The sequence below is a fragment of the Gymnoscopelus microlampas genome (genome assembly GCF_963454915.1).
Source record: "Gymnoscopelus microlampas genome assembly, chromosome: 5".
NCBI lineage: Eukaryota > Metazoa > Chordata > Actinopteri > Myctophiformes > Myctophidae > Gymnoscopelus > Gymnoscopelus microlampas.
In genome coordinates, this window is record NC_139942.1 from 33,847,037 (window position 1) to 33,919,125 (window position 72,089).

At 40.6% G+C, this 72,089-nt stretch overlaps 5 protein-coding genes across 5 annotated transcripts; 3 read left to right on the forward strand and 2 right to left on the reverse strand.

The window, feature by feature from the left end:
* Positions 1 to 1,946: 1,946 nt before the first annotated feature.
* Positions 1,947 to 5,365, forward strand: LOC311045048 (ATPase WRNIP1-like; the record flags this gene model as incomplete). Its single annotated transcript, XM_084056860.1, has 4 exons — positions 1,947 to 2,280; positions 3,221 to 3,376; positions 3,603 to 3,682; positions 4,674 to 5,365. The coding sequence occupies 4 exons, from the start codon at positions 1,947 to 1,949 to the stop codon at positions 4,950 to 4,952; spliced, it is 849 nt and encodes a 282-aa protein (XP_083912986.1). The 3' UTR covers positions 4,953 to 5,365.
* A 118-nt stretch (positions 5,366 to 5,483) lies between these two features.
* LOC311045049 (proproteinase E-like) lies at positions 5,484 to 9,522 on the reverse strand (the record flags this gene model as incomplete). Its single annotated transcript, XM_084056861.1, has 8 exons — positions 5,484 to 5,501; positions 5,591 to 5,743; positions 6,827 to 6,969; positions 7,547 to 7,680; positions 7,884 to 8,009; positions 8,348 to 8,430; positions 9,023 to 9,117; positions 9,477 to 9,522. The coding sequence occupies 8 exons, from the start codon at positions 9,520 to 9,522 to the stop codon at positions 5,484 to 5,486; spliced, it is 798 nt and encodes a 265-aa protein (XP_083912987.1).
* A 1,893-nt stretch (positions 9,523 to 11,415) lies between these two features.
* On the forward strand, positions 11,416 to 22,575 carry dhx30 (DEAH (Asp-Glu-Ala-His) box helicase 30). Its single transcript, XM_084058708.1, has 19 exons — positions 11,416 to 11,590; positions 11,771 to 11,901; positions 12,379 to 12,489; positions 12,594 to 12,866; positions 13,121 to 13,270; positions 13,371 to 13,523; positions 13,765 to 14,232; positions 15,344 to 15,727; positions 16,217 to 16,295; positions 16,433 to 16,537; positions 16,674 to 16,849; positions 17,097 to 17,303; positions 17,398 to 17,479; positions 17,723 to 17,916; positions 19,419 to 19,578; positions 20,056 to 20,213; positions 20,771 to 20,874; positions 21,143 to 21,279; positions 21,582 to 22,575. The coding sequence occupies exons 1-19, from the start codon at positions 11,422 to 11,424 to the stop codon at positions 21,839 to 21,841; spliced, it is 3,501 nt and encodes a 1,166-aa protein (XP_083914834.1). The 5' UTR covers positions 11,416 to 11,421; the 3' UTR covers positions 21,842 to 22,575.
* A 97-nt stretch (positions 22,576 to 22,672) lies between these two features.
* Positions 22,673 to 37,105, reverse strand: LOC311045050 (alanine aminotransferase 1-like; the record flags this gene model as incomplete). The annotated part of the gene is made up of 21 exons (XM_084056862.1): positions 36,940 to 37,105; positions 36,634 to 36,723; positions 36,401 to 36,509; positions 35,997 to 36,130; positions 35,607 to 35,850; positions 35,437 to 35,516; positions 35,204 to 35,340; positions 34,206 to 34,380; positions 33,880 to 34,035; positions 33,654 to 33,766; positions 33,297 to 33,377; positions 32,252 to 32,336; positions 30,732 to 30,818; positions 30,266 to 30,347; positions 28,707 to 28,840; positions 28,245 to 28,565; positions 23,795 to 23,931; positions 23,469 to 23,643; positions 23,108 to 23,263; positions 22,885 to 22,997; positions 22,673 to 22,763 (listed from the first exon to the last, which is right to left on the reverse strand). Exons 1-21 carry the CDS (start codon positions 37,042 to 37,044, stop codon positions 22,673 to 22,675), a joined length of 2,805 nt encoding a protein of 934 aa, XP_083912988.1. The 5' UTR covers positions 37,045 to 37,105.
* Positions 37,106 to 38,204: 1,099 nt separating this feature from the next.
* Positions 38,205 to 43,053, forward strand: LOC311046426 (ranBP-type and C3HC4-type zinc finger-containing protein 1-like). The gene is made up of 9 exons (XM_084058718.1): positions 38,205 to 38,743; positions 39,649 to 39,823; positions 39,936 to 40,028; positions 40,112 to 40,253; positions 40,362 to 40,452; positions 40,545 to 40,830; positions 41,801 to 41,901; positions 42,006 to 42,116; positions 42,216 to 43,053. The coding sequence occupies exons 1-9, from the start codon at positions 38,456 to 38,458 to the stop codon at positions 42,264 to 42,266; spliced, it is 1,338 nt and encodes a 445-aa protein (XP_083914844.1). The 5' UTR covers positions 38,205 to 38,455; the 3' UTR covers positions 42,267 to 43,053.
* Positions 43,054 to 72,089: the final 29,036 nt, after the last annotated feature.

A 72,089-nucleotide genomic window follows, 5' to 3' on the forward strand; every position in this document is an offset into this window, starting at 1 on the left:
TAAGAAGTTAAGCTAAGAATGGTACCAACGCTCCATGGGGCATCACTCACCTCACTGATCCAGGGGATGAAAGGAGCCACACAGGTAAACACTGTGGGTTTCTGGGCAGTATTACAGCCACCTCCATTGACAAAGCTGGTCACTCCTTGGACATACTGTACCATTTTCCATCTTCGCCCTTACAGTTCAGAGGAACCTAAAAGAAGTCAGATAATAATGTGTTATGAGCAAATAAATGACACTAACTCTAGTCCATAACCGCATTTCCACCCACCGCCCATCCGGGCTATGGTACTGCGACTAAAGATCACATGGCCTGTTGCAAAAAGGCTAATAAACAGTTAAAATTTGCGAAAAGTGAAGAATCGGCTTCCTCATTCCCTGCAAGATGGTAAAACTGTTTAACCATGTTATGCAATGAAGACTCCGACTTAAGAGAAGAGTACTGGACTTTTATTAAGCAAGGATTGATGTTTCAGTGCCATAGCATCTTCAATAGCATGAGTCGTAGTGTCTTCACAGTCAATAAAGAGCTATTTTATTGAAATGTCAGGTTTTGCTTAAACTTAAAATACATTTGGCCCGGACTGCTGGCGTAGCGGTCCGGGCACTTAGGCTCAGTGTAGCCTAGCCTGGGAAGCAAAGCTTTTCGGGTCTATGATCCGGTCGGGAGCGGAAGTAGCCCTACGTCACCAGGCGCGTCATCAGGCGCCCGGATCGCGAAAATCCGGAAAGACTTCACCCCAAAATAGGTCTGTCCTAATAAAATCCTTGATGCAGCGTAGTTTAGCTTATTTTTTAAATATAAATGTGAGTGTACTTTCCGGAGACAATAATAACACATTGTAAAGCATTTTATAATTACTTACAAGGTTAAGTATCCTAATCCTCCCATAATTCTACAAACCTGTCACCAAAACCTGTCACCAAAACCTGTCTGTTCTGCCCTGTTCTCCTCAGTGGCTGGAGCAATTGATCTGCATTTGCACACAGGCATTGCACATTACCATATGCACCAAATAACGATGCCCGTTTTTCACTCCCAAAATATAACCTGTTTATTAGCGTTTTTATGTAAACAGCAGAGATTCGCAAATTCGGGCTATGGGACCTATCATCGCCATGGTTACATTTTCACTGAATGTCACTGATGTCATACTTAAATGTGACCTCACCAGTATGACACGAGCAATGTAACCAGCAGGATAAAAATCATTGCAGCCTCAGAGAGAGTCCAGATTAAATCAACGCTCAGAGTAATCTCCAGCAGACCTCTTCACCACAGATCTCTTCAAGGCTGTTTTCGTCAAGACTCTTTCGACCAAGATACTAGAATCTAGAAACAGTTCTCTGGCTCTTTGCTTTGGCTCTTGAGCTCTTCATTATTCTACAGAGCAACAAGACACCCAACAGGTTTACTTCAATTCAACATTGTTGTGTTCACAATGTTTCATTGGATGGTGCATCTGAAAGCGCCACTAGAGGAACAGCATTCTAATTTAGCAGTGGGACACAAGCACGTAGGAAAGAACATTGACTTCAACACATTGTCTTTGCGCTGGATGATATTGCCTCCAGCACCTGGAAGAGGTCATCCTGAGATTCCCTCCAGGTACCACGGCTACACAGCTGTGCTGATAGACAATATCGCCTACATCTGGGGAGGGTGTCCTTACAGCAACATACTTTATGCATTTGATGTTGACACCCGCAGATGGCTCAAACCACAGGTGTCTGGGACTGTTCCAGAGGGGAGGTCCGACCACTCAGCCTGTGTCTTGGGGAAGGTCATGTATATACATGGAGGATGCAACCACACGCTGCATGGATACACTAATGACATGTACAAGTTGGACACCACCATAATGGTCTGGTCTTTAATTAACACCAGAGGCACTCCACCATCTGCTTCAGGGGGTCACTCTGCCACCATCATTGGGACAAAGATGTTTGTATTTGGGGGCGAAGGGGACCGTCTGATCGACACCATCAGAGTGTTTGACACAGAGACCAACTGCTGGCTGAACATGCCTTCTACACAGCTTCTACCAGAAAGACGAACTTGTCATGCATCTTTTACCTACAATGGAGAGCTGTACATATTTGGTGGCTACAACCCCAGGCTCATGAGCCGCAACCAGCGCTTCAAAGATCTGTGGAAATTCAGTCCGGAGAGCTTCTCCTGGAAGAAGGTTGAGACCAAGGGGAAGCCGGCGCAAATCCGTAGGATGTTCTATTGCATGGTGGGAGATCGTATCTTCTTTAAAGCACACGTCACAAGTGACCTGTATGTCTTACACTTAAGTCCTAGTCTGAAGACGTTATGCAAGCTAGCAGTTATTCAGTACGGTCTGGAGCAGTCAGAACTCCCATACAACATCAGGTGGGAACTGGCAGCCATACCGACAGCAGCTGAAAATATAACCACAAAGAGAGACAAAAAAGCTAAACCAAACAGCAAGCTCAAAACTAAAAAAAAAAAAAAAGAAGAAACAACCCACCCTATTTGCTTAGCCATGGGCCTTCAACAAGGGGTCCTCAGAGATACTAACCAAATGTTTTTTCTTTTCTTTTTATTAACTCTTTGCCTGCTATGGGGTAGCTGTTATCTACCCCAGTGGTTCTCAAACTTTTTGGTGCCAAGGACCCCCAAATAGACTCTTATTAGACCGCGGACCCCCATTTGAAAAGATAAGCCAGGGACCCCAATAATAGAAGATTTTTTTACGGCTCTCTAGCAGTGATTTCAACAATTTTAATTTCAAGGACCCCCAGTTTGACATGTATTAGGGCTACGGACCCCCATTTAATGGCATGTATGTCTCTGGGACCCCAATTCATATTGTAAAATCAATGTTAATTTAACTCTGAGAGTGTACAAATGGAACCAAATGGACCTGTTAGGGTCCATTTGGTTCCATTTGTACACTCTCAGAGTTACAGACCCATAAGGGTCCATTTGGTCCCTGTCCATCATTTAGCTGGGGACCCCCTGGAACCCCCTCAAGTACCCCTGGGGTCCTCGGACCCCACTTTGAGAACCAATGATCTACCCTATCTATGAATGATGCTTTCACTGCCTGATGGCGACAGACCCAGAATTTACGTCATTTAAAAAAATTAAAGGTGTGTGTGTGTGTGTGCGTGCGTGCGTGCGTGCGTGCGTGCGTGCGTGCGTGCGTGCGTGCGTGCGTGCGTGCGTGCGTGCGTGAACATCAAGGAGAGGAACACTTCAACTGCATCTCATCGTTGCATAAGTCAATGAGAGGCTCTCACGCGAATGCCTCCCTCTACTGGTTGGGTCGCATGCTGGAGGGAGGCGAGGAGCCTCTGTATGTGGCTCGCAGGCTGGTCCGCTTCGTCAGTGAAGATATTGGTTTGTAACTACATTATTATACAAAAATGATTTATGCAAGCAAAAGCATATTTACTCTGTTGAATAATTACTATTTACTCTGTTAAAACTGTTGTGAAATTATCCCTATCTATATAAATGTATGTGAAACTAACCAGCCGAGCCATAACCTTTTTACAAGTAGGAACAGGACCAAATGGAAAAATCCGGCTTCACTCTGACTGTATGTCACATGTGTGTTGGTCAGGTATGGCAGATCCCTCTGCCCTCCCCCAGGCTGTGTCTGCCTTTCAGGCCTGTCACTTCATCGGGATGCCTGAATGTGAGGTAAGCCACTGACTGAGCCTACTCTGAAATGATGCAAGTTGGGAATGCATGCATGCCCCTACCCGTTTCAATACCCGTTGCACCCATTGTAAAGAGTATCCAGTGAGGTACCCACTACCATACAACAGACTGACTAAATATGGAGATGCAGGGATCCCTTGTGACATCATAAAATGCTGACGTCATGTTGATGACATACACGGGCATAAAGACAGACAGACCCACAAACAGACAGACAGATACAGGTAAAATAATAGAGTTCTATTGTGCTCGCTATCACTTATATTAGTGCAGCAACACAAACGTGATGCAAAGTTTGCCCAATCCAAGAAGCCGATGGGTTGGCTAATCAGGGAAGATGATGCCTACATCCCCCCACTCACACACATATCTATATATATATACAATTTGAATCCTGCGCCATGTCGGTTGTCAGTATGTTTGTCAGTATGTTGTATGTACGTTGCATCACTCCGATATCCTATCCTACCTATAAATTCTAGGATGCCGTCAGATCGCACCAGTTCGACGGCTTCCATAGTGGGTTTTGGTCATTGGAGAGGTGATGCACGTCACCTCTTTCTGAAGTGGGTACTTTCAAAGCCTGCCGTGGATTTAGGAGAGCACAAAACTCTCTCTCACACTGTGAGGTGCCTGTAAGGTGGCACTGCAAAGTGAACGACGCGTCACGCTAGACGTTCGGGCCGCGTAGCGGCCCGAACTTCTAGTTCAGTACAATCTCCACGGAACCCGCGGTTGATCAGTCAGACGACGGTGCCTGACTTATGCCCTGGACAGTTACACAGACGGACAGGTTTTGTGAATTCATAGATCCGATAGATAGATATAGATGACATTAGAGCAAAATGGCTGGCATGTGAATTATGGTCAATGAACACCTTCAGTGGCTCTGACAGTCGTGACATGATTTGTAGTTGATCTGCCACACAAAGGCTTTATTTACCCTCCTTCCTTTTACCCCGCTTTACAGGTGATCCTGGCTCAGTGTGTAGTGTATTTGGCTCGGGCACCGAAGTCTGTGGATATCTACAAGGCCTACAACAATGTGAAGGCCAGTCTGAGGAACCACAAAGGACCCCTACCTTCGGTTCCCCTGCACCTTCGCAATGCCCCCACCAAGCCAATGAAGCAACTGGGATACTCAAAGGGTTACAAATACAATCCAGCCTTCAGTTCCGCTGTAGAGCAGCAGTACTTACCTGAGGAGCTGCAGGGTACAGACTTCTTCACCTGGACGCCCACTGAGTGAGCACCGAGCATTGGGATAATTCACAGAATATCTTGTAAGTTGAGTTCAAGGAAAGGCAAACTGAATTTATTGGAGCAAGATGGCAGTGTGCACAGACAGTGGTTTATTTCAGCTCTTTTCACAAGTACTATTTGTGTATATCAATTAGGCTTTTCTGTTGGAAATCAAAAATAGATTGGGGGGTGTTTTCCCGTAATATAGGATAAAATAAGTTTCATATTTTAGAATACAAATATGTTCAAATATCTCTGACTCGGTCATATGTGAGTAAAAATCCAGGGAATCTCCTTCATACCTGAAGCACCATACCAAATCAGCACTATGTTTAAATGATAAATGTGTTCAGATCTATTGTAAATATTGTAATATTTACAAAAAAGTGTAATGTAAAATGTTCTAATGGATTGTTCTCATTAAAATCTTTCAGACTTTTTTTTCCAGATTCTTGCAGTTTGACAGAATACTACAACATCAGCTGAGATTTGAGAAGCCCTTTTATTGCATAGTCACAGGGACAGCAAAGAGAAAACTTCAGTTTTGAGCCATTGTCTGCAAGAAAAAAAAGGCAAATGATATCTTGTGTGAATAAATACACAGTAGCTAAGAATGGTACCAACACTCCATGAGGCATCACTCACCTCACTGATCCAGGGGATGAAAGAAGCCACACGGGTAAACACTGTGGGTTTCTGGGCAGTATTACAGCCACTTCCACTGACAAAGCTGGTCACTCCTTGGACATACCATTTTCCATCTTCGCCCTTACAGTTCAGAGGACCCCCAGAGTCACCCTAAAATAAGTCAGATAATAATGTGTTATGAGCAAATAAATAACACTAACTCTAGTCCATAACCACATTTCCATGCACCCACCGTCCATCCGGGCTATGTTACTGCGACTGCAACTACAGAACACATAGCCTGTGGCAAAAAGGCTAAAATCAGCTGTATTCCCTGTATTTGCATGCCAGTGGTCAATGCCCATTGCAATTTCAGATCTTTTGCTAAGTCAACCCACTGAGGAGAAAAATGGATGAGGACAGACTGAGTTTTGTTAATTTAATAGTAAGATAAGATAAGATGGTCAAACTGTTTAACCATGTTATGCAATCAAGACTCAGACTTAAGAAAAGAGTACTGGAGCATATAAATGTGCTTTTTTAAGCAAATTCTGATGTTTCAGTGCAATAGCATCTTCATTAGAGTGAGTAGTAGTGTCCTCATCACAGTCAATGAAGATGATGCTATTTTTATTGAAATGTCAGTTTTTGCTTAAACTTAAAATAAATGTATGTTCAAGAACTGCTACTGTGTCTCGTTGGTGAAATGGTCTGAATCAGAGAGAGACTTCTAATATGTGAGGGGCCGTGTTTTTTTATTCCTTTTTTCATTTTATTTTTTTATTGTATTACATTTTTTTCATAAAAAAAGAAAGGGAAAACAATGAAAAAGGTAATTGAAAAAACACGGTCTCCTCATGTATTAGAAGGACAATATCAGTCACCAGAACCAAGGACGGGTGTTTCTGATGAATCTAACATGGTTAAAATGGAGTTTTAAATTACAATGGGTTTGTATAGGAAGGGGGCATGTCTGATAAAAATGAATATCAAATATCTAAATACTGAATCAAGCAACTTAAAAACTGTCGGGGGTGCTCCCAAAAGCCTGAGTAGACAATAAAATTACCATTTAAAAAAAAAAGTACATACATAGGGGCATCACATACTCCAGGGCTTCATTTGGAACGTTAGGCCTACTCCCTTTCAAGTTCGTACTTGTATACTGTCATCATTACATTTCACAGTGTACAGTACAGTAAGTGCTGTCCTTTGTTTTTGGTGAGAAATTATAGTTTGGTGATTAGTTCTCACATGGCAGGCAGACTTGGTCTCTCCTCCAGCACAGATCATGGTTGGCTTCACTGAGCTGCCCCACCAGTCACTGCTACTACAGATGCTGTTCTCCACCACTGGGAGCAGGGCCTGCTGTAGTTTGCTTGCCCTGGGACCACCGGCTGACAGACAAAAGACAAAAAGAAAGAGGTCAGACCTGCTCTATTCATATATTATTATGCACATTATTTGCAATAATAGAGGCTTGTAGTAATATAGAGCATTTAAAGAATCAGAATCATTTTTATTGCAGGTATGTTTGCACAACATGCTAGGAGATTTTCTCGTAGCTGGGAATTAACTAAAACACTAGTCAAATTATTTCCCTCTGTCTGGTTTCCAGGATATTAGTCTCAGTCAGGTTGGTGCATTACACTGAAGGCACAGTATAGAAACGTTTCTATACTGTTGCTTCAGTTTATTACACCAATCTGACTGTAACATGATATTAATTTCAAACATACCTGTCAAGCAGATGAAGTCATAAATCATCATGACACCTGGCATACCGATAAACATTATTCTGAGTAAAAATAGTTGATGCAAATAAAAATGTTATTTCTCTACTGTTGTTTTTTAGGCATTGCAATACCAACATTTTACAGTTTCGACACAGTTTATGTCCCCCCCATAGTGTGTGTGTGTGTGTGTGTGTGTGTGTGTGTGTGTGACCCTATTAGACTTGGCAGTAGATCTTACAGTACAGACGTCCCCAGCCTGTGACATAACAAGGCTGTTTGTTTACAAGGACAGCTCCAGGTGCCATGCATGCTGGCTGGACTTTGTCATTGATGATGGCATTCTTCTCCAGCTTCAGCAGGGCAATGTCATTCCTAGTCAGGATGAAATGACAAAAAAATAATGCATTATTCATGAATGAATAATAAGGCATGACAAATTATTAAAGCCTGTTCATTGCCATTTGAAAACTTTGCTATTTGTTCAGCTGTTGATCTACAAGAAATTCTCAGGGCACGCTTCTTGTTCAAGGACATATTTACACTATCACACCGTGAACCTTTGCTGCTCAACCTACCCACAAGAGACACAGTTGTCATTCCACTTAGGGTGGAGGAACATCTTCTCCACCATAATGGACTGCTCAGATCCATCCGTTTTGTCCAGGTCATGCTCAGCGAGAACCACCCTATATGTGTGGAACCTGTATAAAGAGTGAACAACAAGAACAAGGGACCTTGTCTGATTCCTCGTATATTCGGTTATTCATTTTACAGTACAACCATCTGGAAGTGTTTTTATTTTGATCACACTGTGATTCATTTGTACTGACCTATAAACAGTGTTTTGTAAAAGTACTGGTATTGGTACTCAGGAGCACTCAGTGACGTTTAAATAGGTATTTGGCATGCCTTCTGTTAATGTGGTCTGCTGCTCTCTCAGATTTCAAGTCTTTAACCACTTAGGGCCTATTCAAAAAATAGTCTACTCTAACTATAATAGTTACTTTCAGAGTATGTACAAACAAAAACATAAGCTTACGTGATGCAGTGTGCAGCCGTCAAGACCCAGTTAGGAGCAATGAGTGTCCCTCCACAAGTTGGGAAGAAAGATTCCAGAGAAACCTAAGAGCAAGAGAACTGTCAAATTTACGGGATTAATGGGATACTGTACGTATCCCATTCAATTATCAATTTACGCGATTAAGAGTTACAGTGGTTCATATTCATTTTCCTTTAGATCTTACTTAGACCAGAATCCTAATTTCTCCCATGACCTGGGGGGATTGTCCTTTGGCAAAATGGCAGATGTTTGGTTTACCATGCGGGAGACCTGGGCTTAAATTCAGATGGTTATATCAATAAAACAGCAATTATATGCCACCACCTGCTGTGCAGAGTTTTGTTAAGTTACCAGAGAACAGTCAGGTCATGAAAGTGTTTAGGCTACTAAATTATTATAAGATTGTAGATGTTAGATGACACCATTACTAATATTAAGAAGACAAGTTGGCTTTTAACACTTGGGTTAGAATAATTACAATACAGTAGCGGAAGTTACATATTTTAGGAATTTCTGAAATGTTTGAGTTTAGTGTACTTGTATGTGCTATGGGCCCAGTATTCATAAAACGTGGCACATGGAGGATGTCCATGTATAAGCTATTATCTTATTCAAAACATGACATCTTTCACATGTCCATTTATGTTGCTCTACCTGCCATGGCCAACTATAAGGACGGGCTTCTTCACCGTTCACCACACGGCTGGTGCTGGGCTCATGGCTTGGAGTGCCACATCCAGATCCAGACACTAGAATACACAGTGATCAAGGGCTGGTATGAGTATGTTGCTCCTTAAAAATGTGCATTCTATGACAAATAATCTAAATCAGTGGTTCTCAACCTTTTATAAAGGACCGCCAGTTTGATATGCATTAGGCCACGGACCCCCATTTGACACAATTGTTTATCTCTGGGACCCCAAACTACGCTGTTTATTTAACTCACAGTGTACAAATGGAACCAAATGGACCCCGTAAGAGTTACAGACACGCAAGGGTCCATTTGGACCTCTGGTGGTCCCCGGACCCGACATTGAGAACCAGTGATCTAAATTATATTGAATGCTGCTTAATAAACCGAAAACAATGTGTTTAATTCTTAACTCACCAGTAGTGACTGTGGCGGCCAACAGGAAGACAAGTGGCAGTTCCATTCTCATATGCATCCAAAAGAACAGGCTGACCTCGCAGAGCTATTTATAGGCAGCCATCCAGGTAAGCCTGAGATCTTTCCTCCCATTCTCCAGGTGGCTATTCTCCCATTCTCCACATTTGTGCATATCTAACCTAATCTCATGTACATACTGTTCCAGCTGGTTTATGTTATGTGTATACAGTATGCAGAATTTGCAGTTAAAGGGATATTTCACTTTCAAAAAAACTTTTGGTCATTTTATGGTCTACTCAGGCTTTAGTGAGCCCTCCAGACCGTTTTTAAGTTGCTTTATTCAGTATTTAGATATTTGATATTCATTTTACCAGCCACGCCCCCTTCCTATACAAACCCATTATAACTTAAAACTCAATTTTTAACCTGTTTAACCATCAAAAACACCCGTCCTTGGTTCTGGTGACTCACCCTGCCCTCCTAATGCGTGAGGGGGCCGTGTTTTTTTTATTACTTTTTTCATTTATTTTTAATATATATTTTTTGTATTTAATTTTTTCATTTTCCAAAAAAATATATTAAAAATAAATGAAAAAAGTAATCAAAAAAACATGGCCCCCTCACGCATTAGGAGGGCAGGGTGAGTCACCAGAACCAAGGACGGGTGTTTTTGATGGTTAAACAGGTTAAAAATTGAGTTTTAAGTTATAATGGGTTTGTATAGGAAGGGGGCGTGGCTGGTAAAATGAATATCAAATATCTAAATACTGAATAAAGCAACTTAAAAACGGTCTGGAGGGCTCACTAAAGCCTGAGTAGACCATAAAATGACCAAAAGTTTTTATGAAAGTGAAATATCCCTTTAAGATATCTTAGATTTTTGCCTATTCCTGACATGTTTGATTTCTTTTTCTCCTTGTTCTACCTGACCCCCCGCTTCTTTTCTTTTTCGTTTGATTTTGATTTTTTTATTCATAAATTATTTTGAAAAATCATTGAATTTGTTTTAAATTCATGAAAAATTATTTATTTATTTTTATGTTTTGAAATAATAATTAAAAACAAAATAGAGATTAAGGAATATTTATTTACTTGTTTATGGGTCACAACTTGTGACCCATAAAAATGTGTCTGTGACCCACAAATAGTTAGTGGTTGCTCATTTTAAAAATGAAAATCACACCGTTTGATTTGTGTCAAAGCATCTAATTGTGCCTATCAGTTATAGGCACAATGACATGCTTAGACTTTAATGGGCTATCATCACAGTGCATCCGTTCATTTTATTTTAACCCTTCACATTTTCTCCCACTTCTGTGGCTTCTGTTACAATGCATCTAGATCTGAGAATGTCAAAAGATGGTTTTATTTTCTTCCATTTGCTGGAAAGTATACTCCACGCCAGAGGAGGGCGCTCTAGACACAATTGCGGCTGCTAACGGGGGAAATAGACCAGAGTTACGGAAGAAGTGTTGCCATGTCCGCTTATTATAAGCGACTTTGGGCTTAATGTTCTGTGAAGTTTGGTTGTAAATATTGGTGGTTGCGTGTTTCTAAAGTGACAAGTTGTGTTCAATGCTTAATGCTTAATGCTTAATTATTTAAACCAGTGGTTCTCAAATATTTTCATGCAAATGTTTTGTGCCAGGGAGCATTTGTGTTGATAGAATGTTTAAAAATATACACCATAATTCCACATTTTATTTTTTTGAAAAATAGCAGATCTACAAGATCACAACGAATTGCATCGTGACGCGTTGTGAGCTTGTAGATCTGCTATTTTCAAATAGCCGACGCATAATAGGTTTAAAGTGCTCATGTGGCCTAATAAGTTGCTTCTTTTGGGCTTGTTTTCCTAGACCTGGTTGCTTGTTTCTTTCTCAAAACCTGGCAACATTGCAGACCAGTAGAAGACGTTTGTAGTTTAACGATTTGTAGTTTAAAGATGGCGCTACCCGGCACTGTACTCGTGCGGCTCAGAGCGTTATGCAACCTTGGGAAATATTGTGATAGAGGATGTAAAATCCCATCAAAGTTGACTAACGTTCGGTGGTATAAGACAAAGGCTCAAACTTCTCAGGAACATGGGACGGCAGCGTCCGGAATACAACGGGGTGAGTGTTAAATGTCTGACCGCCGTAACTGACACACACTGTCTTCAAGGGCGCACACCATTCAAAACAGACCATTAATGCTAGTATTTTGGGTTGTTATGACAACCTAATGTAATGGAGATACATTGAGATAAGAGATCATTAACCACTTGTGTCCTTCCGACCCATATTCCGGTCTAGGTAGCCCTGACCTGCTGAAGCAGTTCCCTGAGCCCAAGAGCCTGCTGCATAATGTCATCTCCCGTTCAGTGGGAGCCAGCGACCTGTCCCAGCTGCTCCAGTACAGCTGCACTGACCACGGGGATGTCAAGGTCAGTGAAGGTCACAACCGGAAAACACAATGTTTTTTTAATGGGTCCATTTGGTTCCTGTCAATCATTTAGCTGGGGACCCCGTGGAACACCCCAAAGGACCCCTGGGGGTCCCCGGACCCCACTTTGAGAACCGCTGATGTAGACCTAAGCTTGCTGCTCAAATAGGCAAATTATTTTGTCAAATAAGGATTGCATCAGTTGTAAACTGAGCTCATTGCCAGCTCTAATGCTAACGCTAATATTTAGCTCACTATAGGCTACAAACAATTATTGTCCTCTTCAGGCATGCCTTAACCATGTTCAACCTGGCGTCCCTATTTTAGGCACGTTAATATTGGTAGAGTTTTTTTGTAGCGATCTACAAGCTTGTTGCATTGTGAGCTTGCAGATGGGCTATTGGTCTAGAATGTATGTAGAGGTTAAGTCGTTAACTATTCTATGTCAAGTAATACTTGCCTTTGTCCCCTTTTGTAGAGAGCCACTGTCACAGTCATGTGGCCTAGCAGGATTGAGATGGAGGGCTTTGCCTCTAAGAAAGTTGACGCTGAACGATTTGCGGCTGCCGCTGTCTGTCTCAAGCTGAAAGTAAGCAATTGTCTGTGTGCATAACGTGGACATTTAGATGAACCACATTGCCTGCTTTATAGATATGAAGCGTATTTGGTAGTCACTTCTCTCTTTCTCTGAAGGAGCTTGGTGTGATTGGTCCAGACAATCAGCTGAATAGTAAGAGAGCCGTTCGAGGGAGAGGATCACCTCAGTCATTGTATTTTCATCACACTGAGGATGACCCCTGGATTGATATTGAAAGTCATCCTACGACTACAGAAGAGAGAGGTTATGGATCCCCTAGTCCCCCTGGAGACACTTGCAACATCTCGGAAGCGCTTTCCCTGTTTCCACACCCTAAAACCCTCCTTGCCAACGTCGTCCAGGTGGCCACATCAGCCAACAGCACAAGGGTCAGTAAATCACATCCCTTCGCTAAACGGGGCCCATGCCGCCCATCACTCTTAGGCCGACTCATACTTCGTCGCACCACAATGTCGTGCGCCGAACGTAGCCGACCTACAAGCTCACAACGGGTCCCGGATGTGATTCGTTGTATGCTTGTAGGTCTGTTATTTTCAGCACATGACACCATTGCACGACTGAGCATAAATTAGGCTGTAGCGTCTTTAAGCTTAAATATTGTACCCATCATCTAACTCTACAGGAGCTAATTAAGTACAGAACAACAGCAGGGAAGATGAAGCGATGTGAGCTAACCCTGCATTGGCCAGAGAAGATGAAATTCACATCCACAGCTCGCAACAGAATGGCAGCAGAGAGGGCAGTTGCAGCTCTTGCCTGTATGAAACTGAAGGTGAGGACAAATGCTGAAATGTATAATCCTTGTAAATGTATATATTTGTCCATACCATCATGTCTCAATCTTAATCTCCTCTCCCTGTCCACTTGTCCAGGAGCTGAAGCTGATCAATGAGGACAACAAACCCCTGACTCATGCCAAGTACAACCAAGAGATGGTTAAGGAGGCAGCAGAGAGGGAAAGACTGCCCTTCCCCCTGGAGGTCCCAGAGCACCTGAAGGACAACGTGAGAGAGTACCTCGCTCAGGTCAGTTCCAACTTCAGATGAGTGACATGCAGATGGAATGTGGAGCTTCTTGGTGATCTTTTGCGCTGACAGGGCACTGGAGGGATGCCGATTCAAGTCCCCCAACTGCTCCTGGTCACTCCACCATCTCTCCACATTGTATGTCATGTCTGTATTTCACACCTAAATGTGTTTAAAAACTGAGTGAGAGATAATTTAATTTACCCATGGTGATCAATAAAGTTAATCTTCTTAATCACAGTACCCTGTGGAAGAAGAAATACAGAGAGTGTGGGAGGAAAAAGAGGACAGAGGGCAGCAGAGCGTAAACCAAGAGGACTGGGAAGAGGAAGACTCTGTGACGGACGCCATCACAGGCAAGCCGTACCAGCCGCTCTCTACCCAGCAGACCCAGCAGCTGAACGTTGACCTCCAGGAGCAGTGGGAGAGAGCCAACCCTGCGCTCGGGGTGGAGCTTCCCGTCGACAGCCACCGTCAGCGGGTGGTGTCGGCAGTGGAGTCCTCAAGGGTGGTGGTAATCGCCGGGGAGACGGGCTGTGGTAAAACCACCCGGATCCCTCGCTTCCTGCTGGAGGAGCGCGTGAGAGAAGGTGACGGGGCGGAGTGCAACATCCTAGTCACCCAGCCGCGTCGTATCAGTGCCGTGTCAGTGGCCCACCGCGTTGCCCAGGAAATGGGTCCGGCTCTAAAGCGCTCCGTTGGGCATCAGGTAACACAAAGACTGGACTATTATGTATGACTGAATGAATGAATGAATGAGTTCTAATTTCCGAGCCTTGTGTCTCAACCCACGCCACCAAATACACAATTATAAAACATTGCAATCATTTCTCAATGACTGAAAGTTGCATGGTAAACACAGTTTACACAAAGATAAGCAAACATTGAAATTATTCGTATCACATGAGGCAATTTATGTAACACTTTGGTTGCTTACAGGGGTGCAATGCTCACTGGACGGCCTTGCACGCCGTGCCGGAACCTATTTGACCAGGAGCACACGCAGGCACACGCATAGATTTAAAACTACTTTAAATTTGCACCACAACAAAGTTTTCAAAGGCTCCCGACTCAAACCTAGCGAATTAACATAGGAATAAGCCTAGATGCATATCAATTGTCCATTGTGTGACTTGCAGTGTAGGTGTTAAGCGACGTGCGCGTTACGTCATTGAAATAGGGTGCAAGAACATACCAAATGAGCATTGAATGCCTGGCTTATCCCAAGCCTTCTCTAAATAGTCAGCAAGTGCAAATACATGCATCACTTAACCACATCAAATCTGTCAAAATCACCTCTAAAGGTTGTTACACACCGGGGCGATTTTTTCGTGCGAATAGTGCGTTTTTTTTTAAAACCTTATAAAGTCAATGGCTCCGTACATGGAGCGAAAAAGCGAAGCGAAAAAGCGTCTTTTAATTATTCGGAACGAGTCCGAATTTTGCGTATATTCGCTATTTTCGCCGGTGTGTAAGGACCTTTATAATAATCATAATTTTAAACTCAAATCATCACATGAAGGACAAAATAACACATAGTGGAACTCATTCTCAATTCAAGATCACAGTAATTACAAATACACTCTTCTTCTATTACCCTCGGATAACGGCCAGTCTACGGTGCAGGAGCAAGATCCCGGAACTAAGTTGGGATTGTCCTTAGATAATGGACGGATATATTTTTCTCAGGCATAGCCCCTTATTATTATGCCCAATGTTCTGAGTTTTGATTTACACAGTATGTTCTTTGACCATTTTTTCCAGATTCACAGAAAGAATTTGTTTAACCAAACGGTCATTTATATGCTTCTGGTGCTTAGGTGAGGCTGGACAGCCGTCCTCCGGAGCACAGCGGAGGAGCCCTCCTCTTCCTCACAGTGGGTGTGCTGTTGAGGAAGCTGCAGGGGAACGCCTCTCTGCAGGGTATCAGCCACGTGGTGGTGGACGAGGTCCACGAGAGAGACGTCAACACAGACCTGCTGCTGGCACTGCTGCGCTCCGCCCTGGATGAAAACCCCAAGCTCCGCGTGGTACTGATGAGCGCCACCGGGGACAACCAGAGGATGTCTGAGTACTTTGGGGGCTGCCCGATAGTCAAGGTGCCTGGGTTCATGCACCCGGTCCAGGATAGATACCTGGAGGACGTTTTGAAGGAGATGGGGCTCCGACCTTCACCCCCAAAATGGCAGGACCCGGACAGACAGGTAAGACGTTTCTGTATTTAGATTAAGCCCTATTTTATTAAAATGTATATCATGTTGGTATATGTAAAAATATAGACGTCAAGCGACGACGCTGAAGTAAGTGGAACGAAGGGGTAGGATTAAATATGTTTTATACTTCATCCTACTCCTTTTTGAATAAATCGAATTATATTTTTGTCGTTGCCTGAGAGGCTGTTTTTGATTTGTTTTGTATTTTTATTATATTGAATTTATTTAAATAGTTTTGACTTTGTTGTCTAATTTTAACATATTCAAAATAAAGATTTAATTCATTCATTCATTAAAAAATGGCACAAAATAGCCAATCTATTTTTGAAAATGTATGAAAATCTTTTAAAAATCCATTATTTATAATCTCCTATAATGGCATTCCCAAAATGGGGACACCAGTCCCTAGATGAACTGTCTTTCACGTATACATGCTGTTCTTTCCTCTGTATTGCGTCTTACTTTTGTGTATTTGTTCAGGAGGGAAAAGAAGACCTAACGCCAGACCTGGATCTAGTGGCTGATGTAATCGATCACATCGACAGACGCGGGGAGCCAGGTAACCACCTCTTTACCACTCATTTGTTGTCGGGGGTGGAAAGTAATGAATTATACTCTTGTTAATGTAAGGGTATGTTCACACTCTTCCCACCAGTTTGTTGTTAATGCTATTCACCCTGTTCTCTCATGCCTCAGGTGCAGTGTTATGTTTCCTTCCTGGGTGGCAGGACATCAAGGCAGTTCAAAAGAAGCTAGAGGGGAAGCCCCGCTTTTCCTCGGGCTCCCAACTAATCCTTCCACGTAAGAGAATGAACATGGACCAAACGTGGTCCACTTCATGCTCTGGTTTATCATATATCATTCTAATATTGCAAGGACCGAAATGAGCTGAAATAAAAGAATATGTATCGCTTGTTTTTTCCCCTCTCCTACCCAGTGCATTCCAGCATGTCAGTGGCAGACCAGCAGGTAGTTTTCCAGCGCCCCCCTGTGGGCCAGAGGAAAGTTGTCCTGGCCACCAACATTGCAGAGACCTCCATCACCATAGATGACATTGTTCATGTTGTGGATGTTGGAACTCAGAAAGAGCAGAACTATGACCCACGCACTAAGGTCAGTTACAGCTACTCCATTTAACATGTCGTTACTATTGTCCACAGATGCTCATCCATGATATAAACAAAATCAATGTACAGACGTAGTGTACGAGGACCCCAGGTTGGATTTCCGACCCTTGTCTTGTCTCTCCGATCTCTCTGTCCTTGGTTTCCTATTATTCTACACTGACCTATCTGAAATAAGCGTAACAATGCAAAAAATGTAATCTAAGCTTGTGTTCTTTCTTGATTTGTTTTAATAGGTTTCTTGTCTGGACACAGTGTGGGTTTCCCGTTCCAATGTTACACAACGACGTGGTAGGGCAGGCCGATGCCAACCAGGACATGCATACCACCTGTTTCCACAACGACAACTGGAAACCATGCAAACATTTCCCATCCCTGAGATTTTGCGTACCCCTTTGGAGAGCGTTGTAATGCAGGCCAAAATCTTCAGTCCCAATTGCAAGGTAAGGAAATAACATCAGCCTTTGCCATGATCCAAATGTAGTGGAAATTAAATCTAGATATGAGTGATCTGACTATCCCTTTTCGTGTGGTTAGGCTGTTGATTTCTTATCCCAAGTTTTGGACAGTCCAGAGCAAATTGCTACAAGGAACGCTGTCCGCAATCTACAAGAAATTGGTGAGCTACACGGAGCTGTTTCTATTCTCCATCATGTGATGTTGTTTATATGATGGGTGCATAGCATATATTTAATGTTTTAATGTTCTTTCAGAAATCAGTGTCCTATTTTGTACTTTGTGCAAAAGTAGCGAAATGTTTTGCTAGTTGTTTGTTCCTGAAAAGTAATGGTTTTGGACATGCAAGGTTTCTGCCCGACAGCAATGATATACAGGCCTACCTTCTTTATCTCAATGCTATCAGGTGTTCTAGACAAGACAGAATCGCTGACACCCTTAGGAGAACGTGTTTCCTGTATGTCCTGTGACCCCCAGCTGGGTAAAGTGTTGGTCCTGGCTGCTATGTTCCGTTGTGCTCTGCCTCTGCTGTCTGTTGCTGCCTGTCTGACCAGAGACCCATTCTACAACAGCCTGCAGAACAGAGGACTTGTCACTAAGGTCAGACACACACACACACACACACACACACACACACACACACACACACACACACACACACACACACACACACACACACACACACACACACACACACACACACACACACACACACACACACGTCCATTCTAATTGATCCTCTTAAACACTTTAACCCTGGCATGTCATTATAGTTGAACATTTTTAAAATGTGGAATGATTATTGTGAAAAATACCAGTGAAATCTTATATAAAAAATCACACCCTGTGTGAAGGAAGCGGTGCCTTTGGGGCGGGCCTTAACTCATTTCAGTTCGTCCCTATTGGTGGTCTGACTCCACTTACCAAATTTGTACTTGGTAGCATGCTGCAAACTGGAATGATGGCTGTTTAAAGCCCAGCCAATGGGCAGACAGAGGGGGCGGGGCTTAAGTAATGACAGTTAGTCCCTATTGCTGGCTTTAGTCCATGTACAAAATTTGTACTCCATAGCATGCTGCGAACTTGAGTTATGGCTGTTTGAAGGCCAGCCAATGGGAAGACAGAGGGGGCGGGGCTTCAGCAATTCATGCTGGTCCCTATTGGTGGTCTAAGTCCACATACCAAATGTGGACTTGGTGGCATGCTGCAAACTGGAGTTATAGCCGTTTAAAATCCCGTGCTCATCCCGTGCTCATACGGGCGCTGGGGGTCCCTGGACCCCTCTTTGATAACTTCATCAATTCATGCTCGTGCCTATTGGTGGTCTAAGTCCACATACCAAATGTGGACTTGGTGGCATGCTGCAAACTGGAGTTATAGCTGTTTAAAATCCCGTGCTCATCCCGTGCTCATACGGGCGCTGGGGGTCCCTGGACCCCTCTTTGATAACGTCATCAATTCATGCTCGTCCCTATTGGTGGTCTAAGTCCACATACCAAATTTGGACTTGGTGGCATGCTGCAAACTGAAGTTATAGCTGTTTGCTTCTTTGCCGTGCTCATCCCGTGCTCAAACAAACGGCCCGTGCTCAAACAAACGGACACGCAGACAGAGTCAAACGTAGAGCGGTTGGCACCGCTAAAAATTACTTAGTTGAAAAGGTTCCACAGTATGAAATTAAGCTCTATTATAAGATGGTGTTGTGTGGTGAAAATAGCCAATCTACAATTTTACATATCTTGTAGATCTGCTATTTTTGAATTAATGTGTTTTTTACTTTTTTGACAACTTCTCTGAACATTGCTAAACAAGGTTCTCTTGACACCCGTGCCAAAATGACATGGGCACCGGAAATCTACCAGAAATGTATTTATTTATTTTAACGTTAATATACAGTTCATGAAAATGTGTTGATCCGTCCCAAAATATCCTTTGGACCCTACAGCTTTCCTTCCATTATAGACAAACGCTGTAATGACAATGGAGCTACTATAGGTGTTGCCAAAATAGACACAGTATGACTTATGGTTAAACCAAACACATACTGTATGTATACTGCTCTAGCTTATAGTTGATCACAGTTTATGTTTCTCCTTCATCAGGCCAAACAGGCTCTGAGTGGCTCCAGCTTCAGTGACTACCTGGTGTTCAGCAGAGCAGTGTTGGGCTGGAGGAGGGTTCAGCTGGAGGGTGACAGAGCTGACAGACAGGACTACCTGGAGGATCACACCTTGTCTGGAGCCAGCCTACGATTTATTAATGGTAAGGCCCAATGTATACTTTGTCCTACGACCGTGTTGCTCGCAGAAAAGAAGTAGCAGAAAAATGGAACACCAACGTATTATTAGGCTTACGGCAATACTTTGTTGATTTTAAAACTAACCGAAGACCTCCATTGTTCTCATGTGAGGACTGAGGAGGTCATATTGTGTGTCAGAACATACCTTATGTATTGTGTGTATTTCTAAGGAAAATGTGGAAATTTCAAATGCATAATCACATGAACATTTCTGTATTTTGATGAGAAATACACAGAATATATAGGGTCTTTTTTGACAATTTATGCTCCCCTCACATGGTTCACTTCAGAACAATGGGACATACAGTAGGTTCAAAATTGGCAACATGTTCCTTTTAAGTTCAAAGAGCAGGCACGCGTGATATTAAGACGTCTGCTGTACTCCCCACACTGGGATCTGCAAGGTTGGCAAAAGGTAATTCATGTTGTTTTTGTTCCAGGTTTAATTTCTCAGTTCAGTGAGAACCTTAATGAAGCCCAGCTAGTGTCTCGTTCCACCGACTGCCATCAGGCCTCTGCTCTCTGCAACCAGCACAGCAGGCAGGAAGAGCTTGTCAAAGCTGTACTGCTTGCTGGTCTCTTCCCCAAACTCATTAAGGTATAAAGTACACAGTTACTTTCTCCAATGCAGCATCAAATATATAGTCAAATAATGTCTAGCTGATACTCAAAACATCTTTACTACCATTATATGAGAAATCAGATGCACTTCTGCAAATGTGAAGATGTTTTCTACAATTGTGGTTTTCTACAACAGTGTTCAATAGTGGTTAAGGTTAGGCACTGTTTAATATTGGTTAAGTAAAGCAATGTTTACTGGTCGTTAAGTTTAGGCAGTGTTTAATCATGGTTAGGGAGTAGGCAGTGTTTAAGGGTGGTTAAGGTTGAGCAGTGTTTCATTGTGGTTCAGATTAGGTAGTGTTAATGGTGGTTATGGTTGGACAGTGTTTAATAGTGATTAAATTACATTAGAAGTAAAGTTACAATTATTTAATTGTGTCCTATGACATACAGCACTGTAATTTACAGTGCATTGCATTTCACTACACTGTACTGCATAATGTGAATGTTGTAGCCCTACATAATGAAAAATACTGGTGTTGCACATACTGTATATTGTGATCATGCAATAACTTATAAACGTTGCTGTTTTAGGTGAAGAAGGGCACGGTGACCAAAGGAGGACGCTTTCGACCCAACAGTTTAGCCTACCGCATACACAGTGGACCAGTACTACTTCACCGCTCCTCAGTCAACAGGTGTGTGTGTGTGTGTGTGTGTGTGTGTGTGTGTAAGAGAGAGAGAGAGATTGAAAATGAATTAACATGTGTAATGTTTATACTGTTAGTGTTTGTAATGTGCATGTTCTCCACATTGAAGTGCTCTTTTCTCTCTATGAATGTATGTGATGGCATAAAAATGCCTGTGTGGCCTGTGTTTTACCATTATGAGGGCAGCAAACTCATTAAATTGTCCCAGGGTTCGGTTCCAATTGAATAAACGACACATGTTTCCTGTGTGGTACAGGGGGAAGCGGCTCCCCAGTCGATGGCTGACTTTCTTCAGTGCAGTCCAACAAGACAAGCAAGTTTGGATCAGAGACTCTTCTGCCGTTAATCCCCTCGCCTTGTTGCTGCTCACAGACTGTGACGTCTCAGAGACAGGTAGGTACACCTTTTTTTATTAATCCCATTCTATTTTAGCTTCACCCAGCTGATTTCTGCTCAAGTTGTCATGATGAGCGCTCAGGGGGGAGCTGTTAGGGGTTAAGTGTCTTGCCTATATTGGGGGGGTGAGCAGGTAGGCTTCTGATTAAGGGCAGGCAGGGTCGACTGATTATGTCCCATGACATAGGCTATCTTAAGTTAAAATGATTATAATCAACCACTGACTGGCAGCAGTCTTATATCCTTCCTTTCCTATTAAAAAAAATCTCTCCTCTGCCTTTCCCTTCTCTCTGCTCCAGTGAGAGGAGACCGTGTCCATGTGTCGCTAAGCGGCTGTTCTATGGTGCACCTGGAGCTATCAGTTGAGACCTGGGAGCTCCTGTGGGAGCTCCGCACGTCCATTCAGACCATGTTGCACCGAAACCTCAACAACCCCGACGCCATCAAGCCAAACTCTGCGCAGGATGGCAAGCTCATCGCTTTACTTGTGGAGCTGCTCAACAACTCCGACTCCAACCCACACACAGAGACACACGATAGCGACAGTGAGGTGGACTGATGACGTTCAAGGACAATTGGAGAGTGAATGAACAGACTGTTGCATGTGTGTGTGTACAGTAAAGTTAACCGGAGTTGTACATGTTTCTGCACTGAAAATGGCAGATACCAGCGACACCAGCACGCAACTACTGTAAGTATAAATCAGGAGCTAATGCAGCTGGAGAGCACTGAAGAATCAAGCAAAATGTATTTATTATTTATGTAATAATGGTGTAATCTTTCAAATGGTACAATAGCCAAATGCAGTGAATGATTTATTATTGGCAGTCATTGCGCAATTTTGAGTCTTCGTAGTCGTCTTCGCAGCGGAAGATGAGAGGAAGAATAGGGAGAATGCTGATGGTTAAAATTATAACTAATCATCAGGAGTCGGATGGAGTTGTTATGTACAGTTTCTGTTTAGGTTATCAAAACTGTTGATGTGTGTACAGTTTTTCCCCTGTAAATGTCAACAGTGGTCCACAATATGAAGTTCATTTTCATGACTGGATTATGGACTCTGGGTATTTGCTTTTGAAAAGCATATGTCGAGTTTTACTCTGTTAATGAGTATCTAGAGAGGTCAGTGAGATGAAAGATGTTTGGCCAAAGGCTGTTCGACTCGACTGAATGTAATGAATGAAATATGAGGTGAAATAGTTATTCATAAACTATTTGGTGATACACAATCATACTAACGCATCAAACCCTTCGACACAGTGAGTGTGAAACACAAACTGATGAAAATAAATGGATGACGGATGCATAAATACTGTATCTTTATTGTCTCTTTTCCGAATAATAAATTCATACAATACACTTAAATTGTAGCGCTACACATCAATCCTGTTCAAGAGAACTCCTTCATAAATTGTAGGTGGAAGCTTGTCAGACGTTTCAGCACTTCCTCTATAGCATTCACAGAGGCCACGACACTGAACCTGCGGAGACAGAGGAGGATTCTGCTTTATGGTTCATCGTACGCCGGTGTCGCACGGGAAATAGCCGATTGAGCTTGTAGATCGGCTATTTCAAATCGTGGGAATATACTTATTACTACACCTGATATGGTAGGTACCCTCCCTCTGCCCATGCTCACAGCCTGGACCAACACACAATCCAGCTTCTTCTAGCAGTCTGACACAATAGAAGACATCTGGTGGCATTCCCAGCTCCTGGGATATGCAAAGACACTGGAAGTTATGGCGTGTCCAACTCTTAAGGGTTAAGGGTTTCTATCTTGAAATGTGTATAATAGGCTGCACCAGATATTCTGAATTCTAACCGTGGCCTTTTTAACTGCTCCAGGTGGGAGATGCAGTCTGGGGAATACAAAAGCCCCTCCTTTCACTGGCTGGCAGCTGAAGCCTGGCAGGCTGTTCAGAACCTCAAGGACTCTCTTAACATTATGGACCAGCATGGCACGAATATGCTGTTTCTCCTATAAAAGCAAAGAGAAATATTGGGAGAAAAATAGTCCCACTTTGTCTCAGAAAAATCTAAATGTCCTACACTTTTGATACTCCTGACGCAGGTAAATAATAAAGGACTTCTATTTTTCAATGGATGGGCTCAGATGTGAAACATACAGCAAAATCATAAATAATTGAATGCATTTAAACCTAAATTTAAATGTTTGCTTTCACCTCATTATAGACAGGGTATGAGGGGTCTCCTGGTTGCGGAGGGTTCGCCATGAGGTCCAGGGCCATCTGACCAGTCACAGGAGCGCAAGAATCCGTGGAGAACATAGTGTAGACGTACCTCTCAACAGTAGGATCCAAGTTTACCAGCTCAACATATCCACCACGCAGACCACACCTGGAGGAGAAGCAAATACAAACTCAAACCATGCTCTTAATGTTGAGATGTCGTTCAAATTACAGCTAAGTAATCATATGCTTCACTTAACGTGAAAAATAAGATAATTCACACATTTTACAATACGCAAAAATCAGAACAGATAACTGACTCTCCCATGAAGCCTTTGGATGCTGAGTGGAAGGAAGCCAGCTCCACTGTATCTGAGAGAGGAGGCCCCATCTCAGACAAAACCCTCTTATATGAGACAAACTCCATTCCCTCTTCAATAACACTGTCCTGGTATACCTGCAGATAGAAGGGTAGTTGGGGGAGCACAATAATGGTATTAGAAATGTGTGGTTTGGCTTCATATCATTCCTAGATAGATGATACTACAGTTAAACACATTTACCTCATCAGCGATGATAAAGAGCTTCTCCTCTGAAGCAAATCTGATGACTTCTTCAATTGATTTCCTGCTTTGAACATGACCTACAGTAGTGGCAACAAAGTATGGATGATGTTGCAAGGCAAGATCACTACGAACAGACAGACATAAATCTATTATACAACATTTAAATTACCTGTAGGACTTCCAGGGTTGTTGACATACAGCACTGCAGGGTTACAGATTTCCTTTGCAGACTGCAGTGCTCTATGGAGTTCATCTATCTGGAGCTCCCAGCCCTGTTCTTCATTCAGGTAGTATGGTACAATGGTGGCTCCTAGCCCCTCCAAGGTCATATTTACAGATGGGTAGAATGGCATTGGAATTAACACTGCAGTGGAGGGTGAGTTCTCACTGTTCACCAATATGCTTAGAATTTTCTAAGGCACAAATAAAAAAAAGTAATGTTAGTACTTGGTATATACGGTACGTGAAGATGATGGTAATGGAAATTATGAGGAGGAGGTATGGGCAGAGGAAAAACAATATATTAAATAAACATGGATTAAGAAGATAATATTACCATAATGGACCACTGAGAGCCAGGACTAATGAAGATATTATCAGGGTGTGATGGAATCCCACCATCTCTTTGAGATATGAACTTTGCAACAGTTTGCAGCACACTGAATATACCCGCTGTTGAAGTATATGAACCTGCATGAAGGAAAATATTTTCTTATGAACATTCACAAAGGCACTCAGTCAGATGTGTATACCTGCACTGTGATTCAGGCTGATGATGAAACACATCTAAAATTAAATAACTAACTTCGCTGAACAATAACCACACGTCGTACACAGTAACTGCATCCAGTTAGTAACTGGAATTGTCAACTCCACCAGTACTCACCTACACTCCCTCCATCACATGCGTCAAGCAGCCTCTGAGCCCTCTCTCTGACATCCACTGGCAGTTTGTCACTGTTGGCAAGCTGGGGGTAAAAACAGGCTGCAAGAACCTGTCCATGATTTAGACAAAGGGACAGGGGGCATGAAAGTTAAGCCAGTGAAAATATGGGGTTATAGTCCAGAGGGGACACTTACTAAATTACGTCAAGGCAGATGCAAGCAGGGACACAGAAGACCATGTTTTTACTGAAATAAATTGATGCACCCCCTTTTCTACAGCACAGATTTTTTATTCAACACTTTTTAATACACACTTTCGACAAAAATACAAATGTTTCCAATATGAGAGCTTCTGGGCCAAGATTTAATAATCTGATCATAGACTTGATGCACGTCATTAGTCAATCAGTGCCATATTATTTCTTCCAAAATGTTAGTTCTTTAACGCCCCACTTTCTTTCAATGAAAAGGGGTAAAATAAAGCACAGTACTCACATTGCAATGTAGCTCCAAAAGTGCTTTATTACTGTACATTTCAACCTTCATGTCTTTTTCAGAACAACTTTTCTTACAGAAAGATTACCTGCCGGACGAAGGTCAAAGGTTTTACTCCTGCCCTGTGTGGGTCACCCCAGGAGACATCTATCACTTGCTTATATGGCTTCTGTACTCCCTCAAGAAAAATAAATACAGGTTTGTTTTTTGACCATACCTTCTAAACATAATGAGTATAACATATACTGCATTACCCATATGCAGAACACCTATGTCAATATCTTCAATACATTTTAAGTATTTACCTGTCTAAGTTCTTCTTTGATCTGGTTGGCTCGTCTCCCCAGAGCTTCCAGCTCTGACTGTCTGATGTTCCTCACCTTCGGACTGATGTGCGTCAAGAAAGACATGTCTCTCACTCTTCTTGGTTCTATCAATCCGATAGAATGTCATCAAAGTTGGTAAGGTATGGATGTGAAGAATCTCACCGGTATACACTTCTATTGTGTATTATACTGTATCTGTTCTAGAAGGTCAGTGAGCTTTAGACAGTGGACTTGCTTCATATGACGTTTTTCTTTTTTCTTTAAAGATCCCTTCAATGAACATGACATGAGTCAGATCTATGTTTGGAATAAAGGAGTTAATATGTCCCCTATAGGGACATATTAACATACATGTAACATACATTAACAGTGCTCAACCTTTTGTCTACCTGACTCAAGACCGTTGTTTAGAGAGGCAAGTGTGAATGAAACAAATCAATATTCACTGGTATTACCATGAAGCTTATGACTACTTCTTTGTGTTATTAGCTTTTAATTCTGTTTATTCTCTGTTATCCTCGTTTTAATGATTTTATAAATGTAAATTGATCTTATGTGCTTGTTTAATTCTTAATGTTGTCATGCTTCTCTTTTACCTTGTTCTGTAAAGCACTTTTTAACCTTGTTTGGAAAAGCGCTATACAAATAAATGTATTATCATCATTACCAGGATGCTATTTTATGAAAGATTATTCATTCACTTGCTGTCATGTTTTACCACTAAACATAACCAACAGTTTCACATTTTATTGTTATTGTGGCTTTCATTTGCAGCACATACAGTACCTATCTGTCCATAGTGCACTCTCAATGTTCAGAGCATTTGAATCATTCTGAATGAATCACTGACTTTATTCACTGTGATTGTCATTTTCATCAGAGACTCATCTGCCTCCCCTTTGCATTCCTGCTGCTCACAGACTGTGACATCTCAGAGACAGATACATGTGCTACAATTGAAGATGCCTTGTCTTGCTATAAAGATGTTTCTCTATTGTCTTTTTTCAAATGAATACAGTACATTAAGAGACCACAGGACTTCCAATGCAGGCTTCACAAATTATATTCAAGAGAACTCCTTCATAAACTGTACGTGGAAGCTTGTTAAACGGCTTAATATTTCCTCCATAGTATCCAGAGATGTCATAACACAAAATCTGCAAAGAGAAATTAGGATCAGTGCAAAATGTGATATTTGTCATGGTTCACAAATAAATACACAGCGAGCTACAGGTATTATTTTCTAACATCTATCAGAGTGTAGACAAAATGAATTTAGCAGCTGAATTCTCAGGACTTCTCAGCATTTTATTTTGTGGAAAAACGCCATACCGTTTACAGTCGGCACATGAAAAAACTGTCATTTGTTAAAGCTGCATTGAGAATAATGGTGGTGTATGTTCTGCTGATAAGGAAATTCTAGGAATGTAGCATACTAACCTGATATGGTGTGTTCCCTCGCTCTGCCCATGCTCACAACCAGGGCCAACACACAACCCAGCTTGTTCCAGCAGCCTGGCACTGTAGAAGACATCTGGTGGCATTCCAAGCTCCTGGAATATAAGGTACAGCCATGTGTAAAATATATTGCATCTTAGAAGTACACTTGGGTTTGTTTCTGCTTTGGCAGGTGTTAATGCTTAGCTTTACAAGAGAGTATTCTAACCATGGCCTTTTTAACTGCTCCAGGTGGGAGATGCAGTCTGGGGAATACAAAAGACCCTCCTTTCACTGGCTGACAACTGAAGCCTGGCAGGCTGTTTAGAACCTCAAGGACCCTCTTAACATTGTGGACCAGCATGGCACGGATGTGTTGTATCTCCTGTATGAGGAAAGAGAAATGTCTTTGTTCAGGTATACCAACTTCTCTCAGAACAAATCACAAACAGACAACTGTGATATGAATCAGAATGTAAATATTGACTGTCACCTCATTATAGACGGGGTATGAGGGGTCCCCTGGTTGCGGAGGGTTCACCATTAGATCCACGGCCATCTGACCAGTCACAGCTGAGCAAGTATCTGTGGAGAACATGGTGTAGACATACTTCTCAACAGTGGGGTCCAAGTTTATCACCTCAACATATCCACCACGTAGACCACACCTGGAGGAGAAGCAAACACAAACTTAAACCGTGGTCTTAATGGTGAGCTTACTGTATTCAATGCTTCACTTAATGTCAGCATCAGCCAAAAATACATCAGATAATTGACATATTTAGCAAAACAAATCAGAACAGATCACTCACTCTCCCATGAAGCCTTTGGATGCTGAGTGGAAGGAAGCCAGCTCCACTGTATCTGAGAGAGGAGGCCCCATCTCAACCAAAACCCTCTTATATGAGACAAACTCCATTCCCTCTTCAATAACACTGTCCTGGTATACCTGCATACAGAACGGAATGAGGAGAGAGGAAAGTACAATAATGGTATCAGAAATATGTGGTTTGTTTTCACATTGTTTCTGGATAGATGATTCTACAGTTTAAGACGTTTACCTCATCAGCCATGAGAAAGAGCTTCTCCTCTGAAGCAAACTGGATGACTTCTTCAATTGATTTCCTGCTTTGAACATTTCCAGGATTTCCAGGGTTGTTGATATACAGCACTGCAGTGTTACAGATTTCCTTTGCAGACTGCAGTGCTCTATGGAGTTCATCTATCTGGAGCTCCCAGCCCTGTTCTTCATGCAGGTAGTATGGTACAATGGTGGCTCCTAGCCCCTCCAAGGTCATATTTACAGATGAGGAGCATGGCATTGGAATTAACACTCCAGTGGAGGGTGAGCTCTGACTGTTCACCAATAGGCTTAGAATTTTCTAAGGAACAAAAAAAAACGTTATGTCAGTCCTTGGTATGTGATGATGTTAATGTTGATGATGAGGAAGAGGTATAAGTGGAGGAACAACAGAATAGATCAAACAAACGTGGATTGATAAGATAATATTAATGAATCTTACCATAATGGACCTCTGAGACCCAGAGGTAATGAATATATTATCAGGGTGCGATGCAATCCCACCATCTCTTTGAGATATGAACTTTGCAACATTTTGCTGCACATGGAGTAGACCCCCTGTTGGACTATATGAACCTACAGAAAGGCCAAAGTTTTCTTAGGAACATTCACTATGGCACTCAGCCAGATGGGTATACCTGCTCTGTGGTTTATATATTACACATAAAAGGAAATACACAACTAACTCTGCTGAACAATAATCACACAACGTCATACACAGTGGTGGAAAAAGTACTACATTTTTTAACTTAGTATCAATACTGCAATGTAGAAGTACTCTGTTACAAGTAAAAGAGTGGAATAGAAAATGTACTTGAGTAAAAGAACAAAAGTATTGGTATCAAAATGTACTTAAAGTAGAAAGTACTCATTATGCAGAATGTCCCATTTCACAAGTTTTCAAATGTATAAACACTAGAAGTTCGGGCCGCTACGCGGCCCGAACGTCTAGCGTGACGCGTCGTTCACTTTGCAGTGCCACCTTACAGGCACCTCACAGTGTGAGAGAGAGTTTTGTGCTCTCCTAAATCCACGGCAGGCTTTGAAAGTACCCACTGCTGTCGTGAGATTACGTCACACTGGTGTTGTGTCCATATTCGGGACGACCGTCTCATCGTGATGTCACGACCGTGATGTCATGCTGTCGTGAGATGACGTCACACTGGCCACATACAACGTTACAACGTACATACTGACAACCGACATGGCGCAGGATTCAAATTGTATATATATACTAGAAGTTTGGGCCGCTACGCGGCCCGAACGTCTAGCGTGACGCGTCGTTCACTTTGCAGTGCCACCTTACAGGCACCTCACAGTGTGAGAGAGAGTTTTGTGCTCTCCTAAATCCACGGCAGGCTTTGAAAGTACCCACTTCAGAAAGAGGTGACGTGCATCACCTCTCCAATGACCAAAACCCACTATGGAAGCCGTCGAACTGGTGCGATCTGACGGCATCCTATTACGTCACACTGGCGTGATGTCAGGGTCGTGAGATTACGTCACACTGGCGTTGTGTCCATATTCGGGACGACCGTCTCATCGTGATGTCAGATTACGTCAGACTGGCGTGATGTCAGATTACGTCACACTGGCCACATACAACGTACATACATACTGACAACCGACATGGCGCAGGATTCAAATTGTATATATATAGATTTTGAAAATAGCTGCGACGCATCGTGAGCTTGTAGATTGTTTTCAAATGGCCGAAATGTACATAGATAGGGCTGAAGTGGTTAATGTATGTTTTGTAATAATAATCAAAATCTACAAAGTAACTAGTAACTCGAGTTTCCAAATAATTGTAGTGGAGTAAAATATTTGCCTCTGAGATGTAGTGGCGTAGAAGTAAAAGTATTGAAAATTGGAAATACTCAAGTAAAGTAACAATTCCTCAAAGGTTTACTTAAGTACAGTACTTGAGTAAGCGTACTTAGGTACTTTCCACCACTGGTCATACAACTCACTGGACTTGTCAACTCCACCAGTACTCACCTACACTCCCTCCATCACATGCTTCAAGCAGCCTCCGAGCCCTCTCTATGACATCCACTGGCAGTTTGTCATTGTTGGCAAGCTGGGGGTAAAGACAGGCTGCAAGAACCTGTCCATTATTTAGGCACAAAGTAAAAGTATATTATTTCTTTACAAATCGGAGATCTTTTTATTAAATCCCCAAGTGTCTTATAATGAAAATGGAAATAAAGGCATTCATGCCGTTTTCAGAACAACTTTCTTACAGAACATCATGCTTAAGAGGTGAAGATATGATATTACCTGCCGGACGAAAGTCAAAGGCTTTACTCCTGCCCTGTGTGGGTCACCCCAGGAGACATCTATCACTTGCTTATATGGCTTCTGTACTCCCTAAAGAAAAAATAATAATACTGGTTACCTTCTTAACATACGATTATGAAATGTATTACCCATCTGCAGAACATCCAATATCTTCAATACTTACCTGACTAATATCTTCTTTGATCTGTTTGGCTCGTTTCCCCAGAGCTTCCAGCTCTGACGGTCTGATGTTCCTCACCTTTGGACTGATCTGTCTCAAGAGAGACATTTCTCACACTCTTCTTCTTGATCCTATACTGTATGTCCTCTGAAATGTCATCAACGTGTGTGGTACATGTGTGCACGGCTACACAGTAAAGTAGCCTATCTCTAGTCTGTCTTTTTTAAGAGGTCAATGAGCTTTGTTCATTGGCCTTGCTTCATATGACGTTTTCTTTTTTTCTGTTTTTTAAAGATCCCTTCAGTGAACACAGGGAGGGTCAGGAATACACGAAGTACATATTGATACATACTGTACATACATACTTTACATTGTTGGACAAAGTACAAAACCTATTACTTGAGAAAAGAACATACTCCTGGTTAGATATTACTCTACTCTTTATTTTGAATTTTCAAAACATTTCGAGACATACCAACATATTATACAAGAAATAAAAAGGACAAGAAATAAAAACTGAAACAAAGAACAAACAAGCAATAAAAAAAATAGGTCATGGGACATTATATCAATAACAGAAACATATGTTTACAAGATTTGAGATACAGTAAAAAGGATGTAACCAATACTCAAAACAAGAGATCTGGTCTGTTACCTAAATAGTCTAACCATTTCCCCCATCTTTTTTCACCCAACTCTTTTTGGAGTCTTAAAAGAATAGGTCATCAATGACAACAATCTTCATAAATATTTAGTGGATTCAAAAGTAAAATATCTGCCATTGAAACGTAGTGGAGTAAAAGTCATATATGTTACAAAAGAAAATACTTAAGAAAGTACAGATACCTGAAAAATGTACTTAAGTAAATGATGCATTTGCATAGCGCTTTTATCCAAAGCGCTTTACATAGATTGTGCATTACATTCACCCATTCACACACACATTCATACACCAATGGCGGAGGAAACCATGCAAGGCACCAACCTGCTCATCGGGAGCAATTAGGGGTTCAGCGTCTTGCTCAAGGACGCTTCGACACTAACTCTGGGGGAGCCTACCCAGCCACTCTACCCCTGAGCCACTGCCGTCCCACAGCTAAATGTACTTTGTTACTGTCCATCACTGAATTAGTTAATACAGGTGTTAGCCTTTTTGATCTACCAGGTGATCAGATTGGGCTACTGATAAATTAAGTTGATCAAAAACAACGATTAAGCATTATCGTTTGTTGTGCATAAAATGTTTCTTCCCAGAAAGTCAGATTGTCAGAACTTTATTATTCATATTAAATTATTTCATCTCTTTGTTATTATTTAACAGTTGACTTGTTCTATCCTTGTATTTATTCTAATTAGCATTAATACGTAAAAGCAATGGTGGTTTTCACTGTCTGGCAAAATGGGTGGTCATGCCAGCCCGTGACAATGTCGCCTATATGGGTATTCATTAACAGTGCTGAACTTATATGGGTGTACTCCCTGCACCCTACACCCATGACTGTATGGCCACACAAAGCTCCAACCTGGTCATTACGTTTGCTGACGACGCGAGACAGTGACAGGCCCTCCCTCCTGCTCAGAACCTGACACAGTGCCAGGAGAACCTGTCTGTCAACATTGATAAGACCATGGAGCTGATTGTGGGCTACCGGAGGCAGAGCACACCCCATCTACAGTATATATACGGCATCGCAGTGATATAATCCTGGATTCCAGGAATCCAGGATGATCAAAGAAAGACCCCAGCCACAAGCTGCTTCCGATGCTACCACGTGGCAAGCAGTTCTGCATCCACAAGACCAAGGGCAGTAGGCTCCGAAACAGCTACTTCCCCCAGGCAATCAGGTTTATGAACTATTAACACTATAGGCCTGTTGTTTGGAACCCAAACCAAAGAATTTTACTCTTTCGTACTCATCATATGAAATGTAACAAAGACATGTGAACCGTCTGTCCGCATGTCCAGAACGTTGTCTAGAATTTGTCTTTTGGATCTATTATTTTAAGATGTGATTTTTCTTTCCATAATAGCCTGAAATTAAACTTTTCAAACCAAATTAATTGTTGGAAGATGCACACAAAGACTTGAGTTGTGAGAGAATGTTTGGCATGTCGTTAAAACAATTACCACACTTTGTATCCTTATTTCTAAAAAGAAAAAATTAAATGAAATTGAAAAATAAAAGTAAACTTTACTAATTGAATGCTACTCACTTTGATAAGAGGCTGCTTACAGCACAACCACAATCTGTCCCATGGAGGTATCAGATCAGAGTATTTCAGCATGAGACAAGCAAATGGATTTTTGCAATGTACAATCATACTCAATGAATAAGTCTCCAAACTGTCATTAAGATCAAAATATTTTTGAGAGACAAACAAATGTCATGATTTATGTACAACAATGCATTCAACAATTACAGAGCCATGAAATTGCAAAACAAAACACACTGTAACACAAACTAATGAACAGAAATAGATTCATGAATATGTGTCTCTTTTCAAATGAATAAATAGAAACCACAGTACTTCAAATGTAGCCTTCACAAATGTTCTATTCAAGAGAACTCCTTCATAAACTGTAGGTGGAAGCTTATCAAACGGCTCAATATTTCCTCCATCGTATCCAGCGATGTCATAACACAAAATCTGCAAGAGAAATGAGGGTCAGTGATAAATATTTGTCATGCCTCAAATGTCAATACACAGCAAGCAGTTGCAATGTCTGTCAGAGTAGACAAATGCTAAATTTAGCAGCTGCATTCTCAGGATAGCATTTTATTTTGTGGAAACCTGTCATACATCATTTACAGTCCGCACAAAAACTGTAGAAAACTGTAACAACTGTCATTTGTTAAAGCAGCTGAGAATAATGGTGGTGTATGTTCTGCTGATAAGGAAATTCTAGGAATGTAGCATACTAACCTGATATGGTGTGTTCCCTCGCTCTGCCCATGCTCACAACCAGGGCCAACACACAACCCACCTTGTTCCAGCAGCCTGGCACTGTAGAAGACATCTGGTGGCATTCCAAGCTCCTGGAATATAAGGTACAGCCATGTGTAAAATATATTGCATCTTAGAAGTACACTTGGGTTTGTTTCTGCTTTGGCAGGTGTTAATGCTTAGCTTTACAAGAGAGTATTCTAACCATGGCCTTTTTAACTGCTCCAGGTGGGAGATGCAGTCTGGGGAATACAAAGGACCCTCCTTTCACTGGCTGACAACTGAAGCCTGGCAGGCTATTTAGAACCTCAAGGACCCTCTTAGCATTATGGACTACCATGGCACGGATGTTCTGTATCTCCTGTATGAGGAAAGAGACATATAAGGGGGGGGGGGGGGGGGGGTGTAAGCAGTCACGTCCCATCATGTCTCAGAAGAAGCACATAACTGCACGAGACACACAATATTAAATATTCTGCCGTACTAAAGGACTTGTGCTACATGAATCAAAATAAAAATGTATGGTGTCACCTCATTATAGACAGGGTATGAGGGGTCCCCTGGTTGCGGAGGGTTCACCATGAGATCCACAGCCATCTGACCAATCACAGCTGAGCAGGGGTCTGTGGAGAACATAGTGTGGGCATAGTTCATGATAACGGGATCCAGGTTAACAAGCTCAACATAGCCACCCCGCAGGCCACACCTGTAGTAGAGGAAAATACAAACAAACCATGTTTTTAATGTCACTGAGATTTGGTCAACATATAAGCTCAGGCTTGTGTTGCTAGTGCTACCATTGACCATTAAGTTAAGCTGCTCTCATTGGCCAAAGCAGACAAGGTAAATAAGTAATACACCCATAAGAACAGATAACTCACTCAAACTTAAACCATGCTCTTAATGGTGAGATCTTGTTAAAATTGGAGCTTAGTAGCTTACTGCATTCAAATGCTTCACTTGTCATCATCAGCCAAAAACACATCAGATAATTAACACATTTAAAGGTAGGGTAAGCGATTTGCTTTGGTTAAAATAAGTGTTAAATAGCTCTATATTCTGATAGTACTCATTGCTATAGAGTGTTTGTTCAGTATTAGGAGTCTCCTTGTCTCTCCACCTCTTTATTAAACAGAAAATGCATTTTCCGTTTCAGTTTCAGTTTCATTTCCAATTTATTCCAATCAGGATAGAGAACTCAATCAGGATACAGATTAAACAAGTGAAATTGGAAGTGATGACACTAAGAAATGAGCAGACAAAATTGGAACTGGAACACTACAAATTAAGCTTAAAAATGGGTACTTTCTCCTGATTGGCTGAGATTTTGACACCTACCGAAAAATGTATTTTCTGTTTATTAAAGAGCTGGAGAGACAGGGAGACATCTGTTACTGAAAAAAACACTCTATAGCAATGATTACTATCAGAATATAGTATTTTAACCTTTTAACAAAATACTTTTTGTTTTAACCAAAAAATATCACTTACCCTACCTTTAACAAAACAAATCAGAACAGATAACTCACTCTCCCATGAAGCCTTTGGATGCTGAGTGGAAGGAAGCCAGCTCCACTGTATCTGAGAGAGGAGGCCCCATCTCAACCAAAACCCTCTTATATGAGACAAACTCCATTCCCTCTTCAATAACACTGTCCTGGTATACCTGCAGATAGAAGGGAGGAGAAACGTACAATAATGACATTAGAAATGTATAGTTTGGTTACTTTCACATTGTTCCTGGACAGTTAAAGACATTTACCTCATCAGCCATGAGAAAGAGCTTCTCCTCTGAAGCAAACTGGATGACTTCTTCCATCGATTTCCTGCTTTGAACATGACCTAGTGGCAACAAGGTATGGATTATGTTGCAAGGCAAGATCACTGGGAACAGACGGACACATAAATCTATTTTGCAACATTTACAATTACCTGTAGGATTTCCAGGGTTGTTGACATACAGGACAGCAGGGTTACAGATTTCCTTTGCAGACTGCAGTGCTCTATGGAGTTCATCTACCTGGAGCTCCCAGCCCTGTTCTTCATTCAGGTAGTATGGTACAATGGTAGCTCCTAGCCCCTCCAAGGTCATACTTACAGATGAGCAGGATGGAGTTGGAATTAACACTCCAGTGGAGGGTGAGCTCTCACTGTTCACCAATAGGTTTAGTATATGCTAAAGGAACAAAGTAAAACAAAATCATGTCATAATGGAATGTACTTGATTATGTTGACAGTGATGTTGACATACTGTAAAGGTGGAGGAACAAAACAATAGATCAGATAAACATAGATTAAGAAGATAATATGAATGATTCTTACCATAATGGATCTCTGAGAGCCAGAGGTAATGAATATATTATCAGGGTGCGATCGAATCCCACCATCTCTTTTAGATATGAACTTGGAGACATTTTGCTGAACATGAAATAGACCACCGGTTGGAGTATATGAACCTACAAAAAGGCCAAGGTTTTCTTATGAACATTCACAATGGCACATGGTTACATGTGTCTATTTGGAGACACATGTAAATAAAATATTTCTTTCCAGATTATTTTTTAAAGATTATAAATTGCATGTTATAGTGACCTCAAGGCAATATAATCTCAAACAACCACTTCAATACACTTTGACTTAAAATACAATAACAACACACTTTGCAGACATTACACTCACTATCTATCAAATAAAATAATTTGATTTGTTAAGTGGACAGTACTCACCCACACTCCCTCCTTCACATGCTTCAAGCAGCCTATGGGCCCGCTCTCTGACATCAACTGCCAGTTTGTCACTGTTGGCAAGCTGGGGGTAAAGGCAGGCTGCAAGAACCTATGCATTATTTGGACAAACAGACAGGTGGCCAGGGTAAAGATTAATATTCTGTCAATTAAAATGTACTCAGTTGATACACACAGGTGTTCATGGTATAGGTATGGTTAAAAGGCAACATTACCTGTCGGACAAATGACAGGGGTTTTACTCCTAACCTGTGTGGGTCACCCCAGGAGACATCTATCACTTGCTTGTATGGTTTTCTTGCTCCCTATAGATGAGATTCAGTTCAATTGCTAACCATACGTGGCAAACAAAACAAATGTTTTTTTTATAAAAGTTTCTTATTCCTTCTTTTACTATATAGATAGGATAGTAATATAGGCAGGAAACTGAGGGCAGAGGAAGAGCTGACACACTATCCGGTCATCTACCAGAGTAGCCCCTGTAGCACATGTACATGTCAACATCCTGTATAGATTTATACCTGTTTAAGCTCTTCTTCAATTTGACTGGCTCGTCTCCCCAGGGCTTCCAGCTCTGACTGCCTGATGTTCCTCACCTTTGGACTGATCTGTCTCAAGAGAGACATGTCTAGATCTCCTTAAGCGTGTGCTGGTCAGCACCTGTTCTGAACTTCCAAAGGGTCGGAGGGTTTCAGGCATAGATACACACATAATAAATTAGTTAACATGTGGCCCCAATAGAGGATTCATTAGCAGAGTTTAAATTTCACTGGCTCATTTGCCCAGACCACATAGTCTAGAGGCAAGTGAGAACACATACTGGTAGTCAAACAAAATGCTCTGGCTTTGCCAGCATAATATTTTAGGAAAGATTTTTCATTCACTTGCTAAAAGTTAGGCCTACATAAAAGTGAGTCTTCCACTTGTTCTCTGGACCCTATTCCCACAGTACTGTTTATGTGTGTCTATGATATATTGAACAGTGTTAATGGTTCCTTACAAAATAATATTGTGGCAGTTTTTTTTTTTTTATCACACTCCTGCTGAAGAAGAGCAACAGAGATCCAACTGTGACCGACAACAAGACCAACTCCAACCCTCTTTTCCAATACTTGAAAGGGTTGTCTACAAACTGCCTCTACAATCTGTATGATGCTCCCATCTAGACCAGTGAAAAACAAGGATCAGTCCTCTCTCATTGTTTCGTAGTATTCGGGTATCAATTACAAATTGGCCAACAAATTGTAAATGATGAATTATAAATGTAATTTAATAAGTATTTCATTTATCTTAACCCCTTGTTATTATTAGCTCCAATCGGAACCTCTCCCTCCGCCGCATAGATAGACCATAGCAGTGGTTTTCAACCAGTGGTCCGGGGACCACCAGTGGTCCTTGGGAGAGTACCAGGGGGTCCCCAGCTAAATGAGTTAACATAGCGTCAGAATCATTTCAACCACTTAGTTTTGCCTATTCAAAAATAGCAGATCTACAAGCTCATAGCGCGGCACTCTTTGAAAAATCTTGAAAATGTGTGCAAATCTTTGAATATATTTTCAATACATTACATACATTTTTAACTCAAATCTTTGCTTCTGGGGGTCCCTGGTACAAAACATTTTCAGATGGGGGTCCGCGGCCAAATGTATATCAATTTAGGGGTCCTTGGCATGAAACAGGTTGAAAACCACTGGGACCATAGTATACGGCCAACGCTTCGCGGTAAATGTTTCTCATCGGACCTAAATAAAGAACGTGCTTCCCCACTTCCTGTTTTGATTTTCTCATCTCGCTGTACTCCCAGACAGTCACACACAGGTTCAGGTTGAGCCACCAGTACCTCTGCTTTACTCTGCGGCAAGAGAGACTACCATCGAACGTCCAACATGCTGAAACACAGTCTCCTCACATCAAGGTAGACCTCACGAGGGTTTACAACAGAAGAAAAAGAACGCGACAATTCCACGTAACCTCCGCGCTCCAGAGACAGCCGACACCACGTCCGCGTTCGAGGCGGTTGTCAGCAGCAGGGAGAAGATGGCACTGAGCTCGGGCGGCTGGACTCCATCAGCCCCGGCGGTCAGCGCTGCTCCTCCGTCCTCCCAGGCTCTGCTGCACGGCGGCGGCGGCGGCGGGCCCACGCTGCTGGCCAGCTGCAACACCGTGCTGATGTCGGTGCGGGTGTCGGTGTGTCACTCGGGCATCCGCCCGCTCTGCCTCCCCGGGGCGGGCAACGAGGCTCTGCGGCTGCAGCTCAGCATGGACCCCGGCCGCCAGGGAGAGTTCCGCCTGGCGCTGCGAGACACGAGCGGAAGCCGCAGTGTGGTGAGGATGGATGGATTGGGTTGAACTGATTGAACACCACGTACACCGATCACCTGTGATCTGTCGAACGCCAGCTACCAGTGGTGGAAGAACTTAAGTAGTAGAAGTAGCAATACCACAATATCAAAATACTCTGTTTACAAGTAAAAGGCCTGTGTTCAAAATGTTACTTGAGTAAAAGTACAAAAGTATTGGCATCACAATATACTTAAAGTACCAAAATGTACAAGAATGTTTGAAAATAGCAGCGACGCGTTGTGAGCTTGTAGATCTGCTATTTTCAAATAGCCTACCGGTATGTATACAATAAGGGGTTAATGTATGTTTTATAATATAATAATTTTATATCTTCAAAGTAAGTAGTTACTAAAGTTTTGGAGTAAAAGTAGAATATATGCTTCTGAGATGTAGTGTAGAAGTAAAACTACTGAAAACTGGAAATACTCCAGTAAAGTAAAAAATACCTCAGAATTGTACTCAAGTACATTACTTGGGTAAATGTACTTAGTTACTTTCCATCACTGCCGACTACTAAACGTCAGTCGGTTTATGCACAGTATTATAATCCTCGTGGTTAATTTTCTGGTCCGTTTGGTTTTGTTTGTACACTCAGTCACAAATGTATACATGAACACAGGATTGTCCTGTGTGTGAAGGATGGTACATCATCCACCACATTTTGGCTAACGCAGGTTAAAATAATAGGTAATGATGGGTTTCATTTCTCTGATTCAAGTGACTTGTAGCTACATTTAAAATGATTTACTCTGATTATAACTATAAAAGCAGTATTTCTGTCCGCTCAAGTGATATAGGCCTTATCCAGACCAGTGCATATACTGTAGGTAGAAATGAATCATAAACATTGAATTACTGGCGTACTGCCATTGTCTTCCGTCCCACAGTTCATCGCTGAGTTTGACTTGCGCTCGGTACAGTATGAAGTCAAATCCCCACGGTGTCATGAGATGCGTCTGGCCACGCCGCCCCACGACTGCATCCGATTCAACTTCCGCTGTGACCGGGAGGCAGAGGAGTGGGCCACAGTAGTGATGTCATCACTAAGAGAGGCACACAGAGGTCAGAGAGTGATAGTATTGCTTCCTTTGCTCCTGCTTTCCCCTCAAAGTTGTGAGAAGTGCTTTTCCACTGAAAGCTGATGGGCTTTTTTGTTTTGTGTTTCTGCTGTCAGTTGCAAATATTACAGCTCATGATCCAGATGACAGAAGACTTCACACAGCGGCAGCTATAGAACAATGGAGCTCTGCTTCATTACCACTCACTGGTACGTGTCTTGACCTTTTCTTACTATGATCTCTCTCTCAACAATGCACTAAAATATCATTACCTGTCATCAATTTGTTATAGAGGAGCTTTGCCTTGAGCTGGCGAGGGCGATCGAAGCAGGCGACACACAGGCTGCTTCCCAGCATGCATCGTCTCTGGCTCGGCAAAAAGCAGCGTTGACAATTCAGCTCTCCGAAAAGAGCTACGCGGATGGAGAGATTAGGTGGGGACCGCGAATATTGGGGTGTTTTACTTTGACTGAATGATTCTTGAGATGAGAAATTACGTTCTGATGAATCTGAGCTCATAGAATGCCCCTTCTGTCTTGTAGTTTATCTGTGGCAGTGGAAGACGTTTCTTCATCCTGTTGTGTGACAGTGAAAGTCTTTCCCCACATGACTGTGGCTGCACTGAAGCAGCAGGTTGGAAAACTAAATTGGTATATTACTACCTTCACACAAAAAAAAAGTAAAAAAAAGCATTTGTAACCTCAAAACACGCTCCTTTTTGTCAGGTGTTTCTGGAATATGGCTTTCATCCACGAGTGCAGCGCTGGGTTATTGGGCAGTGCTTGTGCACAGAGCCACGGTCCCTGGCCTCCTATGGTGTCCAGAAAGACGGGGACACTGCGTACCTCTACCTGGTGTCTGCCCGCCAAGCCCACATTACCCGCCAGCTGTTCCAGCAAGACCAGGAGAATGCCCTACTAGCCCCACCTCCACCCCCAAGCAACGGTTCAACCTCTCAAGACTGGAGAGGATACAGTACCCTTCCGTCTCGGCTCAACTACAGCACTCCAGGTGTATTTCATGCACACAATCTGCGTGTGCACTATCACATACAGTGGCTATAGATAGGCCTGTCACAGTCATTATGTAATCGCCTGATCGCAATTATTTGAGATAAACGCTGTTATCTTTGCGTGAGCGTCAGAATCGTTTCCATTCGTCTGTATAGGTTCTTCTGTTGAAAATGTACATAGTACACTATACATTTTCAAAAATAGTGGAAATGGCAGATCTACAAGCTCACTCTGCGACGCATTGTGAGCTAGTAGATCAGCTATTTCCACTATTTAAAAAAAACCTTTGCAAGTCAATCATTACAATCCATTGTCACTGTCAGTCATTTCTTTGCAAAGTTATTTGTCATATCTGCCCTGTGCAAGTTTTGTTTACAAACCATAATAGGCAAAGACAAATGTAATTGTTATTTATATCTTCCAATGTTCAATACCAAAATCACAATTTAATTGTTAATCGTCAATTCATTATTTGTATGACAATTAATCGTCAAGTAAAATGTCATGATCGTGACAGCCCTAGCTATAGATGCCTTCAACATGCTGTGTTTGCTAGGAGACACGTGAAACGTCTGTCAACATCTCTCAGCTGTTTACACCACTAGCAAGTTTAAAACGGGGCTAAAAATAGTAATCTTTTTTGTAGGCAAGAGCTGCTTCATTTATAGCTTATGATGTTTCCCAGGGAAACGTTTTACTAACAGGAAGTTCGCCAAGGTTAGATAATTGAGTGCAGTGGTGTTGTCTACAGAATTAAACTTGTCTATTATGCGATACGATACTTTGTCAGCTCACACTGAAATATTTTACATTTTTGTAAAATTTTAAAAGTGTGAGAACTACTGATTTTAGAAGCCATTTGTAGAATCGGCCCCAGGTCTTAATGGGTTTATGGTTTCAGAATGAAACGGCTCACTCATTGACACCCTTTTTCTGTTTTTGTTTTGTTCATTTTCATTGGCTTGCAGGTGGAGCTGGGGATAGACCAACAGGTGGTGAGATTAAAGATGACCTCAACCTAGAGACTTTGCAGATAAAAGAAAAGCCCAGCAAATCCAGTAAATCACAGGTACATTACAAGTACTGTGTACGCTACGTATCACAAAGTTGCTGTCACACATTGGAAGTACCGGTAAACATATTCATTTTGTCCACTCATATTTGTTTCTGCAGACAGAGTGGGCTTGCCCGTCATGCACTTTCATTAACAAGCCTTCGCGTCCCGGCTGTGAGATCTGTACTGCGGACAGACCAGACACACACAAGCACAGTCGAATCCAACAGGTATGGCAAGCTGTCTCAAAATATACACTACCCTTTTCACACTGTACTGTTGATTAGAATTGTCCCGTCAAATAACGTTTCTGTCTTTCTCTCATGAAGGAAAAAGGACGAAGAGAAGACAGAGGAGAGTCTGGTTTAACTAGTAGTTGACTGCCCAGCAATCCAGTCTGCTCGCTCAAACACACACACACAGCCAGTGAGATTGCTAACTCGGTTGGTTTGGTTTTACTAATTACTGACAATATATACTCACACATCCAGATGTCAGGTGCACTGCAGGTCCTGGTGACTAGCTGGCTGGCTGGCTGGGAGAGACTGGAGCTTTAGTAGCGCTGTAACACGACACAGGGTTGTGTAGGGGATCAGATGAGAAATGACATGCAAAGAGCATTTGCTTTTGACAGTCTTTATGGACATGATGACATGGTTACAAACCTTTGCATCAGGGCAGAGCAGAGGCAGACCTCGCCATTATTTATTTTAAAGGTTGCTGCGGGGGGTGGATATGTGGTGCAAACTGTGCAGACTCATCCAATATTTATTTAAGAAGGGGGTGATAAGTTCCCCCTATTTTATCACAAGAGAAGATAAGAGAATGTCAGAATTGGCCAACTGTGAAAGGAGAGGTCAGTACGTGGGTTGTACAATATCTTTCTGTCACTGGTGGTTGGTGCCAAATCATTTAAAAAAAAGAGAAAAAAGCCACGTTTGTTGAAAGAAAATCTGCTGCATTTACAGGGTTTTAAAGTGCTTTTATTTTTTATAACATTGTATTAAGTGTATTATTTTTAACAATGTTTCATTGAACAATGTTTGTCATTGTCACTCTTCACAATTCACTATGAGCTGTGATAGGGGAATTATTTGTTTTATCAGTACATACTGTAATACTGTAAATTGGTATCAGCTGAATAAACATAACAAAATGTCTAAGATACATTAAGTGAATGTATGAATGACTATCACACTTTTACAATTAGCCCCCAGACCAGGGAGAACAAACAGACCTTTGGTTCCTGAAGTAACTTTAGCAGGCTAAATCATATTACATGTTTCATAATCATTAGATCACCACTTCTGGTGTTTATTGATTTATTCATTCCAAACTGTAATACCACTGAAATGATCAAATGTGGCGCCATAATTTGACCTCCAGCCCCTAATCATTTTGTAACTGGATTGCATTTCTGGAATGCTCCCTAACAGACAAATATTTGTTTTTTTTGCAATCGCTTGAAAATATAAAACTTACACTAAAATGTGTATTTTCTATTTCCTTTCTTTTTCAGCCTGTGCTGAGTCCTAATGACAAGCAAGTTATCTATCTATATATACAGGTGCATCTAAATAAAAGAGAGTATAGTAGAAAAGTTTGTTTTCCCCCGTAATATAATTTGAAAAGTGGAACTTTCATATATTCTAGATGCATTGTGCATAAAGTGAAATATTTCAAACATTTTGTTTTAATCTTGATGGTGGCATACAGCTTGTGAAATCTGAAATCCAGTATATATTTCAACTTAAAAATTATACTCTAGTATTACATAAGGCCACTCAAAAGGATTTATATCACAGAAATGTCAACCATCTGAAAAGTATGTTAATCTATGCTACTCAATATTTGGTCTGGGCTACTTTTGAACTAATTACTTCATCAATGTGGCATGGCATGGAGGAGATCAGCCTGTAGCACTGTTTAGGTGTTATGGAAGCCCAGGGCCTATTACACGAAAGGAGAATTACATAAGCCTGGATTTAAGTCAAATCCAGGTTTTACAAAGTCTGGTCCGTACAGCCTGGTTTATTCCGTTCCATGAACGCCAAGCCAGGCTGAAAAGGAGCAAATTTGTCGAGCTAGACCTTGTCGAGGCAGGATGGTAAAGCCAGGCTTCACGTATTCCTATAAAAGACCATGAAAGTCGACAGCAGAATCCTTGAACTTGACCCATCATGGAGCCCAAAACCAGAGCGGCGTTCATTCTCGGGGAAACAAGTTAGCAACACTACACACACTGACTACAAAACTGAAAAACGTTAAGAAAAACAATATGCAAGTATAATCAATCAATCAATTCTTCAATAGTGGTCTCTTCATGTTGTAGTTTGGTAATGAATGGTTCAAGCTGCTCTCATAGCCCTTTTTATGCCAGGTGAGTACAGGTGATGGCCCAGACCCCCACCCCTGGCACTCCTGGTACCCCATGAAGACAAAGGCATACATTTGCATCACTATATAGACGAGGGTCGCTCTGCTGAATGGATACGGTGGTGATTAGCTGCCTGCCCGCTTGAATGGACGAGGAGGCGGGCTAATGGTCCAACGGCCACTATTCTGTTTGGATCTTTTTCACTGCCTGTTTTTCAGTCAGTCTTTTACTTCATTTTATAGGGGAGGGGAGATTTTAGTTCCTGCCTCTACGGTGGGTATGCCAGTACGCCACTGATAGCGTCGCAATCATTTTTAACCACTTAGCTTTGGCTATTCAAAAATAGCAGATATACAAGCTGCTATGAGCTTGTAGATCTGCTATTTTTGAAAAGTCTTGAAAATGTGTGCATATCTTTGAAATATATATACATTTTTAAAGCGAACATTTTTAACTCAAATCTTTGCTTCTGGGGGTCCCCTGGCACAAAACATTTTCAGATGGGGGTCCACAGCCAAATGTATATCAATTTAGGGGTCCTTCCTTGGCATGAAAAAGGTTGAAAACCACTGTTCTAAATGGCAGTGGTTCACAAACTTTTTAGCTCAAGAGTCTTGAGGCTTGGGTTCCGGCTCCCGGGGAGACATCAAATTTGTCTTTTGGGTCTTGAGTCCCAAGACTCAAAACCCAAAAGAGTCTTGAGTCAAGACCCAGGCTCCCGGGGAGACATCAAATTTCTCTTTTGGGTCTTGAGTCCCAAGACTCAAGACCCAAAAGAGAAATTTAATATCTCCCCGGGAGCCTGGTTCTTGACTCAAGACCTGAAAGAGAAATTTTATGAATTCAAGGCTTCATGGAGTGTGTAATTGTTTGACACTTTGACGCATTGCTGAGGCCTGGAATACGAACCTGGGATTTATGGCTTGCCAGGCAGGCTCTCTCTCTAACCATTCAGCTATGGCCACATCATCAGCAGAGATTCTAAGGCAGTTCTACTCTGTAACAGTAAAGGGGTGTCAGGGGAAACCAGCAAAATGAGGAATAATATAATAAAAGACTGTCTTGCTAAGCGTCAGGTCTCTCATTTTTTACAATGTATTTGATATTACCTTTATATTATTTAATAAATTATGCATTTCATCCTCTATATATTGTCCAGCAACCTTTATGATGGGGTTCCAGGGGGTCCCCAGCAAAATGTTATTATTAAATATGGCTCTTTTATTGCTACTTTTAACTTTTGAATGGATCCTATGTAAGTAAAGCCTGATAAAAGTGTCAAACTCCCAAAATCTGGAAATTACATCTACTCAAATTTCCTGGGGGGGACCCCCAGGAAATTTCCCCCAGAATCAGAAAGTCTTCTGATTCTGATTCTGTCAAGCGACAACATAATTATTCATAGCACATTTTTATTGTGTATATACATTACGTAGATAAATTACTGATAGCATTCTTTCTATGTTGGTGGGGAAATGTAAGGTTTGTGTGTGATGAATCTAAAACTTGCCTTACATTTATAGGAAGGGGGGAAACAATAATTGACAATTATGAATGATGAATTCCACTTAATAAACCTACAATAAATATCACTGGTGTTCACCATTCACTTAGGCTACAGGGTTGGGAAAAGCCATCTAAAACTTAAAATGCAATCAAAACTCCATAATTCAAGTTGCACAAAGACGTGTCTTTTCAACAGACGTCTCTACCCACTGACACGAGTCAGACGTGTTTCGACGTCATTTCAACGTATTTTTTGCAAAACAGCTACTGAGGTCTGACGTCGTATGGACGGCGTATGGGCGTTGTATTGTGTGTGCCCAGTGGGTACAACAACGCCCAAACGCCGTTCATACGCCGTTCATACGACGTCCGAGTCAGACGTGTTTCGACGTCATTTCAACGTATTTTTGGCAAAACAGCTACTGAGGTCTGACGTCGTATGGACGGCGTATGCACGGCGTATGGGCGTTGTATTGTGTGTGCTCAGTGGGTAAAGAGATATCTGTACGTCTTTTACAACTAATGTGTTTTCTATACTTATTATATTATATTAATATTATATTATTATAAATTATATGACCTCATAAAAAAATAAATGTGTTATTAATTAACGGGAGCAGTTAGGGGTTGAGCAAGACACCCGGACACCTTTAAATTACAATAACCCTGTGTGTCTGCTTTAATTAGCTGATACTGAAAGTTAATACTAATTAATTAGTAAAACTTTAGCTGGGAAGAGTTCTTTCAGTCATAACCCCCCTCCTCTTTAACTATCAGGAAACAGGACCCAACGCACCATGTGTCTTCTAGTGCTTTTGACTGGCTTTTTTTTTTTTTGGCCTTGAACATTTCAAAGTATTACAATATTGAAGAATGGGACTGGTCAGTCAAGCACATAGGGTACGTTATATTTTTTGGTTAAAACAAAAAGTATTTTGTTAAAAGGGTAAAGCACTATATTCTGATAGTAATCATTGCTATAGAGTGTTTGTTCAGTAACAGGAGTCTCCCCGTCTCTCCAGCTCTTTAATAAACAGAAAATACATTTTCCGGTAGGTGTCAAAATCTCAGCCAATCAGGAGAAAGTACCCATTTTTAAGCTTCATTTTTCTAGTGTTCCAGTTCCAGTTTTGCCTGCTCATTTCTTAGTGTCATCACTTCCAATTTCACTTGTTTAATCTATATCCTGATTGAGTTCTCTATCCTGATTGGATAAAATTGGAAATTAAACTGAAACGAAAATGCATTTTCTGTTTTATAAAGAGCTGGAGAGACAAAGAGACTCCTTTTACTGAACAAACACTCTATAGCAATGAGTGCTATCAGAATATAGAGCTATTTAATACTTATTTTAACCAAAGAAAATCACTTACCCTACCTTTAAGCACGAGGTAATACATCAAATGCATAGAGATAGTAATCTAGGATCATATGTAAAATAAATAATCTGTACATTGAAATTATACAAACTATAGGATGCCAGGTCAACAAATTAACCTGGCATCTGTCTATAGTACATGCTATATAAATTACATTTGAACCAACATCGACATGCACAGATAGAATGTATCTCAATCGATGCTCACCCATGTCTGTGAGAGTTTTCAGTTCTTGACTGAAAGCATGTACAAGGTGAGACAGAGCTCCTCTCACTGTGTTAATGCACACGTCAGAGTAAAGGCTCCTCTCAGACCAGCCTGTGTTAGTTGAATGGGTACAAAGCATCTTGGCAGTCTGAAAGTACGGGTGGGAAACAATGTGTAAAAAAAATAAACTTTTATGAAACAAACAATGTGAAAAAGTTAGATTTCATAAAGGAGACACCGACTCTGCCATTTGACCAACTGGTTGTTGCGTAAAGACAATACAATATTACTGCTTGTCTTCAATTTATTTAATTGTAATTAAATACAAAATATTTTCAAATGGGGATCCACGGCCAAATTCTTCCGTTAATTCGCCAAATATCTGTCTGTCTATGGCAGGCGACCTCGGAAAACTGACGTGTGTGTCTCTTATGACCCCGAGATGTGTCCCGTGTCTGTGTGATCGCACAACCTCTTATACATTTTCTCTTTTCTCTCTTTTCTTTCTAAATTTCTTTCAAAATTTTCTCTAAGTTTTCTCCTATAAATAAGAGAAAACTCTAGCCCCATTCCCCACCCCTTAATCCTAACCTCTACATGCCTAATCCTAACCCCAATCTGAATTGTAAGCATAACTCCCCAAATATATTTTTTAACCATATAATACTTCCATTTAGGTTGTGAGTAGAGTTGTTCCCGATACCAATACCAGTATCAAAAAAGCTGCCGATACTGCCTAAAAAGCTGGTAATGCTGGTGGGGTCCCTGGACCCCACTTTGAGAGCCACTGTCCTAGATTTATTTTTATTTTTAGATGAATAAATGAAACATTTCAATGTGCAGACCTGCAGTAAGTGGAGATGGTCGTGGTTCTCCTCCAGCTCCTCCAGCTCATTGCTTCTCCCTTGCAAGTCAGCGATCTCCAGCTCCAACTGTTCAACGATGGCGTTCGCCATGTTCTCCGTCTCTTGCTGTTTCCCTTCCATAGTGGACTTCAGTCCTGTGTGCTTTCCCCTCACCCGGTTCATCAGACCGGTGAAGAGCTTATCAACATCTTCAAGCTCCTTCTTTGTCTTCTCCTTGTATGATAAAAAATGGGAAAAAAGATTATAGATGAAAAGGCATCAACGTCGTTAAAATATGTTTCATGTTAAAAATTGAATTTTGTGGGATTATGAACATACTTAACTACTTGAACCCATAAGTGCCCCTATTGTGGAGCGAACATTCAGTAAAACTGTGCAGATCTACAAGCTTGCAACCGTTGTTTGCTTGTAGGTCAGCTATTTTCACCACAATGATTTGGTCAGGGCAACAAGAGTGACCTGGGAAAGATGCAACTGGTTCAAAACAGAGCAGCTCGGCTTGCCCTTAGGTGTACACCAAGGTGTAATATAAACAAAATGCATGTCAACGCTCTCCTGGACGACAGTCACGGAGAAGCTGACAGTATCACTCCTTGTCTTCTTGAGAAATATTAATGTTCTGAAACATCCTAACTGTCTATAATCAACTTACACCTAGCTCTAACATCCATACATATAAGAGGAGACATGCCACAAGAGGTTGCTATCAATTCCCTAAAGCCAAAACAGGGTCTATGAAGTGCACAGTGCTGTATAGAGCCATGACTGCATGGAACACACTGTTAGATCAGATTGCAAAAGAAAAAACAAAAGTTTAAGACAATTTAAGAGGCATCTAGAAACCCAAAGGTTGTAATTACACAAGTTGCAGACAGTTAGCAGGTTCCATGCATCACCTGACAGGCTAAATGTCTTACCTTCTGCGGAGGTGCTTCCTCCTCAAGGGGCGCCGTCTGGTGCTCCCTGTGGTCAGTCTCAGTGCACAGCAGACAGACGCACATTTCGTCGTCTTTGCAGTAAAGCTCCAGTATCCTCTGGTGCTTCTGGCATATCTTCTCTTCTATGTTCGCCAGCGGGTCGACCAGCTGATGTCTCCTTAAGGTGGACACGCTGTGGTGAGGCTTCAGATGGATCTCGCACAACGAGGCGAGACAAACCAGGCACGACTTCACGGCCATGAGCCTCCTTCCCACGCAAAGGTCACATGCCACCTCCCAGGTGTGCGCGGCGGGGTTCTCATGCCCCGCGCACTCCTCTTTTACTTCGACTCTTCTCCTCTTTATCTGCGTGGAGATCTCCTCCATGAGCGAGTTCGTGGAAACCTCGGGCCTAGCGTGGAATCTTTTATTGCATTTGGGGCACTGGCATATCTCGCTGGTGTCCCAGCGCTCGCCGATGCAGGCCTTGCAGAAGGTGTGTCCGCACGGAGTGGTGACAGGGTCGCTGAAGACCTCCTGACAAATACTGCACTCGAATCGCTCCTCTGGCAGAATGCCGAGAACGTCGAGCGATGACATCGCTGTGGGAGGAAATTGTGTCAGTGAGACAGAAAAGTATGAGAGTAGGAAGTGAACAGCTGGACGTTAATGTGTGACCGTATCTTGACTGTGTGGGTGAGTGGTTGATTTATTTTAGGCAGTCACACCTGCCTTACCTAAGGTTAACTAGTTTGTTGCAAACTTGTTGTGAGGTGTGGCTATGACGCTATATTATGTAACCAATGCTTGCGGAAACCATACTGTAGCTGTATCAACTCAGTCTAACAGCAAGTAAAAAAACGTCTGGACCCCTTTATGATTTTACATCAATAATAAACGTTACTGTACACTGGGTTTAACACACACAATGGGATTCAAACTGGGACTCATTGTGTATGTAAATATCACTCCATATATTAAGGAATACAATTAGTACTGTCATGACACTTAAAGGAGTGCAATTCTAAAACTATGCAACATTTCAAAGATTGCTTTTCAGGCAAACATGTCCACAGTAAGATGAACATTTTAAAGTATGAATGAGGTTACTAGGCGTGAGTATGTAGTTGTAAGCCTGCCTTTAAATGTCCATTGCCGCATTAACAATGCATGGGACGCTTAAAGTTAAATATCTCCAAAACTACAAATGATTTCAATGAAAAAATCTCAAGCATGCATGTCCACACTAAGGTGGAATTTTCGAACTGTGAATGGAGTTTCTAGGTGAAAGTGTTTTTTTGAGGTCCCAAAATCGTCCATCGACCTCCATTATAAATCTCTGAACTTTTAAAGGAGTACAATTCTAAAACTATTAAACATTTCAAAGATTCCTTTTCAGGAAAACATGTCCACAGTAAGATGAACATTTTAAAGTATGAATGAGGTTACCAGGCGTAAGTATGTAGTTGTAACCCTGCCTTTAAATGTCCATTGCCGCATTGACCAATGGCAATGGATATAGAGCACCGAAGTGTGACGTCACTGCCAGTAGAGGGCCAGTAGAGGGCCCAAGACTCAAGACCCAAAAAGATCTTGAGTCGAACGCGTTAGATCCAAGAAGACATCAAATTTCTCTTTTGGGTCTTAAGTCCCAAGACTCAAGGCCCAAAAGAGAAATTTGATGTCTACTTTGCGTTCGACTCAAGACTCTTTTGGGTCTTGAGTCTTGGCACTCAAGGCCCAAAAGAGAAATTTGATGTTCATACTTTCTGTGGTCTCTTGCACGCTCTTCAGTGAAAGATCAGATAAAGGTGCAAGAGTCGGGTAATAGTTGGAAACCTGTCCCGGTTGGATTTGAACCGGTAACCTTCTGGTTGTAAGTCCTGTATCCAAGCCATTGCACCACAGAGGTTCTGACTTGTTCTGTCAACTTAGCCTGGCAAAGTCTGTACCCTTTTCCCTTTAAATATCCATTGCTATTGACAATGCATTGGGCGCTTAAAGTTAAATATTTCAAAAACTACAAATGATTTCAAAGTAAAACATCTCAAGGATGCATGTCCACAGTAAGGTGGAATTTTTGAACTGTGAATGGAGTTTCTAGGTGAAAGTGTTTTTTTGAGGTCCCAAAACCTTCCATCCGCCTCCATTATAAATCTCTGAACTTTTAAAGGAGTACAATTCTAAAACTATGCAACATTTCAAAGATTCCTTTCCAGGCAAACATGTCCATAGTAAGATGAACATTTTAAAGTATGAATGAGGTTACGAGGCGTAAGTATGTAGCTGTAAGCCTGCCTTTAAATGTCCATTGCCGCATTAACAATGCATGGGGCGCTTAAAGTTAAATATCTCCAAAACTACAAATGATTTCAAAGAAAAAATCTCAAGCATGCATGTCCACAGTAAGGTGGAATTTTTTAACTGTGAATGGAGTTTCTAGGTGAAAGTGTTTTTTTTTAGGTCCCCCTAACCTTCCATCCGCCTCCATTATAAATCTCTGAACTTTTAAAGGAGTACAATTCTAAAACTCTGCAACATTTCAAAGATTCCTTTTCAGGCAAACATGTCCACACAGTCAGATGAACATTTTAAAGTATGAACTAGACGCGTCGCAATTCTGGGAAATTGCAAAGTGTGGTTGCGCCGACACCGGTCGCGGGTCTCGGCCGCCGGGACTCGAGGAATACGCCGGGAGGAATACCGTCGGAGGCGTGCCGTTTCGATTTTAGGAAATAGGCCCCTCCCACTAAATAAATAGGCCCCTCCCACAAATTTTACGGGCCAATCATATTGTCACGTCACTCCTGATATCGCTTTTATTACATTTTGAGAGGATTGTTCCCCCCAAAAATCATGTTTTTGCATCAAACAGTTAAATTTTGTGCATTTGTGGCGCCCCCTATGGGTCAAAGTGGAAATGCTTTTGGGGATTTGTTGAATAAACCACCCTCGACATGTGATTTAAATTTGGGATTGACCGGATGTTTCGTTCGTGATTTCTGGATTTTTTGGGGCCCCTCCCACTAACTTTGGAAGCCATTTACGGACGAACGGTGAGGACTATCAAAATGCCGTTTGGATATTTTTATTGCATGGGCCCAGAGATCATGTGTACTGATTTTGGGCAAATGGGCGTGGCCTATATGGGGTGTTGCGTCATGAACCAAGGAATCTAGGGAAAAATAAATTTTGATTTTACGACCTACGGTTCAAGAGTTATAGGCCAAAAGGTAAAGTGGGCTGTTATAGCGCCACCATGTGACCTCCCCTCCAAGTCTTGTAACTGTAGCCCTTACGGTTTCCGAGAAAAAAATACTTGAATGGGAGTTTTTGCAATTCCCATTAAAGTGGATGGGGAAATTTAATGCACTAATAAATCAATATCAAAAAATCTATCCAGGCGCAAATGGGCGTGGCCTATATGGGGAAAGGAAGAAATTTTGATTTTATGACCTACGGTTCAAGAGTTATAGGCCAAAAGGTAAAGTGGGCTGTTATAGCGCCACCATGAGGCCGAATATTTGTTTCAATAATTTGGCAATAAACTATGAACCTCCCCTCCAAATCTGGTAACTCTAGCTCTTACGGTTTCTGAGAAAAAAATACTTGAATTTGAGTTTTTTTTTCACTTTTTCATTAAAGTGGATGGGGAAATTGAATGCACTAATAAATCAATATCAATAAAACTATGCAACCAATCTCTTAGCAATGTACAAGCAGTCTATTCCCGGTAAAGTCGGTCATTATGACATATGGCACGAAATTGGGAAAAATAAACAGTGGGAGAAATAGCGAATATGAAAAAAGTTTATCTAGACAGTGAAATAATAAAGTGGGAAGAGAACAAGCTCATATTGATGTGTGGTTTTAAATAGACAATTTATTCAAATACGTAAATTGTCTCATTAAGTATGCACGATTTAAACTACAAGAAGAATCACATATCAGCTGAATGTCCAACATATTTTATTAATATTTTTACTCATGCAAATTGAGAATAGATGGACTTTTACTTGTAACAGAGTATTTATATTATCACTACTTTTACTATAACAAGTTTATCATTTGTTTATAATAATTTAAGTTAATTATAAAAGTGTGAATATAAGCTACTTCTTCCACCACTCCCCTACTATCACAGGAAGAGTGTGTGTGTGTGTGTGTGTGTGTGTGTGTGTGTGTGTGTGTGTGTGTGCGTGCGTGCGTGCGTGCGTGCGTGCGTGCGTGTGTGTGTGCGTGTGTGTTGGCGCGCACGTACGTGCGTGGGTGCATATGTGCGCATTTGTGGCTTTTTGAATCCATACCAGCAATGGTGGAAAAAGTACTCACATTTTTTACTTATTAAGTATCAATACTGCAATGTAGAAATACTCTGTAAGTGCAGAATTCAACATTTACCAGTACAAAAGTATTCGTATTAAAATATACTTAAGTATTGAAAGTAATTAAGTACTCATTTTGCAGAATGTCCCATTTCACAAGTTTCCAAAATGTATGAAAATGCTTTGAAAGCATAAAAATAAAATCTACAAGCTCACAACAACGCAACGCTTTGCTACTAGTTGTGAGCTTGTAGATCGGCTTAATGTATGTTTTGTAATAATAATACAAATCTACAAAGTAACTAATAACTAAAGTTTACAAATAATTGTAGTGGAGTAAAAGTACAATATTTGCCTCTGAGATGTAGTGGAGTAGAAGTAAAAGTTTTGGAAATTGGAAATACTCAAGTAAAGCACAAACACCTCAAAATTATACTTAAGTACGTACAGTACTTGAGTAAATGTACTTGTTACTTTACACCACTGCATCCTCCACACAGCAGTAGATCAGTGTTGATCACTTGAAAGCAGTCTGGGGATCAATTCACTCAATGCAAGGTGAAGATCCGGTTGGAAAACGGAAACGGAAATGATTTCTACACGTACGTGTTCAACACACCGGATCCAGTAGGTGGGGCTCAAGACCGGATGTGAATACCGGTTTAAATTGGACGCAGGCGCAGTACCGCTGGTTCCAACAGTTTGTTTGCGACGCACCACGCCGCAGCTCTATAGAAGGTAAAATGGTGTTTGATTTATATCAACATGACACGTTTTTATCCACCGATATTTAACACCATTATTTAAGCATTCGAGGTGTTCTAGGACTGTGAAGTATTATGACACCAAAATTGACATATTAAATATTGTGTTTTACAACCGAGGGAGAAAAATACATCAAACTAGTCATTTTATCGTCATTTCCATTTGATTTCAGGAAATGAGATTTCCGGAGGGAGGGTTTACCAGGCTAGGAAAAAAAAAAGTCTGACTTTTACCTCATAGATATGCAAATAAGTCAAAAGTGATAAAATACTTCTATAATAATCTTGATCCAAGGCTATTGCATCAAACAAACATTTGTTCCAAATGATCACAACTAAATTGTCACCCAAAGAAAGTTTAAACCTGGCTTAAACCACACTCACTGCGTGTGGGGGTTTGTAGATCTAACCCTGCCATACATTACACTCATCTGGATTTATAATCTATTTCCAGGCCAGCAAATGTGTCGATGAAATGAAATTTGTCCCTGAGCAAGACTCTTAACCCCTAATTGCTCACAGGCCCTCAATGGAAACAAGACCGCAAGACCGCTTTCATGAACGGACCTGTTAAAGGAAAAAAAATGAATGATCTTGGGTCAATTTTGGTCAGGGATTTTATTTATGGTGATCGAGTCTGATGTTTGTTGGTAGTTTCAAACGGCTCGTAAATCCCAATAAATGAACCCAATCCAACACATAAAGCGTTTAAACCCAAAGCCACGGATGTTACCCGTCCATACGGGTCAGGTTTGTGCCGTAATATTACTTAACGTTGAATAAATACGTGTTTTAATCACGCGTGTGTTTGAACGCCGTTCTATTTCCACATTCACTTGGAGTGTAATACCTGCGGTCACACACAGCGCCACTTTAACAAATAGTGTGGTGTTCTGTGTTCGTGCGTCTATATGTCTCTATACATTGTAAATATAAAGTGATTATCTTAAAGCCATAGATGTTATCCGTACATACGGGGTGTTGGTGTTCTCTTGATGTTCAGTATAGTTTAATAAAGAAGTGTTTTAATCCCGTCTGTGGATGAACGTCGTTGTATTTCCTGGATTACATGGGGTGTAATACCGGCGTTTACCTGCTGCATCCGCGCCACTTACACCCATTGAATGATATGTACATAGCTTGATTGATTGATGTACTTTATTTAGTAAGACATGAGAACAGTACATGACAGTACATAACAGTACATGGAAGTACAAATTCGCAATACAAGGTCTACTAAACTGGATAGCTCATTAAGCACTTAGCTTGTTTAAGATGAGATCCCCATGCACACAAATCATGATGACATATAAGAGACAAACAGATATACACGCTACTATACTCCAATCGGAACCTCTCCCTCCGCTGTATAGCTCCGAGATGAGATTTCACGTTTGTGGGTGCCGTTTGAGCAGGACATTTTCGAATATTGTCCACTTTACATGTTGTTGTTTTTTTACCCCTTTATGCACATCGTATCCAAAAAGTAAAGGTTTTCTAAAATGCTCTCAGATGTTTTAATTTCTAAAGCGCAATACAATCTATCCAACGAGTTGAAAAAAGTGTTTAAATAGCTTCTCTCCTAAATGTTTTAAGACATACCCGGAAGTTGCGCCTGCAGAGGCTACATTGCTGATTCCCCTACTGGTGAAATGTTGAATTGCACCTTGAGGAGAGAAGCTATTTAAAGGGAAAGACCACTTTGGTGGTAGAGGTTTGGGTTTTGTAGTTACCTTGCCATTATGTAACTCCAAAGGTGGACAAGAAATCAAAAATAATTGCTCCATTGATTAGAAATTGATAATTCAAAATATGCTCCTCATTGACTTACATTGTACGGGGAAACAGCTCTCAAAGTCACTCCTTTAGCTCGTAAATGGACGGAAACAAAGTTGATTCAGACAATATAGGACATCACCAAACCCAGTACTATTTGTTTTTTAAATAAAAATGTTAGCTTCCTGTTGATTTTGCTATTTTTATTTAGAAGAAAACCCGGACTGGATCCACGGATCCGGATCTTCAAATAGTAAAATCAACAGGAAGTTGACATTTTTATTTAAAAAACAAACAGTACTGGGTTTGGTGATGTTCTATATTCTCTGAATCAGCTTTGTTTGTGTTAGTTTATGTGCTAAAAGAGTGACTTTGAGAGCTGTTTCAGCGTACAGTGTAATTCAATGAGGAGCATTTTTTGAATTATCAATTTCTAATCAATGGAGAAATTATTTTTTATTTCTTGTCCACCTTTGGAGTTACACCATGGCAAGGTAAATACACAACCCAAACCTCTACCAAAGTGGTCTTGCCCTTTAAACGCTTTTTTCAACTCTTTGGATAGATTTTATTGTGCGCTAAAAGGCAAAATCTGGTCAATAGAAAAAAATCCATTGACTCTATATTGTGATAGTACTCATTGCTATAGAGTGTTTGTTCAGTAAAAGGAGTCTTCATGTCTCTCCAGCTCTTTATTAAACAGAACATGCATTTTCAGTGCCCTCTCCTGATTGGCTTAAATGTTGTCACCTACCTGAACATGTACTATATTCTGTTTATTAAAGAGCTGGAGAGACCCCTGTGACCAAAGAAACGCTCTGTAGCAATGATTACTATCAGAATATAATACTTTAACCTTTTAACAAAAAAAAACTAAAAATACCAAAAATATAACTTACCCTACTACCTTTAAGGAGTGTATATATAATGAAAAAACATCACATGGATGCACCTGGGACGTATCATCAGTGTTGTAGCCTGGGGTCATAGGATGTTTCGGGTCTCGCAACATACACCCTCACCTAGGTGACCCAGCCAGGGTTGATCAAGCCCTGACTTACGTCCCAGTAGCTACCCACGGTCAGTCCTAAATAGAGAAAGACAGGGCCACTCAATACGCTTGTCCGAAACTACTCTGCCAGGAATGGGGGAGAGCGGAGGCTCTGGCTTTTGTTTGGTTCTTTTTTTTTTTACAATCTTAATATTATATTCTACAATATATTAAATGTAATATTGGTGTATATCTGTGTCTTGCAGGTTAATCATGTGGTGACCTTCTGCAGAGTGGACTAAATCTACTTCATACAGTGAGTTAAAAACACTGAGTCATGGCTTCTAGCTATGACTCAGCGTTTGACTCGCTGTATGAGTTCTTCAGTGAAGGTCCTGGATGGATGGAGTCATCAGGAGATAGCTGGTAATAGAGTGTCTGTAACTCAGGACAAGGGGCAGGAAGATGGAACTTCGACACAGCAACGAGCCCTGAGAGCTGAAACGTATAACGGTGCCAACGAACGTTCTCCGTTAGAGATACAAGGCGTACGGTGCTCGGGACGTGGTGCCATACAACCTACGCGGCTCTATTAATACCAGCTATCTTCAACCGAGCGGCGGGAGACCCCACACGGTACGTACCTGGATCACACCTGGCCAGCAGTGGTGGAAAGTAACTAGGTGCATTTACTTGAGTACTGTATAAAGTACAATTTCAAGGGATTTGTACTTTACTTGAGTATATCCAAATTTCAATACTTTAACTTTTACTCCACTACATCTCGGATCCAAATATTGTACTTTTTACTTCACTACATTTATTTGAAAACTTTAGTTACTAGTTACTTTGTAGATTTTGATTATAATTACAAAAAAATGTATTAACCACTTCAGCCCTATATACATTTCGGCCATTTGAAAATAGCCGATCTACATACAATAGATCTGCTATTTTCAAAAGATTTTAATATATTTTGAAAACTTGTAAAAGGGGATATTCTACATAATGAGTACTTTTTATTTTTGGTACTTTAAGTACATTTTGATACCAGTACCTTTGTACTTTTACTCAAGTGAATTTTGAATTCCGGACTGAATTTTGAATTCCGGACTTTTACTTGTAACAGAGTATTTCTACATGGCAGTAGTGATACTTTTACTTAAGTAAAAACAAATCAGTATTTTGTCCACCACTGCTGGCCATTATAAACCAGGGCTGTGTCACCATTACAAAATGGAAGTTGACCATTCATTGTCACATAAATGATTGCGATCAAAGATTTAACTGTGTTAGTCGTTGAGCATTGGAACATTATGAATACAAATGTAATTTATTTTTGGCTTTTAGAGCTTCGTAAATAAAAGTTTGCACAAGGCAGATATGACAAATAATATACATTATTTAATTACAAAAAAAATACATTCATAGTGGGATTAGCAGAGTGGAAATAGCCAATCTACAAGCTTCAAACGTGTCGCATCGCAACACGTTTTGAGCTGGTAGTTCTGCTATTTCCACAAAATGTTTGAAAATATTTTAACATTTTTAACATGGTAATGACTATGACGATTATGCAAAACATAATTGCAAATTCAAATAATTGCAATTAGGCTATTATGTAATAATTGTGACAAGTCTAGTATAAACCCTAGGGTTTATACTCATGGTAACTGATGACTGGTATCAGACCACACTTTGAGAGCCACTGGTCTAGCGGCTCAGAGCTGAACCAAGACGCCTGTGGTTTTATTTTCAAGCCGAATCCCAACCCTCAACATTCTGCCTCCACCAGTGTTAGGGCGCGCTCCCACCGCACTTCTATTTTACCTCTGGGGCAGAATCTGCCAATGCTTTGTCAATGCAAATGCGTGGATTCTTGGAAAAAATCCGCAAGACCAGGAATCCACACATTTGCATTGACAAAGCATTGGCAGATTCTGCCCCAGAGGTAAAATAAAAGTGCGGTGGGAGCGCGCCCTTATGGAGAAATTGGTGACCTGACAAAAGATGTGTCCATCTTGTGGACTTCACATGTCAAACATCCAAAGTCAATCGCTGTTAGTTTATGAACGGAGTTGCTCTGTTCTAGCCTCGCGTAGCCAGACAATATCACACGACACACTGCGTGGATATTAGTCTGGTCCCTATCAACGGTAGATTTTCTTCCAAGGGGCGGTTACAAAAAGATCCAAACGGACTCTATTGGTTAGACCTAAACCAATCAGAGCCGTGCTTCCTTGAACGAACCAATCAGAACAGTGCTTCCTTGTACGTCATTGCTCCAAATAAGGTGATAAGCCCGCCCACATTTGGATACTGGGCCCTGGTTGGCTCCGCACAACTGCGGAGGGAGAGAATTTAAATCTCTATGGAGGGGGGCCAGACCTAATCTGCCGAGGGCTAAAGTGCATGCAATTTTGCAAAGGCAGATTCGTCTGGAACCAGGCTAGCTCTGTTCATAAACAAACAAACGGTTGTTATTTACATTTGGACATGGTGATGTTTTTGTGAAGTCCACGAGATGGTCGCATGTTTTCTGAAGGTCACCAATTTCACCGTAACACAACACCTTGCTGGAGGTAGGAGGCACAAACTGGAGTTTTGGAATCAGCGGCCATATTGGAAATAAATTGGGCCTCTTCCTCACTTCCCTTCACAGGTGTTACCAATGATGCTAATGAAGGCTCTGTTCCAAACGGACCCTAATGGGTGTGTAACTCTTTCAGTGTACAGATGGAAACAAATCACAGGTCCATTTGGTTCCATTTGTACACTCAGAGTTATGGGTGTCCTTTGAGAACCACTGTGCTACACTAAATAGAACAGTGCCTTCATTAGTATCATTGGTAACACATGTGAAGGAAGTAAGGAAGAGGCCCAATCCTTGGCCAAATGCATATTTATTTGGGGTATGAACCTTTTGAGAGCCACCGTCTTTAATTGTTTCTGGAACTTGATGAAATGATAAGCATTGTAGACTTTACTTGAACATGGTGTTTGATACAGGAATAGACGGCACCTCTTGGCTAAATTGGAAATGTTTCTCCCAAAATGTAAAACAAATGAAGAATTTGCAAAATGTTCTTAAAGCAGGGGCCTTCAACAGGGGGTCCGGGACCCAGAGTTACTACAGGGGGTCCACCAAATCTTTTTTACATTAACCACTTGAACCCTAGCATCCCTTTGCTGAGGAGAACTTAAGCCAAAAATAGCAGATCTACAAGCTCGCAACGCCTCGCACTGCAAGGCGTAGTGAGCTTGTATCGGCTATTTTTAGCAAAGAGTTATACTGTAGGTGTAGAGGGAAAAAAGAGCAGCAAAAGTTTATCTCAAACACAATTTTATACAATATAGAGGGGGTCCCTGCTTCATCTCTCTCCCAGCTAGGGGGTCCTTGGCCTGAAAACGTTGATGACCCCTGTCTTAAAGGGATAGTTTAAAACACTTTTTCCTGTGGATTAGGAACCCCCCATCACCCCATGGAGACTTGAATTCATGGATATGTTTTTGTTTTTGTCTGATTCCTAAACCAATAATTTGATGACCGGCAGCGGTTCCGGTAGGAGACACAAAGAGTCTCCTTTGTGTCTCCTACCGGAACCGCTGCCTACCGGTCCATAATTCAAGGCTCCATGGGGTGACTAATCGATAGAAAAGAAGTACGTTTTTGGGTGAACTATCCCTTTTTAAGTAATGTAAAGTATACATGATGTGAACATGTACGGGTGGGTACATCATTATCAGACCTAAAACGTATTGTTTTATGCCCACAGTGGCTGTAGGCCAGTCAAGCATCTTCAAATCATGTACTTAAAGGAGTAGTTCACCCAAAAAATTACTTATTTTCTATAAATTGCACACCCCATGAAGCCTTGAATTTATGATTTTGTTTTAGTTTGTCTCATTACTAAGCCAATCATTTGATGACCGGGTGTATTTCCGGTAGGAGACACAAATAATTTACTTTGTGTCTCCTACCGGTACATACATTAGCCGGTAGGAGACGGGAATCTAATTATTGGCATAGGAATGCGATAAAAACAAATCCATGAATTCAAGGCTTCATGGCGTGTGCAATTGATAGAAAATAAGTCATTTTGTGGGTGAACTACTCCTTTAAGTTACTTAATTACTTACTTTGAGGAATAGAAATGGCCAATTACACATTGAAGTGCCCACTTTTCCCGGGTGCCCACTCTTCTGGTTACAAAAATGTTGATTTATTTTCAAACATGTTCAATGTTCATGTACAATACAATTAAGTCCTTAATCGCAATTATTTGTGACAATTACTCAAGTAAAATGCCATAATGGTGGCACAGCCCTGTCAGTGACCAGCTTATGGCTCTACAGACCATCTTGGCTTCCAAAATGTCACCCTGTAAGGCCTGCTCAACTCAACGTTTTTGTTTTCTTTTTTGTGTCTTTACAGAACACGAAGATGACAAGAAGATATCCGTAAGTGAAGATGGCAGGAAGGTAGGAACCTTTTGATTGCAGTTGCTGCTTGTTAAGGGGGCTACATGCTACATGCTACCATACCATGTATGTGGTCATTTGCGTCGTCTATCGTTTCACGTCATTTGCATCGCGTCATTTGTGGGTAAAGCTTCATCACGTCGGTCCACATCACATAGGACCATGTGCCTTTCTGTGATGTGGATTAATGTGATTTTATTTATTGTTTCACGTCATTTGCGCCCAAAACTTTGATCACATCGGTCCACATCACATACGACCATATGTGGTCGTAACTTCTCCTCTTTTTCTCTATTCTTTGCTTTAATAAAGCAATAACAAGATTATTTGTTTTTATTTACTTTTGTGTCTGAGTTATTTGATCGATTTTTTGTTTTTGTCTATCTTTCTTTTCACAAACACATTTCTTTCTTTCTTGCCTGTCTATTGCACTAGTTCTTCACTAGTGGTTTGTGTGTACAAATGTATGTGATGTGGAGCTATGTGATTTATGTCTGGTATCATTATGGTAGCATGTAGCCCCATTAACACTGTGTTAACAGTCATCTATGCTGTAAGTCTGTGCAAACTAAAAGAGAAAGCAAATGATGTTCGTGGTGTCATTTGCTTCTTTCTTAATGTTTTTCAATTTCATTTGCTGTTTGAGTCGTGGCTGCTGTTCAAGGTAAGTGATAGTAGTGACACGGTCTATCATTGGTTGTCGGGCAGAAACCTTGTATCTCCATATATATATGTATATATATGTATATATATTTATTTGTCGTAAAGACATTTCTTTACTTGGTCATACCGTGTGACAGTGTCACACACTAAAGCAGTACAAACAGCCGATCTACAAGCTCACAACGCAAAGATCATGATAATTACATTGGATCCATTGGCACACAGGTTATTTTGTGTCTATTTTAAAAAGTAACAATTTTGGACATACAAGCTTTCTGCATGACCTCCATACTTTAACTTCCCCTCTTTTCTCTTCATTATTTGCTTGAATAAAGTTATAACTTTTTTTCCTTCTAGTGTGTCTTTGAGTTTTTTTGTATGTACAAATGGAACCAAATGGACCCGTCTCTGGTCCATTTGGTTCTATTTGTAGTACTGACAGTATACGTATCCAGGCTGTTATGTAATGACAGGGTACAGTATATGTAGGCCTACGCTAAGCTGTATAATATAGTGACAGGGTACAGTATATGTATACTAGGTTGTATAATATAGTGACAGGGTATAGTATATGTGGCTCTTGGTCACATAGCAAACTCACATAGTTAAACCTATTTGTGCTTTATCTATTTTTGATAAAGTTAAAAATATAGCTTTTTTTTACCCTGTCATAGTATCAACTAAACATTTTTTTAGCTTTAACCGTAAAATTTGCACTATCAGCGTCGTTCGCGTAGCGCCGCTTGCGTTGCGTCATTTAACGGGTGGCGGGCCAGCGGTTTGCGTTCAATGCCCGTCATTCGTGAAGAATATGTAAGGGACTGGACCAGTTTTTTTTTTATTATTGGGTCACGGCCAGCGTTTGTGTGATTTATGTCTCGTAGCATTTCGCGTCATTTGCGTTAAGTAATTTGATTTGCGTCGCGTCTCAGGATTTCACGTCATATCCGTGCAGGTAAGTCTTCATCACGTCAGCCCACATCACATAAGTCCATGGTGTAGTGTAGTGTAGTGCAGTATGTGACGTGGATTGATGTGATGTATGTGTTGTCATTTCACAACACATGCGGGTAAAAATTACATTTGATTTCACGTCGCTTCCGTCATATGCAGGTAAGTCTTCATCACGTCAGCCCACATCACATATGACCGTACACGGGGGCCGTATGTGATGTGCATTGATGTGATGTATGTCTTGTGTTGTGTCATTTCACAACATATGCGGGTAAAACATCATCACGTTAGTCCACGTCACATATGAACATATGTGGAGGTATGTGATGCATGTCGTCCTTTACGTCGTGTGTCGTTTCGCGTAATTTTATTGCCGTTGTACCGTTTCAGGCTATTTGCGAGTAAAGCTTCATCACGTCAATCCACATCACATAATAATAATAATAATAATAATAATAATAATAATAATAATAACATCACATTACTGGTCGTAGGGTTATATGTGATGTGGATTTATGTGATTTTGTGATTATTTCACGACATTTGCGGATAGCTCGTCATTCACATCGGTCGGCAATTTTTTCTTTTAGGCGAGGTACACGCCGTTGTTTACAGTAGGTCAGAACAGGGAGAGATGTAGGGCCATCATTCATATCATATGCATTTAATGACTTTGGTTATTCCTGTTGCTTGTGTTGTATGATACAACACAAGCAACAGGAATAACCAGTTGTATGTTGTGTATTAATGTTATTCATAGTGTTGTATGTTTACTAATGTCATTCATAGTGTTGTATGTTGTGTACTAATGTCACTCATGCTGTTGCTGTATTGCTGACAAATATTGGCACAATTGATTTTGCGTTGCGTCATTTGCGTTAAAGCTTAATCACGCCAATCCACATCACATATGACCAGTATGTGATGTGAAGGTGTTTGACGGATGTCGGCATGTGCATCACGTATAGTTACTCGTTATTTGTGCCGTCATTTGCGAGTAAAGCTTCATCACGTCAATCCACATCACATCATAATAATAATAATAATAATAATATAAACGATACATATGACCAGTATGTGATGTGGACTTCGTTTCACGTTGGTTGCGTACAATGCTCGTCATTTGGCAGGAGAATAATGAAGAAAATGGACTGATACTGGACTGAGACTGATGCAGAGAACATGAAGCAAAGAATGCTGCTGCCATTGCGTCATATGCGCCTCGTATAATTTATGTCAATCGTACACAAATGATGTAAATTATACGAGTCTCTCTCTCTCTGTCTCTCTATCCCTCTCATCTCTATCTCTCCCCCTGTTAAGTATGTTGGTGAATGTAATGCACATTACAAAGTGCTTTGGTTAAAGGTACTATAGATAAATGCACCATTTAAAATTGTAAACTTTGAATTGAACTCATAGGCATCAGCTAGCAGCCACTGTGACACTGTGTAAGAGGCAGTTAAGTCACTGTAGACTGTATTACTCCCGGAAAATAAAATAAACATTAGTCATAACTGTGTGATTGCATTCTAAACATTACAGTCATAACTGATGTCATTCAAAATGTGTAAGCTCTATATTTAACAGCTACCAGGCATTGTGCCACTGCAGAGGTTCCCAAACCTTTTAGCTCAGGACCCAAACTAGTGAAGATAATAGATTTGCAAGCTCACAACGAGCATGTAAATCTATTTTCACAACCTCTTTTTTTTTTGTTTCTAATTTATTGCTTAGATTTGTTGTTTTCACGAAATAGCACATGTTCTATTTTGCTTGCTTCTTATATGTGCTTTTAATTCATTTTAATTTTACTATTTGACCCCAGGAAAAATAGTCACTGTTTGAATCTGGATCTGAAATTATCAATAAACAAGCCATGGCAAAAACACATTGCAATGTAAACATTTCAGCGTAAAGATTTTCATAACGTTTTAGCTCGAGACCCAAAAGAGAAATGTGATGTCTCCCTGGGACCTAGTGAGAATAGCAGATCTACAAGCCGAGCTTGTAGATCTGCTATTTTCATTACTCTTATTTTAATATTTTAAATGGAATTTCTTTGATTTTTGTTTTTAAATGTATCGGGTTCTTTTGAAACATAAGAATGTTTTACTACTCTAAATATTTTATTTTATTCATGTAAAACAAATGTAGGATACTAAAAGGAAAGAGGAATATTTACTGACTGATCTCAAAAACAAATGGAAACTGGCAGAAATAAAGACTCACTCCATAAAAACCTTAAGGAAAACTCCTTAGACAGAGACTAAGAACATATATTTGTATTTTATTTTTTCTATGTTCATCAAGTGCTCCAAGTGCTCAAAGTGAAAAGTGCAGCAACACACATTTAGGTCGTAGGACCATCGTCAGGCTATATCATCAGATGTAATCATTTGCGGTTAAAGCTTCATCACGTCAGTCCACATCACATAATGACCGTAGTGCAGTGTAGTGTAGTGTAGTGTAGTATGTGATGTGGATTTATGTGTTGTCATTTGTGGGTAAAGCTTCATTATTCATGCCGGTCAATAGGCGAGGGACTGACGATGGTCCTGATTGATTGATTGATGTACTTTATTTAGTAAGACATGAGAACAACAGTACATGGAAGTACAAATTCACAATACAAGGTCTACTAAACTGGAAGACTCATAAAAGCACTGAGCTTGTTTCAAATGAGTTCCCCATGCACACAAATCATGATGACATATAAGAGACAGACAGATATACACAACTACTATAGAATGTCATACAATCAGTTTACAGGTTACTGGTATGAAGAGTGAGAAATATGTACAAAAGGAGAAGGAGAGAGGGGGGGGGGTAGGGGGGTAGGTTAGGTTAGACAGGGGCCATTTTCCAATTGCAGCTTCCTGAAGGTGTATCTTTAGGGCTGTTTTGAAAGAGAGTAGGGTTTTATACTCCTTTACTCCTTTTGGTAGGGCGTTCCACATTTTTGATGAATAGCATGAGAACGAGTTACTTCCCTTAGTTGAGCCAAAAAAGGGTTGGACAAGGTTTGTGGAGCTGCCTCTGGTTTGACCCAAACGTTTGCTGCTGCACTTTTCACTTTTAGCACTTGGAGCTCTTTATGAGCATGAACAAATAAAACACTAATATATTTTTTTAGTCTCTGTCTAAGGTGTTTTTCTTAAGGTTTTTGTGGAGTGAGTCTTTTCTTCAACCGGTTTTCCTTTTGTATAAAGATGTTAACATGGCTTCACATTTATGGTCTGTAAATGATTAAATTATTACAAATTTCTAAATGTTTTTGTTTGGAAGAGTCAAGATTGTATTTCACACTTGTAAGTTCTGTGGATATTTTTGCTTTGTTTTTTTGATAAAAATATGATGTATTGTTTACCCGATGATTAAATGCATTATCAGGTTGTCATTTAAAAAAAAAAGTAAAACAAAAAATCCACAGAGCTTTAAAAAGTGTTGAATAGAATAACCCTTTAAACCCTTTAAAAACAATCTTAATTGTGAAACTTAACTACATTTTGCTCATGTACAGAGTGTTAATCAATAGGGTTATGTTTTGATGTTGTAGATCTTTGAAATGTGTAAATCAGTGCTTCTCAACCTTATTCTGGAAGTGGACAGATGGGTGGGCCTTTTCAGAGCATGCTTTAATGACCAATCAATCCATTGGAACCAACTTATTTAATTGGTATCACTTTTTTATATTAGATCTTTGTTTTTGACAATGACTTGGGTGGAGAATCACTGGTTTAAATTTCAACTAAATGTAAGTTTTAGTTGAAAGAGGAATATTTAATGAAGAAAATAAATAAATGTTTGCTAATATTTTTCCCCTACTTTATGGAATTGCTTTTTTTTATTATTTACTTTATGAAATTTGTTTGCGCTTGTGAGCTTGTAGATCTTCACTCTTGGAGATTTTCACTCTATTTTCTTTTCTTTATGGAATTTCTTATTTAGCATTTTCTTAAAATACATTCTTTTGAATGTTTTTGATTATTTTCGTGACATTGATCTTGTAGATCGGCTATTTTCACTTTTCATGTTTTTGGGACAGCAACAATATTCCAATATGTCGTATCTGCTCCGTGCAGAACCAACGGATATCTCATGACCCAAGAAAATGTGTCCACAATTGAGTCCCGACCCATAACTTGGGAAACAGCGGACCAGGGTCCATTTGTTGCCTTAAATCTATGAGGTTCTTTTGAAATATGAGAACTTTTTATTTCTGTAAATGTTTTATTTTAAAAATTGTAGGAAACTAAAAGGAAAAAGAGGAAGATTTATAGACGGAGATTAAGAAAATCAATTTTTGTTTTATTTTTTCATGATCATAAAGTGATCCAAGTGCTCAAAGTGAAAAGTGCAGCAACACACATTTAGGTCATAGGACCATCGTCAGTGCTATATCATCAGATCTAATCATTTGCGGTTAAAGCTTCATTACGTCAGTCCACATCACATATGACCATAGTGTATGTCTGGTGTAGTGTAGTGTAGTGTAGTGTAGTGTAGTATGTGATGTGGATTTATGTCTTGTATAATTTTGCGTAATTTGATTTGCGTCTCGTCTTATCATTTCACTTCTCTTATAATTCATTTGCAGGTAAGTCTTCATCACGTCAGTCCACATCACATATGACCATAAGCGCTGTATGTGATGTGGATTTATGTGTTGTCATTTGCGGGTAAAGCTTCATTATTCACGGCGGTCAGTAGGCGAGGCACTGACGATGGTCCTTTGACCCAAACGTTTGCTGCTGCACTTTTCACTTTTAGCACTTGGAGCTCTTTATGAGCATGAAAAATTAAAACACTAATATATTTACTTAGTCTTTGTCTAAGGAGTTTTCCATAAGGTTTTTGTGGAGTGAGTCTTTTCTTCAACCGGTTTTTATTTTTTATAAAGATGTTAACATGGCTACCCATTTATGGTCTGTAAATGATTACATTACAATTTTCAAAAATATAAAATTGGTTGGAGGAGTCAAGATTTTATTTCACACTTGTAAGTTTTGTGGACATTTTTGTTTTTTGATAACAAATATGATCTATATGTCGTTTACCCGATTAAAAGCATTATCAGGTTTTTATTAAAACAATGTCCACAGAGCTTTAAAAAAGTGTTAAATAAAATAAAGTTCCTCTAAAAATGTCAATCTTAATTGTGAAACTTAATTACATGTTGCTCATGTACTTAATCCATAGGGTTGGGTTTTCATCTGCCGTAGTTGTAGATCTTTAATTAAATGTTCATTTCTGCTGTAGTTGTAGATCTTTGAAATGTGTAAACCAGTGGTTCTCAACCTTATTCTGGATCTGACCACTTAACATGGCAGCCGTGTTAAGTGGACAGATGGGTGGGCCTTTTCAGAGCATGCTTTAAAGACCAATCAATCCATTGGTACTAACTTAGTATAAATTATTTATTTAGTATAACTTTTTTATATTTAATCTTAATGTTTTTGCCAAATATTTAGGAGGAGAACCACTGGTTTAAATTTCAACTAAATGTAAGTTGTATGTTAAACAAATGATTCCCCTACTTTATGGAATTGCTTTTCTTTTTTTAATTTACTTTATGAAATTAGTTTGAGCTTGTAGATCTTCTCTTATAGATTTTCATTATTTTGTTTTCTTTATGGAATTTCTTATTTAGCATTTTATTAAATTACATTATTTTGAATGTTTTTCTTTAATTTGTGACATTGATCTTGTAGATCGGCTATTCTCACTTTTTATAATGTTTTTTGGACATCAACAATATTCCAATATGTCATATCTGCTCCATTCAGAACAAACCAATGTCATTTTCAAATGTATTTAATACATTACAATGTTCAATGAACCGTAATCCACAGGCCAATCACCTGGTGGAAGCTTTGATTGAATACTTAAACAGGTTGGGGGGGGGGGTTTATTTACTCATGACCCAAGAAAATGTGTCCACGACCCATTGAGTCCCGACCCATAACTTGGGAAACGGTGGACAAGGGTCCATTTGGTTCCATGTGTTTCCTTAAATATATGAGGTTCCTTTGAAAAAAACGTTTTATTTCTGTACATTTCTTTCTTTTTTTGTATTGTAGGAAACTAAAAGGAAAAAGAGGAATATTTACTGACTGTAGCTGGTCTCAAAAACAAAGCAAAACTGGCAGAAAAAGACTCCCTCCACAAACTCCTTAGACGGAGACAAAGAAAAGCTATTTTTATTTTATTTGTTTCATGATCATAAAGTGCTCCAAGGGATCAAAGTGAAAAGTGCAGCAGCAAACATTTAGGTCATAGGACCATCGTCAGTGCTATATCATCAGATCTAATCATTTGCGGTTAAAGCTTCATTACGTCAGTCCACATCACATATGACCATAGTGTATGTCTGGTGTAGTGTAGTGTAGTGTACTATGTGATGTGGATTTGTCTCGTTTCATTTTGCGTAATTTGATTTGCGTCTCGTCTTATCATTTCACGTCACTTCAGTCATGTGCAGGTAAGTCTTCATCACGTCAGTCCACATCACATATGACCATAGGCGCTGTATGTGATGTGGATTTATGTGTTGTCATTTGCGGGTAAAGCTTCATTATTCACGCCGGTCAGTAGGCGAGGCACTGACGATGGTCCTTTGACCCAAAAGTTTGCTGCTGCACTTTTCACTTAGCTCTTGGAGCACTTTATGAGCATGAACAAATAAAATGCAAATATATTTTCTTAGTCTCTGTCTAAGGAGTTTTCCTTAAAGTTTGTGTGGAGTGAAAACATGGCTACCTATTTATGGCCTGTTAATGAATTTTCCATGGCCAGTCATTTGGGATCAATAAAAGTAGGAAAAAAGGCTGTTATTCTAGTCCGGACTTGTCCTTTAACATGGCAGCCTTGTTAAGTGGATAAACTAAATTGGTAAATGGATGAACTGTGACGGGATAGATGAGGGAGGTCAGAAAGAGTTTTTTTTTGTGCAAATATTAATTTGAATATCTGTTAGTTTATTGTATCTTATCTGTATTTTGTTATAGTTTTTCTCCTTTTTTATTGTTGTAATGTTAATTATTGACATGTATTTTGGGTTATTGTTTTCCTGTTTTCTTCTTGGTCGTCATGACTTAATAGGCTTGTCAAAATTACATAATAGCATTAGTCTTTGATGGATAATATCATTGGAAATTATGTAATATTTGGACAAAAAATATTTCAGTTGTAATGTATGTTTTGTTTTAACTTCCATTTACTGTATTTGAATGTGATGTTTTTTTTAATTGTATTTATTTCTTTATTTATTGCTTTCTTCTTTTTTTTATAATGGCGCTATATCACTAAACATTACCGTATCTGATCTCAATAGGCTCATTATCTGTAACTGTACAGCTGTGCTGCTTCAGGAATTCTGTGACCAACAGCGTAGCTCATCATTGTTGTAATGTGAAGAGACTCATCTTCAGACTCCACCTCATCCTGTAGCACTTAGATGCATTTTGAGCTTGTAGATCTGCTATTTTCAAATGGCCAAAGTTTAAATAGGGTTAATGTTTGTATGTTTTGTAGTAATAATCAAAATCTACAAAGTAACTAAAGGTTTCAAAAAATTGTAGTGGAGTAAAAGTACAATATTTGCCTCTGAGGTGTGGTGGAGTATAAGTAAAAGTACTGAACATTGGAAATACTCCAGTAAAGTAAAAAATACCTCAGATGCTGGGTTCATTTGTTGACCCGGCATCCTATAGTTTCTATGTACAGATTAATTTATTATACCGTGTAGACTGATGCTAGGTTCTTGGTTTACCTGTGATCCTAGTTTACTGAGACACTACACTGTCTCTGTTTTCTATGTATGCGTTTACCTTGTTTATTGTGAGTCACTCTGGACAAAGAGTATAGATGAATATCTACATTGAAAATTGTGAAGTGACTTTACTGTTGAAATGTAAATGAGTGAATGTTACCATGTGATTTGTAAATAACAACATAAAAACAAAGGCTCTGGTGTGGTTCTCCTGGTTTACCGGGACAGGGTTCAATTCCCTGCAGTGCCCTACTCATAGGTTGTATTTACCATTTTATATGGTCTGTTTTATTTATGTTCATAGTGTTGTATTTACCCTTTATGGTTTTATGTTTTATTCTTTATGTTCATTGTGTTGTATTTACCCTTACATGGTTTGTTTAATTCTTTGTTCATAGTGTTGTATTTCCCCTTATGTGGTTTATTTTATCTTTATGTTCATAATGTTGTATTTACCCTTACATGGTTTGTTTTATTCTTTATGTTCATTGTGTAGGGTTGGGATCCTTCATTATCATTATAATTGTTGATGACCAAATGGACCATTACAGGTCTAACTCTTTAGTGTACAAATGGACCCGTTATGGTGGTCCTTGAAATGTAAAAGTTTGAGGACCACTGGTATTGTAATGGTTTATCAGACGTGAAGTCCACACACCAGCTCTGACAGTGTGATGGATATGGTTCCAAACGCAGCTACAAGCTCTTAGCCTGTCTCAAAGTGGGGTCCGGGGACCCCCAGGGGTCCTTGGGGGGATTTCAGGGGGTTCCCAGCTAAAGTAGTTAAGGTAGCATCATAAACATTTTAACCACTTTATCCATTTATATGTTTATCGTGCCGCGCTGTGAGCTTGGACATCTGCTATTTTTTGAACATTTTCGAAGGCCCGCTCTTGTCCCCAGACGGCCAGGACGCGCTCGCCTCTTTCGCCGTTTCCACGCTATGATCCCTGCCGAGACAAAGGGAAGATCTCCCACCACCCAGCTGGGTGGAGGGTTTTCTGCGAAAAAGTCCGGAATTCTGTGTACGATCGCTGTGCTGATGTCCAGAAGTGCTTGTCTGTCATAACTCCTTAGACACCCGACGGTGTAGGAAAAAAAGAAAAGGCTGCCACGCTGAGGAGTGTGTACGGAAGCAGCCTTCCCCCTCCATTGGCGCTCCCATATAATGATGTCACATGTGTACTTTTTATAGAATGTCATATCAGAAGACAGAGCCTTC

Bases quoted from the DNA above. Each gene is read 5' to 3' on its own strand.
- LOC311046426 (XM_084058718.1), top strand. From the start codon at position 38,456: ATGGCACTGAGCTCGGGCGGCTGGACTCCATCAGCCCCGGCGGTCAGC. The intron at 38,744-39,648 runs GTGAGGATGGAT...TCCGTCCCACAG, and splicing joins CGAGCGGAAGCCGCAGTGTG to TTCATCGCTGAGTTTGACTT. The intron at 42,117-42,215 runs GTATGGCAAGCT...TCTCTCATGAAG, and splicing joins AGCACAGTCGAATCCAACAG to GAAAAAGGACGAAGAGAAGA.
- dhx30 (XM_084058708.1), top strand. From the start codon at position 11,422: ATGGCGCTACCCGGCACTGTACTCGTGCGGCTCAGAGCGTTATGCAAC. The intron at 13,271-13,370 runs GTGAGGACAAAT...CCACTTGTCCAG, and splicing joins TTGCCTGTATGAAACTGAAG to GAGCTGAAGCTGATCAATGA. The intron at 15,728-16,216 runs GTAAGACGTTTC...GTATTTGTTCAG, and splicing joins GGCAGGACCCGGACAGACAG to GAGGGAAAAGAAGACCTAAC.